Source organism: Electrophorus electricus, chromosome 14, assembly GCF_013358815.1.
Source record: "Electrophorus electricus isolate fEleEle1 chromosome 14, fEleEle1.pri, whole genome shotgun sequence".
In the NCBI taxonomy this organism is placed as follows: domain Eukaryota; kingdom Metazoa; phylum Chordata; class Actinopteri; order Gymnotiformes; family Gymnotidae; genus Electrophorus; species Electrophorus electricus.
In genome coordinates, this window is record NC_049548.1 from 11,416,260 (window position 1) to 11,473,437 (window position 57,178).

General features: G+C 38.6%; 1 protein-coding gene across 1 annotated transcript; it reads left to right on the top strand.

The window, feature by feature from the left end:
* The first annotated feature begins 244 nt into the window (after positions 1-244).
* On the top strand, positions 245-55,866 carry LOC113576349 (calcium-activated potassium channel subunit alpha-1-like). The gene is given in 32 exon segments (XM_035533486.1): positions 245-437; positions 9,878-9,893; positions 11,681-11,697; positions 13,528-13,541; positions 14,011-14,109; positions 21,080-21,141; positions 24,633-24,726; positions 24,859-24,970; positions 26,908-26,983; positions 27,424-27,499; positions 28,576-28,746; positions 32,646-32,737; positions 33,530-33,640; positions 34,030-34,135; positions 34,633-34,715; positions 34,860-34,929; positions 36,342-36,497; positions 37,060-37,169; positions 37,253-37,321; positions 37,677-37,790; positions 40,888-40,906; positions 43,139-43,218; positions 43,910-44,027; positions 44,461-44,685; positions 45,008-45,200; positions 45,451-45,555; positions 47,725-47,855; positions 48,051-48,245; positions 50,579-50,697; positions 52,643-52,852; positions 54,012-54,041; positions 54,553-55,866. Coding segments are annotated over 31 exon segments (3,243 nt in total). The 3' UTR covers positions 54,019-54,041; positions 54,553-55,866.
* The last annotated feature ends 1,312 nt before the right edge of the window (positions 55,867-57,178 follow it).

The following is a 57,178-nucleotide window of genomic DNA, read 5'->3' on the forward strand; positions in this document are numbered from 1 at the left end:
CGTTTTCGAGGATTTTCTGCTTAGCCAAAGTCATCCGTGCGTTACAGGTTGCAGTCTTCTCATTTATCGCGAAAAGCAGCCGAGGCAACAACTGGATAACCGTTTCGGGCGCGCTGATATGTCATCTAAGGGATCCAACATGATTCCATCCGAGGGTGGCAACTTGTGGCCCGACAACGGTGCTTTCTTGCCAAGAAAGATGGCAAAAGGAAATCCCAAAAGGGGTTATTCGCCAAAAAGCCAAATGGAAATCCTCATACTCTACTTGCCAGATATTCCGTGCGATGAGAGCGGGCAGCGGATGTGGTGGGTATTTCTCGCCACATCCTTGGTCACTTTCTTTGGAGGTCTCGTCATCATACTCTTATGGAGAGCTCTCGTATATATATGGACCGTTTGCTGTCAATGCGGCAACAAGGAGGTAAGATAATTACCAGGTGTTTATAACCAGTGAAAAATTTAGGCTACAGCACTTCTACCATAGACTCAAATGAATTACAGACTACTTATTTAGATGTTCCATTGCCTCTGGCAGCTGTAGGCTATGCAAGCAGCTCTCTTAATATCAGACTGAATAAAAAATCATTCGCTGTTTGTAAAATTTATAGAACAGGGAGACTTAATGTGAACTCTGCATATACCAACCTCTAACCTTCATCAAACACCTCAGCCAGGTAGACTGACCAAGGTGTGTGGTTCTAAGAGTGATTAGGGTTGTAGTTAAACCCTGTGGGACAGAAAATATTTAGCATTTGGGTGTTTTAAGTAGGTGTAGCCTTGATGTCCAGGTGGTTTTACATGGTTTTATATAACCACAGCTATAGAATCAGGCATTCTTACTCATGTCGATCTTTTTTTTTTTTTTCCCGCAAGTGAATCTTAATATGCATTCCACTCACCTTTATAGTTCCTTGCAAAGTCCTCAGCACAAGGAATGCTGCTATTTTAAGTGGCACTTGTTAACAGTAGAAAATGTTTAGTTTGAAGCAAACTTAAAACTGTGCAGGGAGTAGTGTACAACAGTTTATCACTATGCAGCTAATTAACATGTAGCAAGTTGCCTGTCAATCATTATATGTCTTGTCAAGATGTTGAGTTGAGCATGCTTCTTGTGAGCTGAGCATGCTGCCTTGGTGATTATCCAAGATCAGCCAATAAATGGAAATAACGAGTGCTAACTATGAATGATGTGGAAATAACCTGTTCAGCAAAGTTGTCAAATCAGCAGGAAAAGGCATTTAGCTTGTTTAACTTTGACCTATTTAGGTAATATTAGTTATTCTGAGGTATAAAATTGGCTGTAGCAAGCTATTTCGATACAACAACCAGATATTTGTATATGTAAAATTTACATGGTTGATGTTACATAGATGCAGTTCAGACATTTTTACCATTATGAATTTAATTGCCCAGCCATCAAGAGACACAAATGGAAATGTGTGATGATGTTGGATGACATTCTGAATGAAGGGACTTTAATCAAGAATGAGAATTTGTGCTCATTTAAATGCACAGCAGCTTTGCAGTGAGAGGAAGCCACTGCTCTGAAAACATCTCTAACATGCTAGACCTGTTTATGTATCCCATGTGTGACATTACCAAGAGCTATAAATAGGTTTGCTTAGCTTGGCCATTGTAAAAATTACACACACACATGACCACTCACTCCACAGCTGCTGGCTTCATTGTTCTACACAGAGTGTGAATTCTTTGATACAGAACACAACGGTACTGTTTGAATTGTGGGCCAGGTGGGTGGACCTGAGCATTCTTAGTGCAATACAGGTTGGGAGTATAGAGCATGCTCAGTAAACATGTTCGTAGTACACTGACGGGGTTGCCTTGGACAGTACTTTGAGGGAATATTATATCCTTTTAGAGATAGTATATTTATACTATACATACAATCTATTTAGTACTATACATTGCCTTGTTGCTGTTTCAAATAAAGGCTAACCCTTTTTCCATTTGTAGTTGTTAACTACAACAAAATGTGATCTCTACTGCTGTGGGGCTCTTTAAAAGTGATATCATGAGGTACTTCACTGTTTATTACTGTTTATTAAGTAATACTTGTGCAACTGTGCATGTCTTCTTCATGTATCAAGACTGATGTCATTCAGTTGGAAATTTTTGTTTCTGGAGTGTTGTGGAGGCAGTGCACAGCTGGGTTCATCTAACTTGGATCTATAGCTAACTAGTAAGTAACTAAAATACAGCTAAAACTAATGGGTATATATGAAGTGAATCAAATATAATCCTTAAAATCACAAGTTGGAGCTTATCACAAAAATATGTTGGACAGACAAAAAACACTCAACAATGCTCATATCCGCAAATACGAGTCAAAATGTTTACAGATGGTTTGTCAGGTAAAATTCTAATTTATATTTCATCAATAAAACAACTTTGATGCTAACTAGTTTGATTGCTTATACATATTCAATCTAACTAACTAACTAAATACTTCTAGATAATGTAAGCTTCTCTAAAACTGTGGAAGTAGAATAACTGTCATTTGATAGGACAGTAAATCTGTTCATCCATTTTGAAAGCTGAAATATCCATGGATGCAGTCTCAGACATGTATGGTTGGATGCCTAAATGCTGCATGGTTCACCTTTCAGTTAGGGAGGTAATGATTGACTTGTAAACCAGCCAATCATAGCAGAGCTTATCAATTAGTATATACAACCAAAGGTTTGTAAAAACAAAGAAAATACAAACAAAGTTAAAAAAAAGACAAATATGAATTGTCTTGCCAAAGCAACTTGGAACTGCGTGGAAACTATGAATATAGATATAGTGTTAAGTATGATGTGTCTAGATTTCTAAATAATAAAGTGAAGGCTCAAGGAACCAATTTAAAAACAAAAAGGCTAGGCAGATGATTTATGTATGAGATATGTATGTTATGAGAAGTTGACCCTTCATAGCTAACCAACTGATTTGCAATTTTATAGTATAAAAATCACTGACATTCCAAAAATATTTTCTGAAAATGTAAAAAAAAAAAAAAAGGTCAATTTGCCATTCTGTTTACATCATCAAAATTAAACTTAGTAAAAAGAGAGAAAAGTAAATGTAGGGTGTTGCTTCCAAGATGAAGCAGTGTATTGTTTCTGTTCTTTTCATAACGTGAGTGTAGGTTTGTTATATGGATTAGGAGCAACTCATTTCACCCAGAAGTATCTGGTTATACTTGGGACTGTACATTGAATGTGTGACAGACATCCATTCATGGGCTTTGCTTGTACAGCGATGATCTCTCAAACAGGTTGGAGAGAGAGAGAGAGAGAGAGAGAGAGAGAGAGAGAGAGAGAGAGAGAGAGAGAGAGAGAGAGAGAGAGAGAGAGAGAGAGAGAGAGAGAGAGAATCATGTAAGTTAAAGGAAATGGTAAAATTTACCTCAATTTAATGGTTGTAAAGTTATGTGGCAGTTTTGGGGTGTTCATAATTAACTTGCTAGTTGTCAGTTTGATAACTATGCATAATGCTAACAATTAGCAAGATAGTCAGCTAGCTAGCCAACTAGCAAGTTAGATAAACCTGAACTTGAAATCTTCAGTAACACTTATTAGTTAGGTAGCTAGCCAATTTATACAAACACTTTAATGTTCTATTATCTTGGCTAGCTAACCTGTACTTCATGTCAGATTTTAGCTAGCACATTCTCTGTTTGTTTTATAAGTAAGTTAAGATTCAAATACAATATACTGCTATAATATATAAGGAAAATATGACTGAAATTTCAGTAAAGAGTCGAAGTGTGAATATAAAATTGTATAAAAAATTTACCTATAATATAGCATATTTTAATGTAAATTAAAATGATGCTTATATAATTAAACGACTGTTTCTACTTTATAGGTTGAGACACATTTAACACCACCGTCATTGTTAGTTAAGTCTCAAAGTGAAGTTCATCATTTAAACTTAATATTGCATATAATATAACTTGGCTTAGAAGGTTAAAGTCTGTTTTATGTTTTGAAATTTATTGTAGTGTTAATTTCTCTTTTCTCTGTGCTTAGAGATTGAAGTGCTGAAACTGTTCCGTCTATCTGAAGTAAGTTGAAAATTTACCTGCTCAAAGCACAATCTGCAGGGTTATTTACTAACAAGCCCACTATTTCCACCTAAGTGATGGTTACTTGAGTCATAGAGTAACACCAACAGGACATTGTGTGTTGTTTAACATGGGTCTAAGCCTGGTACCACTGGTACTGTCCCAGATAAAGGGCTTGCTGGGAAACAGATAATGGATGTCTTTAGTGTGGGTACTAATTTGGGACCAGGTATAGGCCAGGGTTGCTATTGAGGTAGGCTATGATTAGTGGACTTTGCACTATAAAGTGCATCTCCCCTTGCCAAAGTCCATCATTCACTACATCTTTTAGTCTATGGAAGTTCTCTACAGATACTATAGGCGAGTAAACTAAGAATGCCTACACTCTGTCCTTGGGATTGACATAGATATGAACAGCACTACCAGAAATGTATGTTGGGTGGACCCAAAGGTCTGTAGTGGTTTCTCTCATAGCATCAGTTAGTATGTCCTGTATCAGAGAAAGAGGTACCAGGCAGGAGGTAATTTTACCCATTCCTAGACTATCTACTAAGGACCCAATTTCCTGAAACATATCAGGCATTAGCATGTTTACAAGTTGGGTGTGAGCATGGTCAGCCTGGATCACAGAAAGAAGAGAGTTAACAGTTTGTATTGTTTTGTTCAGGGCGACACTGTGGCACCAGCACTGTTCCCTGTATGGTCTATGTTGCTTGACAGTGTGTAGGTTGATGGCGATCACTGTGGAGGTTCCAACAATCAAGAGATCCCACTGCAATGGCTGTGGCTAGCAGTCTCCCTAAAAATGTTTGGATCTCTGGCTCTACCCATTTCAGTTGTAACTTGTGGGTCGTGTCCATCTCAGCATGTCTGATAGCATTCATAGTCCACCTAGCACTAGCCCATTTGGTCGGTTTGGCCATGATGGAATTGTTTTTCCTACATATCTCACTGGGGTTTAACCTGACAAACACTTTATGTTTATGTACAGGTAACAACTAGTCAACAAAGTCCAGGCTGTTCTTTCAGGGCGATTCCTAAATGCGTTCTGGTTCAACAATTTAGGCATGGGCAGCAGTCATGAGGCCAAGGATCAGGAGTGCGATCAGGCAGATCATCCTACCAAAATATGGCAAATATGGTTAAGGCCACTGCAAACTACTGTGTGAATTGCATAAATTCTGGCTGGGAGGCTTAGCTAGCCAACCCCACTAAGGATCAGTTGACTTTTTATAAATAAGCTAAGATGTAAAGAGAGAGAAAGGCAGAAAAGGATCAGTTGCATGAAATCTGAACTAAGGCCACTTCTATGGTTTGCCTGGCCTATTCTCATTCTGAACAAATGTGTGCTGAATATACAGAAAGGAGATTTTTAAAAAAAATGTAATTCTAGGAGTGTTAATCTGTGCTGCCTTGTCTTACTAGTAATCGAGACCCTTAGGGGTGTGGGAGTTGTGACTTGTGACTTGACTGGTACATTAGCAATAACAACTCATTCCATATACATCTTGTGTGGATTGATTTGTTTACGGTGAACCTACTTGAGGACTCCCCTTTTCCCTGGGTGACTTTAATCTGATGCATAACAGAAGAGAGTTTCTCAGTGATTCTGTATGGGAGAGAAACTTTCGAGCCAGTTTCCCTGTGCTTAGCTGGCATCTTCTAGTGGGTTGGACAATCAAGTGATATCACACCTTGTCCACCACTTGAAGCTCACCATGGGATGCCTTGTGTCCTTCAGCTTTCTCTTCTATGTGTTGTTGGACAAAGGCAAATGTGGCTCTGAGGTGTTTGTGTAGCTTGGTCATATACTGGTGGGTATTGTATGTCGTTGCTATGTTAGCTGGACCTGGCTGGTAGAGTAGGTGCAAAGGAAGGGTCATTTGTCTACTCGTCATTAACTTGAAGGAAGAGACCCTTGTCGAGTCATGTGGTGTTGCTTGGATGGCCATGATTACAAGGGGTAACTAAATGTCACAGACTTGGAGATTAGAGGCTACATACAGTGGTGTGAAAAATTGTTTGTCCTCTTCCTGACAAAAACAACAAGTAAACACAAAAAGCAGTTTTTAAATGAAGGTTATTATTATTATTATTATTATTATTATTATTATTATTAAGGAGAAAAAAATCCAAACCTACATGGCCCTGTTTGAAAAAGTGATTGCCCCCTAAACCTAATAACTGGTTGGGCCACTCTTAGCAGCAACAACTGCAGTCAAGCGTTTGCGGTAACTGGCAATGAGTCTTTTACAGCACTGTGGAGGAATTTTGGCCTACTCATCTTTGCAGAATTGTTGTAATTTGGCCACATTGGAGGGTTTTCGAGCATGAACCGCCTTTTTAAGGTCATGCCACAGCATCTCAATTGGATTCAGGGTTTTCGAGCATGAACCGCCTTTTTAAGATCATGCCAGAGCATCTCAATTGGATTCAGATCAGGACTTTGACTAGGCCACTCCAAAGTCTTCATTTTATTTTTCTTAAGCCATTCAGACGTGGACTTGCTGCTATGTTTTGGATCATTGTCCTGCTGCATACCCCAAGTGCGCTTCAGCTTGAGGTCACAAACAGTTGGCCAGACATTCTCCTTCAGGATTTTTTGGTAGACAGCAGAATTCATGGTTCCATTTACCACAGCAAGTCTTCCAGGTCCTGAAGCAGCAAAACAGCCCTAGACCATCACACTACCACCACCATATTTTACTGTTGGTGTGATGTTCCTTTTCTGAAATGCTGTGTTACTTTTACGCCAGATGTAATGGGACATACACCTTCCAAAAAGTTCAACATTTGTCTCATCAGTCCACAGAGTATCTTCCCAAAAGTCTTGGTGATCATCAAGATGTAACTGAGGCAAGTGAGGCTTGCAGTTCTTTGGATGTTGTTGTGGGGTCTTTTGTGACCTCTTGCATGAGTCGTCGCTGCGCTCTTGGGGTAATTTTGGTCGGCCAGCCACTCCTGGGAAGGTTCGCCACTGTTCCATGTTTTTGCCATTTGTGGATAATGGCTGTCACTGTGGTTCGCTGGAGTCCCAAAGCTTTAGAAATGGCTTTATAACCTTTTCCAGACTGATAGATCTCAATTACTTTGTATCTCATTTGTTCCTGAATTTCTTTGGATCACAGCATGCTGTCTAACTTTTGAGGATATTTTTGGTCTACTTCACTTTGTCAGGCAGGTCATATTTAAGTGAGTTCTTGATTGAGAACAGGTGTGGCACTAATCAGGCCTGGGTGTGGCTAGAGAAATTGAACTCAGCTTTCCAAAGATGTGATAAACCACAGTTAATTTATGTTTTAACAGGGAGGCAATCACTTTTTCACACAGGGCCATGTGGGTTTGGATTTTTTCCCCTTAATAATAAAAACCTTCATTTAAAACTGCCTTTTGTGTTTACTTGTGTTATCTTTGTCTAATCTTTAAATTTGTTTGATGATCTGAAACATTCAAATGTGACAAACATGCAAAAATAAATAAGATATCAGGAAGGGGGCAAACACCTTTTCACACCACTGTACTTCTTCAGTATGCTGACTACCATTCAATTGGCCCTCTAACACTGATCACTGCTTGGTTTATGTTATAGGCAAAAACTAAAATCTGCAAAGCCTGTTGTCAAAACAGCGAAAAATTGGACCAGCAAGATAAAGCAGGAATTGCATGCCTGTTTGACTGTACTGATTGGACTGTTTTTGAAGCTGCAACTAGAAACATGGGTGAACTGACTAACAATGACATGACACATCAGACATGTGAGCCAACCAAAACATATCACACATACAATGGTAACAATCCATGGTTAACAGCAAGGCTAAGACAACTTAGTCAGGCAAGATTTAGGTACAGAACCTCCCCAAGATTGGGAAATTCCAGACAGTGGGATTCCCTATAATATCAGAGTTGCAGTATGCCAATGAAAGGTCCCAATCAACCTAAGACAAACAAGCCAAAGTGAATCTGGTGGAAGCTGCAATGAGAGGGCCTCCACTATAAATACCAAGGTATTTAGTTACTAGTTTATTATTTACTGTTCTCTTAAGTAAAAAGTTATGGTGTATGCCTTGGTAATTATTAGGCATGGTACAGGTCTATAGTTTATTTACGTCTGGGTATTATAAATGTGGTATTTGACTTGAAGTAAAATTACTCCCTTGAATTGAGTATAGTGACCTTTGACAAGTTTAGCAAAACTAATTTTTAACAAGCCTAATCAAATTTCTTAATGACTCAAATTACTATATACATATGTCAGCTTGATTATATATCAAATCTCATTATAGTCACTGGGAGACACTGTGGGTCCATGTACTCAAAACATATTTGTATTGGGTCATAAAGTACATGGAGAATTATGTTGACCAGGCAAGGCTAGAATCCAATAATTTAGTTGTCCCTTTGGGTATACTGTACAGTCACTGAAAGGTGAGGCTAAGATTGGGAGGACTGTCCATTCTCTACTACATACATAACAAATTAACAAAGCACTCTGTTTGCTGAAAGAATCCATTTGCTTTGAACTTTAGTGTAATGCCACTGAGCTCATATTTGAGCACATTGTACCAATTCTGTGTATCTCTTGTTTTGTTTCTGGTATATTTCAGCATAAACTAGAACTCACTATTTTACTATTCATTAAATGCCAACCTATTTGGCCAAACCTATGATTCACAGCTGTGAATAATCCTTCTACTGTACTGTTATTTGTAGTTTTTGGATTGTAAATAGCTGCTTAGTATCACAATTATAAAACATTAGAGGCAAAAAACGTATGTGAACAGTACCTACAAGAACAGAGACGTGTACTAAGACAAGCAGAAAAAGTACATGATCAATAACTACGAGAACATTTGAAGTGTATGAAGAAAAACAATGTCATCACAAAAATAGTGAAGTTTACAAATAAGTGCAAAAATAAAAGAATTATTATGAACAAATAAACAAAAACTAGATTATCATAGTGTCCCTAGTTCAGATCCTATCCCACAGAATGCAGTGTGTGTGTGTGTGTGTGTGTGTGTGTGTGTGTGTGTGTGTGTGTGTGTGTGTGTGTGTGTGTGTGTGTGTGTGATAGTTTGTTAGTATGAAATGGTGTGTGTGTGTGTGTGTTAGTGAGAGAGAGAGAGTTTGTGTGTCTCCGTGTCTGTGTGGGCATTTGTAAATGTGTGTATTAGAGTGTAGTTGTTATGATCTTGCTAGTTGGTTACTATGATATCCCAGGTAACTACTGTGCCATTGCAAATGGTTGCTAGGTGGTTGTTCAGTGCTTAATATGGAGCGCCAAGTGGATGCTATAGTGTCCTATGTGGTTCATATGGTCTTGATAAGTGGTTGCTATGGCATCCCAGGTGGTTACTTCATCATTATAAAATTGTTGTTGAATGGTTATGATTTTCTGTGGTCTTACTAGTTAGAGATCCAGGTGGTTGCTAACGAGTTATTATGGTAACTTTTGTTGTTTCCCAGGTAGTTGATAGTGTTAGTAATTCATTGCTATGCTATTACTCCTTCAGCTTGACTCCTCTCTCACCCCACCTGAACCTCCCAGCAATAATGCAGAAGCTTGTATCAGCTGGGATGAGGCTCTTGCTTTCCCTGTCAGCCAGGCAACATGTTTGCAAGTGCAAATCAATAACTGGATGGACCAAAACTTTCTGCAGTTGAATAAAGATAAAACAGATTATTATATTTGCAACAGCAGTGAGAGGCGTAGACTACCTGCCTTTTTGGATTTGAAAACTCTAAAGAGCTAGCTCGTAACCTAGCATACCTAGCTGGCATACTAATAGACTCTGATCTCAGTTTTAGCAGGGCTATCAAATCAGTTACTAAATCTGCACCTTTAGAACATCCAGAAGATCAGAGATTTCCTGACAAAACCAGACCTAAATAAACTTCTCCATCTATATCAGGGTTGATTACGGTAATGTGCTCCTAATGAGACTCCCAAAAAAGACAAACAACTTCAGTTAATTCAAAATGCAGCTGCTAGAGTTCTCAGTAGGAGCAAAAGAAGACATCAATCCCATTCTTAAGTCACTTCACTATCTTCCAGTAAATACAGAGTTGATTTTAAGGTATTATTAATGGTCTTTAAATTGCTTAATCGTGTATCAATATATCTAATGGCATATCTAACAAGGGTGTCCGTGTGTGTGTTTATTCCTGACTGTTGAAGACATTGTGAAATGTTTTTTGTTTCTCAGCTGCCCTCCACAATGTTTGGCCTCAGACGCCCTTGAGAGATCAACACTAATGCTGCGATCAGACTTTATCTTTATCTTTGTCTTTGACAAGGGTCACTATGTCAGATTAGGCAATCATAGTGACAAATTCTTGCTGTTTATGATGCTGGCATTTTTGTGTTCCAAAAAGGTAAAGAAAAGACAAAAAAAGATTTTGAACCTGCTCCTTTGTATCACAAAGAGGACAGTCTGGAATGAGATTGTTGCCACAGCTTCTGTTCTTGTGTTCTCTGTGTCATTGTTCCACCTGACATCTGCAACAGCAGCATCCCTCTTTCTCTTCACCATGGTTACATATGTGCAGCAGAGAGCACTCTGTCATCCTATTGGTCAATGACAATGAACACATTGTAAAGTTGTCAAGATAGGCAGGGAAATGCAAAAGACTTTCTGACAGGTTGAGTCTTGTCCAATCAAATTTGTGTCTATGCATAGCATAGTGTGGAAGCTAGCTGTTAGAAAGCTTGCTCAGTGAGATAACAAATTGAATCATTAAACAAACACAAGACAATAACCCTCCATGACATTTTTAGCACAGACCTATAGATGGCGATATTTCCCCAGAAATAGAAATTTTGTCCCACTGATTAGCTAGTTCTATGACAGGATGGGTAAATGACAGAAAATGTTAATTATAGCATAAAGTTAAGTATGATCCCTCGGAGAATGTCTTCTGTGACCATACTGTAACTCTTTTGATCTTTCCATAAACCACACATGTTGGTTTTCATGTCATGAACCATGAAGACCAAAAAATAAACCAGCAGGATATCTCGAATTACTTTGATGGTCCAGTGAGTAGCTTAGTTTCACAATGAGCACTTATTGTACAGACTCATAGGCTAACCTTCCTACTGACAGTAACTTATTATGTACATTCCCTTTTTATGTTGCACTTTGATGTTATTTGTACCAACTCATAGGCTAGCCTACTTATGAACAGTGACTCAGTATATATTTTAACTTTTATGTTGCACATTGAGTAAGACAAATAGGCTATAGCCCTATTATTATTATTATTATTATTATTATTATTATTATTATTATTATTATTATTATAGCTGCAACTACAGCATATAATTTGCTATTTGAAGATTAAATAATTATTTTATTACTTATCTATGTTTATTTACAAGCTGCAGGCACTCTTGACCTTTTGTTTAGTTTTTATAGAGATTGGCAGAGCACCTGTAACAGCCAGCCTCAAACATGCTCCACTGAGCTCTGTTCTCTGACGAAACACTGCTGTTTTTATTCAAATTGTACTCAACATTAGCAATCACATTGCTGCAAGTTTAGGTAGGAACAAAGCAAGCAAACACCAATAGAAACTGTATTTCTCATGCAGTGTGGACAGGAGATGTAGAACTGATGGAAATTGCAGTACATTTGATTTCAGTGCATGCAATTAATAGGCTGTTAAATAATTAGATGATACAATTTATTTATATATAAATAATGATGAGGACAATTTAGGTAATCAGAAAAGTCACATCCCCATCATCCCTACCAAAAAATTATGCCTACCTGCAGTGTCTGTCTATCGCTCGCTCTCTCTCTCTCTCTCTCTCTCTCTCTCTCTCTCTCTCTCTCTCTCTCTCTCTCAGAGCTGCACTTGCATTGTGATCTACAGCCTGCTGACAGCTGCTATGCTTTCCTCCCCCAGAGGGCAGACTGAGCCATGCACACACTGAACATGGCTTATGAGATTTGTTGTGTTTAAATTTTGTAAAACACCCTGGCCCTCTCTGTTTATGGTGAGCATGTGTGTCTGTGGTTGGTTGTGTGTATTGTCAGAAATAGAAGGCTCAGGGTAAAAATAAGCAGAAAAGAAACTGAATGCACTGTAACCAGGGCTGGCTTTAGGGGCCACTGCCCCTTACCACCCAACCGCACCCCAGGCAATTTCCCAGACCCACACATTATAAAAATAAATACAGAGATAATTTGTCACAAATAAACAAAATAACATACACAGACACACACACACATACACACACACACACACACACACACACACACACACACACATATATATATACATACATGCATATATAGCATAACATATCTAGTTTTATGGCACATTCAATTTTGGTTGTAATGCAGTATGTAAATTTTGGTTTTAAATCTTTTCTGTGATATTGGTGAGATTAGCTAAAAGTATTTAATATTTACTAATGTTACATATCAGTTTTTATTTACTTAATTATGTCACAAGTGTTTTATTCATAATTTCATGTTTTAGTTGTTTGACTGAATACAGCAGTAGCATGTTTATGTAGTGTCAAATTTTATTTATATTCAATATGGAACATTTGATGTTATAAAAAACTGTTATAAAAACCAGTCCTCCTATAAATTTTATACTAAGAATTTTTATGTTGATAAAATGAGTAAAGCTATTTAAATTCGACTGCATCACTTTGATTTTCTGAATAACTGAATAAATAGTGGAGATTGTAAAAATGCACATTTTATCAATTATAGATGTATGCCACCTTTCATTTTTATATTCTTCACACAAGTACTACTTTGAATAATTAAACCACTTAACCATGTTAGTTTGACAGTGCCATCATGCAATTATGTGCTTATGAAAACAGTCAATCATATATAGAATTGTTTTTACATTTTTTAATTGATCTTACAGAAATATATTGTCACTTGTTATATCAACAGCATAAAACTCTTCACCCCCTTGGTGGGTGCAGGGCCCTAAGCTTTGACATTCTCAAAGTGGTCAGACACTTGTAGTTTTTTTTGGTTTTTTTTTTTTATAGCGGAGCGATCGGCAGTCATAATAATAAAACAGGTGAGGTCAAAGCCAGAGCAGTTAGGGGAATAAATCCAAAGGCCATAACAAAAACATAGAGAAAAACTAGTCCAGGATAAAAACCAGAATACAATTAAAGATGGCAGACAAATCCAAAGGAGCAGGTGAATACGAGAGATAATGGAAAACAATCCAGGTTGGTAACTAGCAGTAAGACAAATGACAGGGAAACGCTCAGTATACGCAATAGAGTAGCGGCAATACTTTGCAGACAATGCATTGAACAGGAGAGAATAAATAGGTACGCAATAATGAGAAACAAGTGACAATAATAGTCCAGTGATGACGATCTGGTAAGGTTGTGCTGGGGAAGCTGGGAGTTGTAGTTAGGTGCACTGTGAATGCAGGGCAACTACGTGACATTTATTATTATTAGATAGAGCCAACAATGAATGTAATACAGTAGCTCCAATTTTATATATGTGTGTGTGTATGTAAGTGTGTATACTTACATGTGTCTATGAGTATTTATTTGTGTGCTTTTCTGAGCTCCACAGTGTCCATTCATTCCACTTCATCCTACTCATTGTCCCCCAGATCCAGGCATTAGAAGCTTAGCTAAGGGTGCCATTACACAGCAGCATCACACAGAAATTTGGAAGTTTGTGTCAGAATGACTGAAAATAATCACTGTCATGAATGCACTTGGTCATCTCTTATTTTAATTTTTATGTGTTTTTGTTGTATGTATTCTGAAGGTTAGGAGTTTAAATGCATGCTAAGTGTGTGTGTGTGTGTGTGTGTGTGTGTGTGTGTGTGTGTGTGTGTGTGTGTGTGTGTGTGTGTGTGTGTGTGTGTAGAAGGCCCAGAGTATTGATATACCAACTGAGGTTGCTCATGATTCAAATGAAGATGGGGAAGAGGAAGACCAAGAGGTAGAGGTAGCATCGGACTGGATGACCTCGCTGAAAGCCTGGGCTGGGGTCATGATCTGTGCACAGAACTCGACAGGACGCATGCTGGTGAGTCCCACCTCTCATGACCTCTGACCTCAACAGAGCCTACATAAAACACTTTTCCTCATGATGACCCTTGCATGCACTCCTGTGTGTGTGTGTGTGTGTGTGTGTGTGTGCCTTTTTCTTAAAATTTGACAGTGTGTATACTTTCTGTAGATTTGTTGGAAATCAACACTTTTTAAGTAGACAGTGTGATATAATGAAATCTGAATAGTGTCCAATTAATTTTCCTTGTGATCCTTGTAATATTCTAAGTGTAGGCTGTGTGAGGTGTTAAATTAATCTGATGCCAGCAGTGTAGCAAACAGGCATTTGGAGTGACCTTTAATGAGAAGACCTGGCTAGACGTGTGAGTGCATGCAGTAAACCACATTAATTTCAGCCCCTGGCTAAAGTGGCCATCGCCTATGCTGGTGACGAGGTAATGTGCGCTAATGGGTAATTTCTGTACATTAGGTAATGGAGCAGTTTTAGAGCCAGCACACAGAACAGAATGGGCTAATCTCCACTCCCTCAGTGGTGACAAAGAAGCCCGTCATTTCTCCTGTTACACTCTTCTACTTCTGAACCTTACATGGCTCTGACAACTCTGCTCAACACAGCCATTATGTTTATATCCCCTGTTTGAGATAATGTTCTTCAGAAAGGCAGTTCATGTTTAAATGGGTCAGACCTGGAATCAGAATGGGGAAGAAATGTGGTTTAAGTGACTTTAAATGTAGTATGGAACGAGGCGTCTACTGGCATTTTCATGCACACCATCTCTAACATTTACAGGGAATGGTCAAAAATAGAGAAAATATCCAGTGTGCAGCAGTTCTCTGGGCAAAAATGCCTTGTTGATGCCAGAGGTCATAGGAAAATGGCCAGAGTGGTTTGAGCTGATAGAAAGTATCAAATAACCACTCAAAAGAGCATCTCTGAACACACAAAACATCAAACCATGAAGCACATGTGCTACAGCAGAAGACCACACTGGGTGCCACTTATGTCATCTAAGAATAAACAATTTAGGCTACAATTTGCGATGGCCACTTCCAACAATAAACTGCCGTGTCACAAACCTCAGTTCATCTCAAACTGGTTTCTTATACATGACACTGAGTTCACTGTTCTCAAATGGCCTCCACAGTCACTGCATCTCAATCCAATAAAACTCCCTTGGGATTTGGTGGAATGGGAGATTCGCATTTTTAATGTGCAGCTGACAAAACTACAGCAACTGCATGATGCTATCAGGCCGATATAGACCAATATCTCTGAGGAATGTTTCCAGCACCATGCTGAATTTATGCCATGAAGAAGTAAAGCAGTTCAGAAGGCAAAAAGGGGTGCAGCCCAGTACTTTATTTCAATTACTTTTATCAGCTCCTCTTGCAGCCCTTGGTATTTCTCAAGCTTTACACGTTCCTTCTTCCTGATGTTGGTATCACTTGGGATTGCTACATCCATCACTACGACCCTCTTTTGATGTTCATCTATCACTACTTTGTCTGGTTGGTTAGCCATTACCATCTTGTCTGTCTGTATCTGGATGTCCCACAGAATTTTAACATGGCCATTCTCCACCAATTTAGGGGGTGTATCTCACTTTGACCTCAGGAGTTCCAGCTCGTACTTGTATCTGGATGTCCCACAGAATTTTAACATGGCCATTCTCCACCAATTTAGGGGGTGTATCTCACTTTGACCTCAGGAGTTCCAGCTCGTACTTGTCACAGATGTTTCTGTATACTAAGCCAGCCACTTGGTTATGGCATTCCATGCACGCTCTGCCTGCTAGCATCTTGCATCCTGCTGTTATGTGCTGGATTGTCTCAGGAGCTGTGTTCCTGTGCTGACTTTAAATCATTTCAATCTAGCTGTTTATCTGATGACTGGTAGAGTGTAGGTGTTAATAGCCTGGCTCTTGTTCTTCCCATTCAGCTGACTTCTCAGGACTTGACACATTCTTTGAAGGAATTTGGCTTTAGCTGCTTTCCTTGTGGCCTCTTCATAATTCCCATTGGCCTGTGGGATTCCAAGGTACTTGTTGCTTCCAGGGTACTTCAGCATCTACTACCATCTGGAAATATGCTCACCTCTGTTTTAGCTACATTCCCTCTCCATCCAACGACACTCATGCAGTCCGAATGACATTCCAATGTCATTGCTGTATATTCTGGCGAGATGGATTAGTGTGTTTATGTATATGTGTTTTTCACTTCTGGCATACAGCTTGATGTCATCCACATAGAGGAGGTGGTTGATGGTTGCTCCATTCTGTAGACACTCTTGGTGGTGATTCACTGAGGGGGTTCAGGTCTATGCAGAACAGCAGTGGAAACAAGGCATTGGTAAATCCTGCATTTGATGGTAATTTATGCTATTGGGATGAAATTGACCTCTAGGTTGTCATGATGAGGGATCCTGGAGTCCTGTTGATGTTGTATATCCTTCAGTGTGGGACACTGAATCATAGGCTTTCTTGTATTCAGTCCAGGCGGTGCACACATTGGTCTGTCTGGTCTTTCTTGGAAACTCATCTGTGCTAATATCTATCTGCTAATCTCTTCCATCATGACCATTTAAGGCAGTTGTTGCAAAGCTCTGTTATTGGTCAGAAACAGTTTTATTGTGGATTTCGGGTCCACTGTATGGCCAGCGAGATCAAACTCCCACAGAATGCTTGTCTGCAGTATCTGAAATTGGTCCGGATACTCACAGAACAAAAAACACTGTACACTATGGTTAGAAAACTCTATTTTTCATATTTAACATCCTGCAATATCAGTATTGCAAAGACTAACATTGCAATAATGATTTTAAAAAATCATTGTGCAGCTCTACTGAAAAACAGATTGTTCCAACCCCGCCCAGTATGTAATGGGAACATATGGTAAAGGGTGAAATCACCCACGGTGACAGTAGAGTTCCCCTCCCTGGCTACATGGAGGCAGAAACACAGACCAAACAGAAATTAGGCAAAGCACGTACAAGTACTGGTACAAAGATCTTAACAAACATTAAGAACCAAATAACACTCAGCTCTAATCCTTAGGTCACACATAGCCACTCACCTGCACATAGCCAATCTCCACCACCCAACCATGTGAACACCTCCAACTTGTCAGTCACCATCCCTTCTACCAATTGCATCACTCATTCACTTCCATGTTCTCAATCACCCACTTATTGAGCCCTACATGCACCTTGTTTAACCTCCTTATTTAAGCCCACATGCACTGTAGTCCAGTGTGAACTGTACTTTGTCTACCAGTTCCCGGGCCATGCAAGGGTGTGTTTTGTTATCAGCTAGCTCACGGGGAGGACTGAGGCTTACATTTACATTTGCTTATAAAAATTTGACAAGGCATAGTTTTTAAACAGGGAACCTGAAATGCATCAAACATTACAAAAGTTTAATATCATAAACAGAAACACTGAATTAAGAACATAAATATAAAATAAGTCAATCATTTAAAAAACAATTTAACAGCATGAGAAATAAGCGTGTTTGTCATTTGGTTCTGCTCATGGGTACAACCTATCCCTGCTGCTGACAAAGTGTGTAAGTGAATGTTGAATCTGCAGGCGAGAAGCCATACAAAGGAGATAAACTATTCTTGAGCATGTTAGTGAGGGGTGCGCAGGGTGGCCTCATCACACCTTTCACTCAGTAGTGGACGAAATGATGGGATGCTGGTGATTCTGCAGCAGCATTTTTGCACCCACTCCAACTATTTTGAGAGCGTTTGTTTGTTAGACCACCTTAATCTGGGCTATCATACTCAAGGATTAGATGATTGAAAGTCAGGTATGACTGTTTTAAATCATCACCAACCAGCTCTTTTGGCAACAGTGAGATCATAGTGTGACAGTAGCGACAGCCCAGAGGAAGTGAGAGGCGAGGTCGAGCTAAAGAGCTCTTTATTTTCCATGGTCAAATGAACAAACACTCACGAAATGCACACAAAATTAAGTATTGTAGATATAAGGATCCTGTGGAAGCGATGCATGGGATGTGTCTCAGTCCACGAGGTATTGCAACTGCTTGCCTCTCTTTCCAGAGTCAAGCAGGGACCTTACCCTGTATGCCAGACCACCCCCAATCTCCAGAGGTGGTGGTGGTGGGGGCCCCAAGAAATTGCTTCCCTCCGCGAGGGGACCCACTACCACAAGCTTCAGGACTGGCACATGAAATGCATGGGATGCCCGACTGCCTCCCGGAAGACTGATCTTGTACGTGACGTCGTTAACCCTCCCAGTGATGGCACAGGGACCCTCGCACTTCACGGCCAGCTTTCCGGTAGAGCCTGCCCTGCCGTCCTTTGTGGCTACCCACACTTTTTGTCCTATCACATACTGGGGAGTCTCTCCACGTACCCTATCGGCTTTTTGCTTGTAAGCGGCAACCACCTTGTGCAGATGCTGGTGCGTCTCTGCCCACACTTGTTCACTGCGTTAGCACTACTGTTCCACTGCCGGCTGAGCCGAGGTATGGGAGTTCCAAGGATAGAGTGGCGGTTGGTACCCTAACACACACTCAAATGGGGTTAAACCAGTTCCCGTATGCCGCGGAGAATTCTGCACATATTCTGCCCAGGCAAGGTAAGTACTCCACGTTTCCGTGTGTCATTGGCTATACAGTAAGAGGAACTTACCCATTTCCTGCTTAGCTCTCTCTGCCTGACCGTTGGCCTGGGGATGATAGCCAGATGTCAGGTTGACCGTTATATTCAGCTTTCCTAGTAGTCCCTTCCATACCCATGACGTAAACTGTGCTCCTCTGTTGGAAACGATGTCTTTTGGCAGCCCAAACTGTCTGAAGACATGATGAAACACTAAATCCGCTGTTGCCCAAGCCGTGGGTAGACCTGCCAAGGGAACAAATTGAAACATCTTCAAAAAGCGATCCACTATAGTGAGTATTATGGTATTACCCTCGGATATAGGCAAATCTGAAACGAAGTCCACCGCGAGATGAGACCACGGGCACAGGATGTGGTGTTGCTATGGGCGCAATCCACACATGAAGCCACGAACCTCACCACGTCCTTGTTCAGGGCTGGCCACCAGTAGCGTGCGCCTAGTAACTGGATGGTACATGTGGACCCCGGATGGCCAGTTCCCATTGAGGTATGGGCCCACACGATGAGGGACTCACGAAGTTTGGGTGGCACGTATAGGCGATTGGGCAGACATTGTGCATGAGGGTTAGCAGCTTCAATTCACTTGTCGATCTCCCAGCTTAGCGATGCCAGGAAGCAAGAGGAGGGAAGAACAGGTTCTAAACAAGTCGCTTGCACCTCGGCGTTGTATAGGCGTGAGAGCGCATCTGCTCTCTTGTTCCTCTCCCCTGGTCTATAGGTAACTTGGAAATTGAAGCGTGAAAAGAAGAGCGACCATCGAGCCTGCCTGGAATTCATCCTCTTGGTGTTCTGGAGGTATTTGAGGTTTTTGTGATCAGTGATCACCGTAAAGAGGTGGCGGGCTCCCTCTAGCCAGTGCCTCCACTCCTCGTTTCATGGCTAGTAATTCATGGTCTCCAACTCCATAATTCCGTTCGGCTGGACTCCACCACCGGGAAAAGTAGGCTATGGGGTGCAATTTACCTCCTTTGTCCTATTGTTGCAACAACACAGCTGCCACACCTACATTTGACGTGTCCACTTCCACCACAAAAGGTTTCCGTAGATTGGGTTGTCTTAGCACTGGTGTGGCGGAGAAGGCGTCTTTTAGCTCCTCAAAGGACCTCTCTGCCCCAGGATTCCAGTTCAGTCGTTTGTTCTGACCCCGGAGTAGATTCATGAGGCCGAGCTAGGGTTCTGAAAGACTTAACAAAGCATCTGTAGAGTTTAGCGAACCCCAGGAAACACTGTAAGACTCTACGTGTATGTGGTCTCGGCCAGGCCTTAATTGCTTCTTTCTTACCTGATTGCATATGCACGCTACCTTCTTGAATAACGTAGCCCAGGAAATTTCTCTCTTTCTTGTGGAACTCACATTTTTCCGATTTTGTAATATAGGAAATTCCGCAACAGAGTCTGGAGAATGGTACCAGAATGGTCCAGCACAACAGGAACTAGAGGAAGGGGATGTGGGTACTGTATAAGCATCTTATTGAGGCCCCGATAGTCCACACAGGGTCTTAGACTCCCGTCTTTTTTCTTCACAAAGAAAATGCTGGCTGAACCCAGAGACGTAGAGGGATGGATATATCCCTGTTCTAGGGCCTCCTTTACATACTGTCCCATTGCTTGCTCCTCCTCCAGGGAGAGAGGATAGGCTCAGCTCCTGTGAGGTACTGCCCCCTCCTTCAGCGGAATGGCACAATCCCAGTTGCGATGGGGGGGGGGTGGTCTGTGTGGCTTTGCTGGTACTGAACACCTGTGCCAGATCCTCATAGTCTCTGAGAACCGTGACCTGCTTGTCAGCCTCTGGGCTGTCAAAGGAAGTAGCCTGGAGACACACCCTCCGATGTGGAAAGCATTGCCCCTCGCAAGACAACGGCCACTGGAGGACTGTAGGAAGCGGTTGTAGGTGATTGCGAGGTGGATAATCTTGTTCAGTTCGGTAGCCTCCTGTTTGCAGGCCAACTCTGCTTGCATGTGGAAGGTGTGTCAATTGCATGTTAGCGAACGTTGTCCATGGCTCACTGGGAATGTGGCCCAGAATGGACTGAAATGGATCATTTTTGGCTGAGAGGTTTTGCTGATAATCAGTTTTTACCAAGTAATACCTATAGCAACTGAAGCAGTGTATTTCAGGCCTGATAATATTCCTAACATAACACGTTTCAACAAATTTAAGCATTTTTAAATTTGATTATGAGATGAGCCTGGTGCTGTTGGAATTAGGAATCACACTGAAATGTCCTGTGCAGGGGTAACAGGGGTAACCCAGCCATATCACTGACAGCTTAAATGTTTCTGGAATGTATGCTGTTAGCCATGTAAAGCATTTATCCTGCTCTCTGATTGTTCTCCTGTAGGTGGTGCTAGTGTTCATCCTCAGCATCGGAGGACTGGTCATTTACTTAATCGACTCCTCAGAGTGAGTACTTCTGTTAGCATGATGTGGGTGGAGGGAGGGGTGGGGAGATGGGTGGAGATGTGGTATAGTGCTTGCAAGTGCCCTTTTGAACAGATTTTTATTTTCTTCTTCTTCTTCTTCTTCTTCTTCTTCTTCTTCTTCTTCTTCTCACTCTCAGCAGTCCTGTAGAACTGTCCTAACCTCTATGCTGATGTGCATATATCCCAAGAGCTTTTAAAAGTGATCAACATTAAAAAAAAAACATTAAAATGCAGTGTGTGTGTGTGTGTGTGTGTGTGTGTGTGTGTGTGTGTGTGTGTGTGTGTGTGTGTTACTGGATGTTACATAAACATACCACAAAAGACATTTAGCATCTCCCTATTCCTGTTTTAATGACCTGTTCTGGGATCAGTAGGAGCACAGTTTTCTTAAGTTAACTTGCTCTGCACATGACAGCACTCTCCCTGCACTGACTTATCTTACAGCAGCTAATTTCAAACCCTTAATAAGTGGATGTTTTGGAGCACAATGCATGCTGCAGTACCCCTCCAAGATAATCTTCCTTAGTAAATAAATGACACTGTCTATTAATTTGTTTTATTTGGTTCTTTTTGTCTATTTTTAGTACTTGTCTTACAATTTCATGATGTTTTAGGTCAAACGTATGCAGAAATCCTGAAACTTATTAAGGGTTCACACTTTCATGCACCTCTGGATTTTGATTATGTCACCCAAAGTTAACTCCACTTGTTTCAATCTGTAAGGAAGGCTGAACATTTAGCATGTCCAACATAATGTGACGATAAACACAATATATACATCATGTGGACATATTAGTGTTAAACACATATAAGTTTTGGACACCAGAGTTCACCCAGGCCTGCTCTCTGGGTCCTGCTCAGAGCAAAGAGAGATGGGGCAGATAAGGTTATGATGCTGACTCCACATCTGATGAACAGAGGATGAGAAGCAAAGGACAGGAAACACACAGGATGAACAAAATATGTTGGTTGGGTGACTACAATTACAAAACCTGTTATAGGCGAAGAGAATTTGCAGAAACATGACGACAGAGAGATGTGTCAAAGTCATTATTATTATTATTATTATTATTATTATTATTATTATTATTATTACTACTGTTATTGTAGCTAAATACCCACATCAAAAGAACTAAATATGGTAGCCTACATCTATTCTGTCTGTTGAAAACAGTCTGCTTTTATAGACAGTACTTTCTCAAGCTACAATAACACTGTAAAATGAAGTGCAGATACCTAGTCCAATCTTGTAAGGAAGACATGAATTTCTGATTGTGGACATTAATAATGCGTTATTGCAAACATTAAGGATGCGCCATTGCAAATCAAGTGCAAAGGAACTAAGAGAGTCTGCTTGTGCATGTTGTTTTGAAATGGTCTTGATATTTTATAGACTAATTTTTAGGTCGTTTCAAAATATAATGATAATGCTAAAGAAGGGCAAATTAAATAGAAGTGTTTCCCAATGTCCAGTTCCCCATGACAGCAAAGTGTAAATAATTGACTCAAGACTTTGTTAGAGTTCAACTACTTATTGAACTTCAGTCAAATATAAATAATGCTGTCACATCATAGTTACATTGGAATCCATACAGAATTAGGATATATATTGGTCTACACAGCGATCTGTTTGTTACTTGGAATTAACTCTTCTAGAGTAGGTAACACTGAAAGCTTCCATTACATTATTGACAAGCTTTTAGCAAGTTAAGCAGGCAAACCATGATATTTTCCTCCATTACGAACTCTCAGGGCAGCACTTCAGACATAGTCCTCTTAAAAATCTGAAAAATCTCTGAGCGCTGTCACTGCTTTCTGCCATGTTTTCACTGACACAAAACAAACCAATATCGCATGTTGGGCCTGCACGCTCGTATCTGGGAGACAGGTGCTGACTTTGGTTTATGCTGCATGGTATTTAACATGAGTTTTTCTAACTGCAGCAATCAACAACAGTTTTAATGATAAAATAAATAAATATTTTTATAAAATATAAAAATATAAATGTAAAAACTGTTGGGACTTGTGCTATGAACCCAGTAATAATTTCAGAAGAATGATGAAGCTACCTGCCTTTACTTTCTCTTCATTAAAATTAGAAAATTAATTGAGTCAGAAAATAAGATAATTAAACCACCCTGATTGAACTGGATGGTGATAGAGCAGGCAGCCAGGCTGTATAGCTGGGTGTTTCATGTCTTTTGCATCTTCCTCTCTGGAATGACTGGCCTTAGCGTGTCTCTGCTGCCCAGAGGAGTACACCTGGCTTTGTTTAGAACAGAAAGGTCCACAGAGCCTGATCTCAATACACGTCAACTGTCACTCAAGTGCAGACAATGTATTTTTTATAGTCTAAAGTGCTGGCAAGGAGGAGTTGGTGTCTGAAATTACTTTGGTCATACATTTTAGCCTGTGTTCATTATTTATGATGAGTGTCTTATATGGCTGGAGCTCATTTACAATGTTTCTGTTTGCATCAGCAGTGTGTGCAGTAAGGCAGCGTGTGCGCTCTATTCACAGGAAACCTATCAGTCATCAGCACGGAACCAAACACTGTGCCAGATCTGCTTCAGACACAAGTTATTCTTTGACTGTAATGAAATTCAGTCACTTAACTGCTTTTATGTTTGCTGCATTTCTAATATGTTCTAGAGTTTCTTGGTAATCATAACATAGGTATTCTGTTTCTCTTGGCAAAACAGGTGATATGATGGATGTTACTGTCTGTGAATTTAAAATAATCTGCCTAAAGGTATACTATGTTATGTGCATAGGATTCAACTGGCTTATTGCTGGTCAAATGACTGGCTGTGTAAATAGGAAGTAGCATCCTGTCATCATGGCACCTGTAGAAAGGAAATGTGAAAATGGACCACTGTGAACCTTAACAAATTATTGCTGTTCATTAATACTTAATTTTTCAGGTTTTTTTATTATTCATTTTGCTTAGTGTACTTTACTTCATATTATCTGACAACTCCGACCTACAAATGACAGTTTTCTTTTTTTTAACTCCATGTTTTTTGTTTTTTTTTATGGTGTTTTGGGATGTTGTCAGAAATTACTGTCTTCGTCAGTATGAAGGTTTTATTTGTTTGCCCTTTTGTTTCAGTGTCTACCAGGGAGCATGGAGAACTGTGACTCTGCACTTCTAGCATGCTCTTAACCCTTAACTTTAAACACTTGACCTACTGTTGGCACAGCCCTCATCACCCACCGTCACTTTTACATCACTGACAATATTACAGAAAAACCTAATTTAATCACTAATTAGCAACCTTATCAGTGAATGGCTTTTTCAGGAATTTCCAATTTTTCAAATAATGAATACTTTCTCTTTTCCAGTTTCCACAGTCTAATCTCCCATTAAAAATACCATGTATTCTGCCTCAGATAGCTACATGATATTGTTGACTAGTGATTCTACTAAAATTTGAATATCTTCAGTTATGTGAATTCCTCTTTGAACAGTCCTATAGAATCCTGCCCGGACTTCCGCACTGACTTCACCTTGCAGGTCGACATGGTGTTCAACATCTTCTTCCTGGTGTACTTTGGCCTGCGCGTAAGGAACCTTCACATTAAAAATATGCAAAATCTCAGTAAAAGATCCTATGAGATTCATATGACTTCACATCTCTTAGATACAAAGTAATAATGTTTATTTATATATATTGTTCTCCATTTCTCTGTTCAGTTCATTGCCGCTAATGACAAACTAAAGTTCTGGTTGGATTTGAATTCAATTGTGGACTTCTTCACTGTGCCACCAGTATTTCTGTCTATGTACCTGAACAGGAGTTGGCTGGGTAAGTGTTGATCTTGAGAATTCATGAGCTCAGAACATCTTTTTTTTATTGAGGAGAGATTTAGACAAAACAATAACAAGGAGGGCATACAATAACAATGAATATTGTCAAAAACTCAAATCTAAAAGCCCTGATTTACAGACCTCAATTTTTTTTTACCTTAGAACCCTTTCCATAGCCCAAAACATAGCTCACATTTATACACGTAGCCCCCCCCAAATAGGCACCAACATCATTTAAAAAAAAGAAGTAGCTGGCATCATCTGTAATGAAGTAAAAAAAAAAAAAGGAATTCCACTTGGCATACAATGCATCATTGTTACCCTTTAAAGTGAATCTTATCTTCTCCAGTCTAAGGAAATACATAACATCTTGAAGAGACTGAAGGTGGTTTTGTAGATTTCGCTCAGAGCATCTTAACACTGGCCCAGGGTCAGATGTTAGCCCCATAAACTCTCATTCATTACAAAAGGCAAAACTGGTTGTCATACATAACTGTTTCTGGCTGAGCATTCTTGCTCTTAGTGGTTGGATATATGTGAATAATAGAAGTGCTATTCAGAGGAGCTCGGCATCCAGGAAAAACTAGCCTGAATCACCACCTAGTGGACAGTCCAGTTATGGAACAAAAAATAAAGATTGTTGATCTCCGTCTTTGGATGACTTAGCAAGTAGACTTATGCATTTGTAGAAATACAAATGCTGTAATTTTTTTGTTTATTTTTTTAGATTTTATTTTGATATAGCTATATTGAGGTTTGGTTAAGCATGGAGGATAAAAGTTCTATTGTGAAACATATATGCAGTTATTTGTTATTGATACATCATTCATTCAGTCATCATTCCTTTAACAAGCTGGTTTATCAGTATATGTTGAACTTGGAGAAACCATCTCCTTTGCTCAGCTCATTGCATGTGTGTGTGTGCGTGTGAGAGAGACAGAGAGAAATCTGTTCTTGTCTCTGTCAATTGCTCATACATTTATTAAGTCACTATCACTGTAAACGGACTAACTCTACAGTGGGAGGATTTGCACTACTGCAGATGTATCTTAATGGGAATTACAGAGAGACTCACTGGAAATGTTCCTTTAGTTCCCTTGTGCATGCCAGTCACCTCAAGTGTCTTTGTATCTGCATGATGTAGCTCTCAGAATTTTCTTATCCGTATTATTCCTTAACATACCATTACTGCACTGATAGGTGTGTGTGTGAGTGTGTGTGTGTGTGTGCGCATGTGTAAAGCTGGCTGGAGGTTTCTATTAATCTTCTTGGATTTGGTTAATCATTTCTGATGGCCCTCCTTTGTAATAGTGACAAACTAACAGTGAGATTTACATTCACCTCAGACCGTTGGAAAGAAACAAACATTAAAATCATAAGCCAACTCCAGACTCCCTCCCATTCTCACCCGCCAGCTGATCTGGTTGTGTGTGTGTTTGCATGCATATGCATGTGTTTTATATTAGTCAGCCTTCATTGTATTGAGTGCTTCAGAATTCCTTCTCAAGGGGTCTAGTTAGCAGTTTAACTGAAAGACAGACCAGTCTCATGAAATGACTTCTGGGCGCACTGAAAATTGCTTTACACACACGCTGCTACACACATGCACACAATCCTAGTTAAACTATGTTTACGCACCAGTGAATGAATGAACGTGCATGTGTGTGTATATGCAAGTGTAAGTTATCATATGCAAATGTAAGTAGTAGATTATTTATGTGAAAATGTTTCATAGGTATGTGCAAGTAGTGTGCAAGTGTTCAACTGCTTTCACCTTAAGCGGCCCCTCATAGTGCACTGAATTTGTGAGATATATCTTCTAGAAACTTCCTTATCCAGTGTGGGAGCTAATAGTGCTTTGCTACATGACGGCTGAGTTTGTTCTTCCTGTTTCTTTTTCTTGTTTGTTTGTTTTTTTTTTCCCTTTCCATGCAGGATTGCGTTTTTTAAGAGCTTTAAGATTGATACAAATTTCTGAAATTTTACAGTTTTTAAATATTTTACAAACCAGGTAAGTGCATATTTTGCTTGGTTTTGCACATACTATATAAACACGTCTGGAATTAAGTGCCTCTTTCTCATAGTATCTGAGCAACACATTAGTATTTATTTATATTAGTTAAAATGACATTTATTTCAAGCAAGTGGTTACAGAGCATGATGTAAGTTTATTGGTCAATTGGTCTATATATATATATATATATATATATATGTATGTGTGTGTGTGTGTGTGTGTGTGTGTGTGTGTGTGTGTGTGTATATAACAGAATGAGGTCTTTCATCAGCTGTGCAAACAAATATATATTAAATATATATGCAAACAAATATATATATATATATATATATATATATATATATATAAAATCTCTTTGGAGACCTTCTCTCTGTGTGATGTAACAGATGAATTTTTAGGGAATATTCACTTATCTACCTGAAATTTGTTTTCTGCAGCGATTCCATAAAGTTGGTGAACTTGTGCTCAGTCTTCTTAAGCACATGGCTAACTGGTGCAGGCTTTATACACTTGGTAAGTTCACAACCCCAACATGTTAGTCAAGAGAAAATAGTGCAGCTTTTGCCAGTTATTCAAAATTTCCCCACTGTCCCAAGAAGAAACTCAAATATACAGTGCATGCACATGTGATGGTATGTAATTGAATATAAAACTATAAAACAAACATATCAATGTAGGTAAAATTAAAATAAGTGTTAATAATAATAATAGATTTGATTTATGTAGTGCCTTTCACAAAAACCCAAGGTTGTTTTACAAAAAAAGAAAGTAAGCACAAAAGCAAAATAATACTAAAATACAAAATAAGCCAGACAAAAACCAATCAGGAGTGGTGGTAGATGGTGAGTGGACTTATTGAGAGAAGACTTATTGAGAGAAGAGTAGAAAAAGAAGAGCATGAGCAAACAGGTGTAGGAAGGGAGTTTCAGTTTCAGTTTCCCATGATGGACACCCTAAACCTGCAGACAGTAAGGACACCTGTATGAGAGGACCTTAATGTGTGAGATGGAATGTATCATTGGAGTAATTCTACAGTATATGAGGGTGCCATGAAGGACATGAAGTCCTTTAAAAGTTAGTAGGAGAATTTTATATTGGATGCATCTCCTCTTGGGTAAGCAGTGTAGCTGATGGGAGTGCTATGCACAGATTTCTTAGTGGGGACCAGGACTAGCTCCAGCATTTTGCATACACTGAAAGGGCAGAGAGATTTAGAGGGCAAAACACAGAAAAGTGAATTACAGTAATCTAACCTAGAGGTAATGAATGCATGAACTTGGATCTTGGAGTCTTTAAGAGAGAGCATCAATCAAAGGCAGACAATATTATGAAGATATGCAGACTTATCTGGTGATTTGCAGTTCAAATGACAGACAAGGTAGGGGGACTAGCATGACTGTCGCCATCAATGAGTATAGAATTGGAATGATATCATCAAGGGGCAGGATGTAAATGATAAAAAACAAGGAACCAAGAAGCAGTGTCTTCCCTGTGCAAATTGGTGCCAATCAGTCAGATGAGTTAAACCAGGACAAAACAGTGCCTGTAAAACCAATATTTATAATCAAAGTGTTTATTTTATGTTCCAGGTGGAAAACTCAGGGGATCCTTGGGAAAACTTTGAAAATTCCCAGTCACTTAGCTACTGGGAATGTGTGTATCTGATCATGGTTACAATGTCCACAGTGGGATATGGCGATCTCTATGCTCAAACGGACCTTGGACGCATTTTCATGGTGTTTTTCATCCTCGGTGGTTTGGTAAAACAATTTTTTTTGTCCTTCTTGCTTTTAAGTCCTATGGTCACTGTAATCACATCCTTAGCCATTGTATGCTTGAATGCTGGAGCTAGATGCAGATTCTACGTCATGTGATTCCAGCATCAATCAAGACTCACGCTGGCCAGTGAATACCTCTGAGAGCTGCTTCCCGTGTTTTATATATTGTGTGTTATGGTGCTCAGTAACAGCTCCTCCAAAATAATATTTTTGTACCAACAGAATATTGCAGTTTTTTAAATTTTGATTTTGTGTATGTTAATCAGAACCATCAGTGTATAGATTTGCCTTTTTATTTCAGAATCAACTACACATCTACATGTCCCACCCTAGTTTTACTTTCCTAAACTTCACCAAGCTTTACAAAGGATTAATGTATGATAACATGGTCCTATTTGTCAGTCTGCACTCTAGCTAGAGAAATCCCAACAGATTAATTTTAGCTTTAAAATATTTATTTGTTAAATTGAGAACTATAATAACAATGCTTATAACTGAGTTTTGGTCCAGTGACATTTCTTATTTTTATCGCTACCCCTTGTTTTCGAGCATCATCTTACTCCTTGGATATGAGTTATATTACAAGGGATAGTACAATCTTCCCCTATGAAATGGAACAACCCTTCAAGAACCCAATATGTCATCATTAGTTGTAGTGATGACTTATGTAAACAGACTTAATAGGTTTTTGCCAGCTGTTACCTTTTGCAATTCATTGTAGTTGTTCACAACTCCAGTTTCACAAATCATTCAGTCACTAAATAAAAAAGAACATTGCTTTATTACCAGGGCTACTTGCAGTGCTCTGTAACCCTGCTAGTCTGCGGAATTGTGGAAATTTACCCCCAAAAAATGGTGTATTCATTGTGGGATTTCTGGCAAAGGGTTGCATGTAGATGGCTGAAAATCAATAAGCAGGTACTTATATTAGTCCTAAGACGTTTTATGTTGATGGATGTAGAGGGTGCAGGTGTAGGAACCAGATAAGTGTTATGAGGCTGTGTCACAGGTGAGGGAAAAGACTTAACTCATCTAATTTGATTAACAATCACTAAAGCTAATAATGATACCATAACATATGAGGGAAATGTCAGCTCTTGCGACTCACGGGCATTGGACCCTGTCTGGAGATGCCTGAGTATGTTCCATTGGATCATCCAGACAGTGTGGAGAGTGCAAGGAAGCATCCATTTGACTTCGGGTGTCAGGCCAGCATGCCAGATGTTAAGATCAGTCTTCATCGAACTGCCTGAATGGTGGTGAGAGCATCATCCTTTCTTTGAAATTACCCAGTGACTCTGAAACAGTCCTGTGTTCTTGGGATATAATGGCGATGAGAAGACCTGGGTTCTTAAACTGAGGAATTGTACCTGTAATCTGGCTCTAGTGAGAGTTACTTAGGCTTTCCGAAATTATAGTGTTTCTTTACCTGCAGTGTATTGGAATGCCAGTCTCGACCAGATGGTTGTGTTTAAGAGCCACGATGGGTCAATTCAGTTGAATACACACTAATGAAAATAAATTAACAAGTTAATAACAAAAGAAACAGACAGCCAATTAAAATATGACAACCCAGTATTTCTAGCTGCTTATCGAGAGGTTATTGACTTGTTTGAGAAATGGGGAAAACACCTTTGTCTGCCGAAGCTTAGTGGGGGGCCCTCCCTTCTTTGTTTCAGTCACAGTTCGTACCTCTGACCCAACTGGACTGTTCAACTCAACAGACTCCACTCCTCACCTCTCAACTTTTCCCAACTTATCAACCCAACTGATGGGGTAGGATTCGGTAGATATCTTTTGGAAGAAACCAAAATCCTTTGGTTTCTAGACATTACAAACTACTAACTTTAATATATTTTCTAAGTGGTTCATATAGGATTTCTGGTAAACACAACCAGGAGTAAGCAACAATTTGTTTACAATATTCATGAGGTTAAGCAACATACAGATGTGGTAATATGAGTGAATAATACAAATGAATGAAGGACAAGTAATGAACAGAATAACTTGTAAAATAACAGGAGCACACATCACAATTCTGTAATTATATTAAAACCACCATACATTATTGGTTGATTATTTGACATCATAGTAGATTAAATTAAGTTGTTACTTTGTGGGACGAGAAATTTGAGTACTACCATATTGGAATTTATAGTCTTCCTTACTATACCCAGGCTGTTTTCAGCTTTTCACCTTACCATCAGTTTATGACCCTTAGAGAGAAGGGGGTTGAGGGTTAGTAGCCAGGACATTTTGATAGCTGGGCCATTTACGTAAGGTGGTCTCAAACCCATGTCAGATGGGTGATGATACCAACAGCCTACTGGGTGAGCAACCACACTCTAACAATGGTGGGCCCGTGTGCTGAACAGTTAGAGCTTGGGTCAGGTAAAACAAAAGGAAAAACTACACACCATGCCGAGCGTGGAAAAAAGGGAGAACAAAGGACGCCAGGGGAAGAAATGGCAACCCCGACGCACTGGGGAAAACTCAAACTAAAACTTCCCAAACAAAACCAGAAAACGGGGATTAACTTGAATGGCTGAAGGAAGCCTCCAGGGAGAGACAGACTTGAGAGGAAAAACTGGAGAGAGGAGGGAATGTGTAAAAACACAGACACCCTCACATCACAGAAGTAAGGTGTAGCACAAGAGCTCACAGACCTCAATACCTTAAGTTACCAGCTATGAGCTTGGCTCAGACCTTTGGCAAAGACGCAGCACTGAATGACTGGTTCACTGGGCTTATATAAGGTCTAGCCCATCTGTTGGGTGTTAAGCCTGATTAGTGGTGTGGTTGACTCGAGGCCTCCCTCTGGTGGCCGGAAGGGGCCTCAGCCTGGTGCCAACCCTTACAATTTACGGCTTTGTTGCTAATCCTCAAGGCACCAGCATGTCTTAGGTCTGGTCTGTGGCCCGGGGGTGAAAGAGAGCCCCCCTTTTGACCATCATAGGAGTAATTTTTAATCTATCTTCACTACACTTATGAAGACAACAACCATAAAACACTGAAACAACATTAACCTAAGATAAAGGTTATAATTTATCTTTATTAACAGAGAATAAACTAAGTATTGTATTTTAATATTTTCTGATTTTTTTTTTACAATTGTATTGTATTTTCCATGTAGGCCTAACACTTCACACTACTCCTCTATTGCAACAAGAGGTACATCCTACCACTAGATGTGAATGTGCAAAAAGGAGGGGTAAGGTTAAGTGGTAGGGGAAAGGTGTGAAATTGGATTGGGCCTTCGTTTGGAATGGATAGCTGAGTTTTTGTTGGTTGTTTTTGAATGGGTATCATTTTTGTGCAACTATGTCAAATCAGGCAGTGCTATCCACTCAGCCCTTTGCTTGTTGGATTAAACATGGCTGTTGAGGTGTACTGCTCCTGTGCATTATGGCATTACTCTGCATTACTTAATCATCTGAGGCTCTTCCACCTCCCCTAAAACTGGGGGATTTGATGAACACATATGCATGCTTTTTTTTTTTTTTTTTCCAAAATATTCCATTCAACTCAAAACCCACAAGATTAATGCAAACATGTTACCTATTCTACCCTAATTTTGCAGTTAAAAAAACATTTAAACTATTTTATAATTCTTTTCTCCTATTTTATAAATATCCTCTGTGGCTGAATTCTTCTCAAGCTTCTCTTATCTGTTTTTAGTTTTTTCCTTGGTCTCCTGTCCTTTTCTCAGGCCATGTTTGCCTTCTACATCACTGAAATAATTCATAGGAAACTGAAAGAAATATGGTGGTTCCTATAGATCATTAAATTGGAGAAAGTAAGTATGGTGTGTGACTGTTCTGTCCTGACTGCTACAAAACCCCACCTGCATGCCTCTGTGTCTCTGTGTCTTGTGCATGTAGGCCATGTTTGCTCACTATGTGCCAGAAATAGCTGCTCTCATCCTTAATCGGCAGAAATATGGAGGGAGTTATGACTTAACCCCAGGCAAAAAGTAAGTCATGCTAACTGGACAAACGTTTTCTAGTTGACTGTGAGACGCTGGATAGGGAACTGATTTCAGAGGAAGAAGACAGCCTCTTCCCTCTGAATGCTGAGATTCTGATTTAGATTTTTGCAGTAGCATCACTCTGTGTCTGAGGGTCTTGGTGAAATTACACAAGTCATTTCATTGCTTATTGTGTATTGTGTAAGCCACCAATGTTTGAAAAGTTGCATTTGACATGAAACTTGAGCTTCTGTGTTTATCTGTGGCTCTTAGCACTATAAAGTATGTCTGCTTTAAAATTATTTTTATTTGCTTTTGTAGTCATCTATTGATGAAATTATGTATTATGCTTTCCATTAAGGTATACAATTAGTGGCACCATTGATAAGGATGAACAAGGATACAGGGCCAAACATTCAGCACAGAATAAAATGCAAATACAATTTATAACAAACAGTCAGTCATGTAGGCAGATTTAATGTTTTAAGTGTAATAGCAGTCTGTGTATAAAGGCAGATGGTTTTCCATTCTTTTATGAGTGTTTTACACCTACAGCTGTAAATGCTTTTATTTTTGTTTAAAGGTTTGGATTTTTTTTTATGATCACAATAGAAGTGGGTGTTATTTTTATTATTATTTTAATTTTTTTATTGCCATATACTTTTATTCTAAGGTACTCCAGGTGAGTCACTGGAGTAATTGAACTTTATATGACCCATGGTGCTATCTATTTTTTGTAAACGGGTTCGTGCTGTTTACAATAGTTTGCCACATGACAACATGAATTTTGTCTCCCAGGCATATTGTGGTGTGTGGTAACATTACTCTGGAAAGTGTTTCCAACTTCCTGAAAGACTTTCTCCATGAGGACAGGGATGATGTCAATGTAGAAATTGTTTTTCTTCATCAGTAAGTACTGTGCAGATGTGTAAAAGAAAAATTAAATAGAAAAATAGAAATAGAAAAATAAAAATATTTAAAAAATCTTAGTATGATGGTGATAACACATACTATGACAGCACAAGAGGTGTTATATTTTTTATAAACTGTAAATTGTATGAGTTGTAAATGCTATGCCTTTGCAACATAAACCAAAGCACACTCAGTTTAAATTCTGAAACAATTACCTGGCAGCATAGTTGTTCTTGTAATGTGTTACTATAGAGGCTAGAAGAGGAGAATAACTAGTCTTTGTCATTGCTGTGAGCACTGTGATTAGACCTTGACTGCATTACTGTAATCAGACACATCTGTATTAATTTGTGTCCCTATTTTCAGTACTCTGTTGTGTGTTACAGTACTGAGCCCAATCTTGAACTGGAAGCCTTATTCAAACGCCACTTCACTCAGGTGGTGTTCTTCCAGGGTTCCATCCAAAATCCTTTTGATCTTGCTCGAGTCAAGGTACGGTCTGCTTCTTACAGTATAGGTTTTACTGTTGTTCAGTTGTTAGAAATTGGATTCTACACAAAACTTTGTTTAATTGCATATTTTAAATTTCTCCAAGCAAAATCATATAACCTGATGCTTATAAAAGAGAAACTTATCAAATATATTTTTCTTCAAGTTCACTGTCTCTGTTTCTAGTCTGTTATTAAGTCTCTGTCCATCTGCAATACAGCCAGTTTGTGTCTTCTCCCATGTTTATAAAGCCAATGAATGTTCAGGTAGCTCATCACTTACTGAAGATTTGCTCAAGGCATTTGTGTGTTTAGGGCAGACCACTAAGCAGTTTGATTTTGACATTCATTTGGAAACGTGACAGGTTAAAGAAAATAGCAACTCATTCAGCTCAGTAAGAAGACCCACAGTTTTGGGTATTTGGCCATAGTGAGCATGTAGCACAGCTGGGATCAAATGTTTAAAGCTACTTCATGTCTCTTTGTTGCATACTGTTGTAGATTGAACTAGCAGATGCCTGTTTGATTATAGCTAATAAATACTCTTCAGACCCTGATGCAGAGGATGCATCCAATATCATGAGGTAAGAGATACCTAGCTGTTTTAAATAATCTAGATTTGAGTTGGTATTTGGGTGTCTCATAGCAGAATAAAATCTCCAACAAAGAGATGCTGGCCAATCTCTTGTGTGACTTTTACTACTGACTTTCCATGTGTATTGCTCTAGAGTGATCTCCATCAAGAACTACAATTCAAACATACGTATCATCACCCAGATGCTACAGTATCACAATAAGGTGAGCATGTTGCATTACAAGGGTGCTCACACAGAAGATAGTGAGTACTGGACTGTTCCAAGACAGTTGTAACCTAAAACATGTTTTCAGACAGCACTAAACACTGACATATTGAAGAAAGGTTTTTCACCATACATTTGTTTCCACTTTGTGAAATATCAGGCTTGATTTTTGTCTACAAAACAGTGTAACACTGCAAGGTAAGAGGCAGGAAGCACTCTCTGAGAAGAGTGACATTTATCAAGGGCAAATCCATAATCAAGGTCAAAAGAATGGTCCAGGGTTGACTATCCAGCAGAGTCTGAACAAGAATCAAGAATACATAGTGAATGTAGGAAACAAACGGCCAAACACAGAGAAATCAGAGTAAAAACTAAACAGGATAACGGAACAAATCAAACAAAACAGGATAACCACAAAACACACAGATGCCTAATGTAGAACATAAGGTTAGTACAAGGACCAGCAACAAGGCAAAAGAAACACAGAGCTTAAATACGCTTAAATAAGTAGGGCAGTGGTAACTCAGTGGTACTCTACTTGTAATTGCTACTGTAGGGTTCCTGAGCAAGGCCCTTAACCCTCAATTGCTTGAGTTGAATACAGTCATAATTGTAAGTCACTTTGGATAAAAACATCAGCTAAACGCCAGAAATGTTAATGTAAAATATACAAACAACGTGGACTAAAGAGACTCAGGTGTAACCAATAAGGAGCGGAGAAAACGAAACTATGAACCAAACCCAGAACAGAATGGAAAAAAATAACATGTATCAGGTAACCAAGGGAAGCACAACACTAATGGAGGGGAATTATGACATGTTTGTTTTAGTCACCTTCTAGCCTTCAGAAATGCTCTGGACTGCATGTTCTGGACTGCAGTTTGCTGGGTATTTTTAGGTGGTAGGCCATTCTCAACCCATCAGTGACTTGTGGTCAGAAACTGACCAGTGATGAATGGGACAGAGGATGGCTGAAAAACTGTTAATGGAAACAGTTTGTAGACCAACAACACTCATTATGTGTGATACTGTAAGATACCTAAAGAAGTGGAGAGTGAAAATAGGTTTAAGTGTTCACAATGAATGTTTAACTTTCAGCTCTACAAAACACAACCATAATTAATATATTTTATGTTTTTTGTCATATTTTTTTCAACCAATGTTTAGATAGATAAGTAGTAATTAAACCCAGTGTATCTGCATGTACAAGTATTACTTCTAGGGAAGGGGGCAATAATAATATGAAAGTTTTCAGGTCAAGCAGCTTGTGTGTGTGTGTGTGTGTGTGCGCGCGCACACACGCACGCATGGGTAGGAAGCTGAATCTGTGTGTAGACATGGTCATACACGTTTGTCCACATGATATGTGCATATGTGTGTAGCTGGTGCTAAGTGCATCTCTGGTCCCAGGCTCACCTGCTAAACATCCCCAGCTGGAACTGGAGGGAGGGTGATGATGCGATCTGTCTGGCTGAGCTGAAGCTGGGCTTCATTGCCCAGAGCTGCCTGGCCCAGGGCCTCTCTACCATGCTGGCCAACCTCTTCTCCATGAGGTCCTCCATTCAGGTATCTCCTCCTGAGGTCTGGCAAAATGTTGCCCATTGGGAGTGTTTTTATGCTCAGAGGGTGTGCTGTGTGCTGAATTGGGTGTGTGGCCATTGACATAGTCTAGGTCAGAACCAGTGACTGTATGTGATGGATATACAGGCTCCATTCATAGCTTCATCACATAGCTAGCTTTGGATCAGTTGCTTTCAAAGATTTTTTTTCTAAGCTGTCTCATCTAAGGTATGATTGTAAAAAGCCTGTGCTGCTGAGTCCTCCTTTACAAACAAATCAAAGCAGTTTAGTGCAGACATGTAAATGTTCAGTAATGTTCAGTTTTTAAAGATGCTGTATTTGTGTTGGTGTAATGGATCATATAGATCTACCACTGAAGAGGCTTAAATGTTCATAGTGTGAATTGTTTACTACCTTTAATACACTTGAAGAATGCTCCAGACAGTGGGGGGGAGGGGTGATGTGGGTGGACTCAGATTTAGGAAAACATAAATCAATTAGGATGCTATTGTCAAAAACTCAATATTACATAATGTACTAAATGAATGTAAGCTTTGCTCTTTATCAGATTGAAGAGGAGATATGGCAGAAGTATTATTTGGAAGGAGTATCCCAAGAAATGTACACAGATTATTTGTCTAGTTCCTTTGTGGGTTTATCATTCCCTGAGGTTTGTGAGTAAGTATTCTATTCAATTCTGTTATACAAAACATCTAGACATCACATTCCCTTTAGAAATGCTCACTGTGGTTTCCTTGCAGGCTGTGCTTTGTGAAACTAAATCTCTTGCTGATAGCCATTGAGTTCAAGTCTCATGAGAGAAACATAAAGTGAGTGAACTTGCTCTTTTTTAATGTGTGTTTGTGTATGTGTGTGTGTGTATTTATTGATTTTAGTGTAGTTATCTGATTTATAGTACATGTTTCCTTTGAGGTTGATCATGCCATGATGTGAATATCATCTGCTGTGTGTCACCTGCTAAATTCCCTTGAATTTTTTACTGTGAAATGAAGTCTGAAATTAAGGGTATCTAAATGATCTCCCTACCAACTACACTGATCCTCTAAGATGATCCTGGGGATGTTGAAAATGCAAAGTACTAAAATACTCATATGTCAAATTTACATGCATGCAACGCAAAAAGTAATCCAAATCTTGCAGTGATGGTTGGTTTCTCTAAAATAGTATTTGTGTGTCCTGTGTGCGTTGCAGTATGATGATTAATCCAGGAAGACATGTGAAGTTGCAAGAGAAGACACTGGGTATCTTCATCGCTGGTGATGCCAAAGAAGTGAAGAGGTACACAGACAGACAGAAACAAAAGAGAGAGAGAGAGAGAGAGAGAGAGAGAGAGAGAGAGAGAGAGAGAGAATGGAGAAAAAGAGAGAGACCAAAATAGTCAATGGTACAGATGGTATTTTAAGTAAAATGTTTAAAAAAACAAACAAAAAAAACACAGCCTAAACTGAGAGTCCTAAAGCTTTTTTGCTGGTTTCAAATATACACTCCAGAGTATAGAGTGAAAGGCTCATATTCAGAGACTGGTGGTATTAGTGGGGCTAACCACTTGCTGTTTTCAACTAATTAAAAAATCAGAATAATATATCCTATTTTTGCCATCCACAGTGTCTTGGTTGCTGTTGAGAAATGCCTTGAAGTTTATTTTAGACTTATGTAAACGTAAGAACAATATTACCACCTAAAGCCCATAAGAAAAATATGAATTGACTAAGATGGGCTGATTTGCTCTAGCCCCAAGCTGTAGATTTACACAGCTGGCAAGTGTTATTACCCTTTGATTAGATATCCATTTGGGTTCATTTTTTTCTTTGATTGTTTTATTTAGTTGATGTTTAAAAAACTTGATAAAATCTACACATTTATGGAAGATAACTGAAAAAACAATTTTTTTTAAAAATGCATCACCCTTGAGTCCTCTATGTTAAAAATTACATCCTTTTGTCAGATAAAGACGTACTTCATGATAATTGGCTTCATAAAGAATTATACATTTTCCAATGGTAAAAAGATACTCTAAGCAAAAATCTGGTTTGTGGTTATGTGTGATGATGGCTTGGAGGAATGAAGATTGAAGGAATGAAGATACTTTATTCTCCATTAGCAAGGATAAAAACAGAGCACAGTGGTTGGCTGGTTAAAAATATAAAAGGAAAGCAAACTTGCTGGCAGTAATGACTTGAAACATAGACACACTGAAGAGTAGATTACAACTCGGTGCGTAATATTTGCAATGTGCAACACTGGAGGAGAGTACCTGTGTGCTTTAAATAGAGGAGAAGATAAACAATGCTTGTGTTCAATAATCAGGTGATTGGCAGTGGGGCAGGTGCAGTGTGAATGTGTGTGTGTGTGTGTGTGTGTGTGTCTCAGGCTGCGTGAGAGGTGCCCCATGACATAAACATCAAGACCACATTTTCTACAAAAGGAATATTCAGATAAATTCACTAACTGGATTGCATTTCCTCTAAACATTTGGGATATAACCCAGAGTTTACAGCAATTGTTATGAATGGTAGATTTAAACAGTGGAGAATTATGGGTATTACCTCATACTACATAATTTTTTCAAATATCTGCTTAAACACCTTTCAACATCTCACAGAAACATATAATTTGGGGAAATAAGACTTCTTTAGATACCTTCAATTGAGACAATATTTTGATATGATATTAAAACATTTGGAGAGAAAAGGCTGTGCCTGAATAGGATATTCATACAAAGGTGTGGTTCATACAAAGGTAACATTAATAGAGAAGTCATTTCCAGACTTTACTCATCTACAACTGGAAAGAAGTCTCTCTACATTATAAATCAAGATGAGAGAAAGAACCTAAAATAAAATTATCAGAAGAAAACAGGTCAAATATATGTAGGACACTCTACCACATCAATTTCAAGATTGTGGAGGGAACTTACCTGGGAAAAATACTTTAAAAATAAATTGATTTAAAAAAATCATTACCAATATTAAAAGAATGCAGGGAGACAGTGTGGTAAGATGTGTGCCATACATTTTCAAATTTTTTAGGAAGTGTCCTATTATTACTTCCTTTTGGGTAGATGTGGAAATGGAGATCAAATGAGATCAATAACTAGCTTAGAGCCTTGTTTCAACGTCATTGTACTGTATAAGGGAAACCTGCCATCTGGATTGACAAAGCAGGACAGATATGTGTTACAAATATTATTAGCAGGTAGTACAAAGCCAATCACTAGGAATTGGTTGAAGAAAGAATCTCCAATGATCCTTGAATTGATAGAAATAGTTCAAAAAATCTGTCATATATGATTTGACTTTTTCATTCAGACATGTCACTGAAAAATTCGACAATTACTGGAAAAAACTGGAAAAATAATTATTTGAATCAATAATAAATTATAGATTTTTTGTTTGTTTGTGTTGTTGGCAAAATGTGGATTTATAAACAGCTTGACTCAGAAGGGTAAGACAGGTCCTGCACTGTTTAACATAGACATTAATAAACTGGCTAAATAAATTATAAATTTAGGAACACTTGGCATACCTATAAATGACAGTACCATTAAATGCCTACTTTAGATGGATGCTCTAGTCATTTTGATTTCTCAATCAAGATTATACATTGGCAACCAATCTAACCCAAACCAACTGAATGCCCAGAGTAGACAAGCTGTGCACCTGGAATTGCTACACATCATACCTAGTGTTCCAAATTGAAATTAGAAACCCATTTTATATGAACATTTGCACTATCTCCCCTCAATTTCTAGATTGCAGATTGCATAAACTGCCCTGTCCTAGAGAGAACAGTGGGATTATTATGCAAGCAGTAAAATTCATGGCATCTTATTTAAGGGACAAGTGTGTTTTTTAAATAGGTCAGTGTTTTTGATGAGTAATTATTATTTTGTAAATAATGTACATTTGTTCTATTTCTATTTATTTTACCTTTTTGTCCATGGTAATTTGCTTTGGCACTAATGTAAAAATTGGAAAATTCTTGCCAATAGAGAATTGAATTGAGAGAGAGGCTGAGAGAGATGCAGAGATACAGAATAAGTCTGCTCCTGAATCATACCTCCTAAAAAAACCCATCTCATCAAATATTCAGAATTACAGAAGGCTCTCTACAAATTATTATCCATCACTTAAACACTGTTTTAATACACACAATGCACTTCAAAATGACACATATTAAAACCCACACTATAGAATACTAAATGTCTGGGTAAATGTGTATAAATGAATGTGTGCTAGAGTGAGGGAGTGTTCATGGAACACTGCACTGCTTTGTGTGAAAAGCACAAAGCAGTGGTTACCTTAAACAGATGATTGGAAAATTAATTTCCGTGATATGTTTCAGGAAATCACTGACATTATTTTCCTCTCCATAGGGCCTCAGTGTACTGTAAGGCTTGCCATGATGACATCACAGACCCCAAACTGATCAAGAAGTGTGGATGCAAGCGACGTAAGTTTTCAAAAGCATTGCATGATATAACGAGCATATATGTCACCATAATTTGTAGTAAATGCTCTGCATGAGATGTGATTTAAAATCTCCCCTCACTATGGAAGAGATTACCTGAGGTGTAAATCCTTTTTTTTTTTCAATGTAACTCCCAAATGCACAGTAAAAGGGAATCCAATGTTATCACATCTGAGTCACCTGTGTTCCTGCATTTCTTAAATAAAGCCCTTTGAAGTTCACTATTACTCCAAAGGGTTTCTCCTAAATCAACCACTAGAGGGCAATCACATTTCATTATTGGTGCTGATCATACTTCTTGAACTTCACAAACAAACAGCAGATGAATCTGCGGCACTGCTGTCATACATGTCCTCTGTTTTATATGTGAATGGTCCATTAAGACCTTGAAAACCTGTGCACCCCTGAGTAGGCTGACATCTTAAGAGAGTAAGTCAGCTGAGAACTCCTGATATTTGTTCTTGACTACTAAACACGTGTCCTTATATTTCTGTGTTCCAACACATCTTCCATATTGCTCTATACCATGTTGCTCTACACCAAGCTGAAGAATAAAACATGATTTTACTTACACTAATGTCTCACTTTTCAAGTAGTAACAGTAAACCAATCTGTCACTCTAGGAAACTCTTCAGTCTTATGAATGTCTGCCTCAGGGCCTAATACTTGACCCTTCTTTAGATTATTTTTCTGTGCTGTTAACCTGCTCTTCTACCATTGCACTCCTCCATTCTTAACTCCAGCTAAGAAGGCCAGCATTTGCTGGATGTGCCAGATGGGGTGCTTAGATTTCGTTTAGTGAGGGCATGGTTGTTCATGTGTCTCCTGCAGTGTCTGTAGAAGTGTAGAGATGCCACCACGTACATTTCACCTCTCCCCTACCTCTCTTAGTGATAAATTGTTAGCTTTGCATTCCTGTAAGTCTTCATCTTCTCCTGCTTCACCTACTGCCCCTGTGCACAGTGTACATGATGTTGTGGCTGTTGCATCTGCTGTTCTGACATGTATGTACTTTTTAGCATCCTGTAGCTGCAATAGGCTTTGGGACATTTCTGATTGTTATAACTGGGTCAGATAGGAATTCAGATGATGACACATTAATGTCACTGACCAACACTAATCTTGGTTTCATTTTAGGGGATTATCAGAATAGAATAGTCAATAGAATTCTAAAATAAACTTTATAAATGTATTCATTTTCTGTTTCTTTAGATTTAAAATAAGTGTGTATTTAAAGTTTTAATTGTCTTTTGATTAAATTGTGTTTTGTGTTTACCTTTATGTTGTAGAGTAGTAAAAAGTAAAAAAGTGTATCAATAAGTGATAAAGCCTGACTAATATTATGGGTTCCAAAATTAGAGGTTATGGGATGATAGGATCTGGTTAGGAAACTTTTTTTTCCTACAGAATTTCATATTTGTTCCTTCATAATTTTGATGTCTCAATCTACAATGTAGAAAATTCCAAAATATAAAGTAAATGAGAAGAGGTGTCTTTTGACTGGAACACTTTGCAAAAGTGCACTTTGCTTGCACAGCTCTGTCTGAAACGTTCTGTTTCTGTGGAAACTGTGTACTTTACTACAAATTTGAATATACATACACATTTATCCCCCTCTTCCTCTTGTTTGTGTGTTAGTGTTTGTGAGACTTCCTTTGTCTTCTTTCTCCCTACCTTGTAAACAGTGGCTGTTTTGGTGCCATAGAGCAGAGCAATAAACATTTTAACCTATTGTTTGTTAGATATTTCTAGAGTCTCTGTACAGTTGGAGACTATAACATTTATATTTACAGCATTTAGCTGACACTTTTTATCTAAAGCAACTAAGAATTATGAGTGAGGGTCTTGCTCAGGGGCCCATGAGTAGCATCTTGGTAGTGGTGGTGCTTGAACCAGCAACCTTCCAACTATAAGTCAAGGACTTTAACCACTGAGCTACCACCACCCAAATAAGATATAAGATTATGTAACACTTTAGTGAGGGATATTATTGGTCATCAGACTTTTTAGCTTCTGAAAACTGGGCACTAGTTGTTCTGGCTGTGCATGTCAAATAAGCAGGGTAGTGAGGTGACTTTAGGTTAAATAAGCAGGTTAGTGTGGTCACTTTAGGTCAAACCAATGCCTGTGTCTTTGCAGGTGTGACAGTGACAGAGTCTGCTTTGTCATCTATGAAAAAACGCCAGAAAGAAGGAATGAGGGATTCAATCAACTTTTCAAAAAACACAAGGTAACACTGTGTGTGTATATGTGCACTTCCATGCGTCCGTGCATGTGATTGTACATGTACGTGTGTGTGTGTGTGTGTGTGTGTGGGCACACAGCTGTGGTGATCACTTTGCCTCCCTGCAAGCAGTACACCTAAGTTTATGGACTGAGCAATGAAAGAGCTGCTGCTGAATTATGGAATGTATTACTAGAGGTGGACTGAGAATAATGAACAAATGAATGCTTTATTAGAGAATCCAAATGGGAAACATTTGTGTCCTCACAGAGGGAGATGAATTCTGAAGATTTCACTCAGCATAGTAGAAATAAATAACACAACAAAAGGGACACTGAAGCTGATATGGACAGCATCTCTCCATATCTGGCAGTGGTAGCACAGTGGTTAGAGTACTTAACTTGTAATTGAAAGGTTGCTAGATGCCACTGTTGGGCCCCTGAGCAAGGCCCTTAACCCTCAATTGCTCAAGTTGTACTCAGTCATAATTGGAAGTTGCTTTGGATAAAGGTGTCAGATAAATGTAAATGAGAGAAAGGAAGGGAGCAACTGTATTTGCATGTGGCCTAATAATATATTTCCTTAACAAAATCCCTACAACTGGGAAAACTTTTGCACTTCTTCCTTTAGAGCTAATAAAGTCGTGCTCCCCCCACCACCACCACAATGGTTTTGCCTGTTTTTTTTTTCTTTCTTTGTGTCGTGAACCTCTGCTGGTCTCCAGCCAACCAGTGGACACGATGGATGACAATGTGAAGAGGTTTGACTCTACAGGAATGTTCCACTGGTGCCCCTCCAGAGACATTGATATGGCTGTACTGGTGAGTACTGCTGTATTCTAATACACAGAGTTGAAGTCATACTGGTCAGTCCTGGTGTAATCTAACACACAGAGAATGTCATACTGATGAGTAACACTCAACGGAGAAGGATATTCCGGTGGTGATTCTACTATAGTTTAAATGGGAGGTTCAGTTCTCAGTGTTCCCCATTCAGTCCAGTAGTCTAAAATGTAGTCTAGCTAAAGGACGTAGATGATTAGATTTGCAGCCTTGGTGTGTTTGGCGCTGGAACAGAATGAAAATGTGGACTGGCTTGGGGACCCTAAGGAACATTCTTGATACCCCTGTATTGGTGCTCCTTTAAGAAAGCTCCTTTTGTCACAGTAAACAGAGCTGTTTTATTTCTAGCTAACACAGCAGCAAACAGAGGTAGTTTATCTGTGGCTAACAGAGCTGCTCTCCTTCTACTTAGACCCGCAGTGAAGCATCGATGACGGTAGTGAGTGGCCATGTGGTGGTGTGCATCTTTGGTGATGTGAATTCAGCTGTGATGGGCCTGAGGAACCTGGTGATGCCTCTCAGGGCCAGTAACTTCCACTATCATGAGCTGAAGCATATCATCTTTGTGGGCTCACTGGACTACCTAAAGAAGGAGTGGGACACACTCAGCAACTTTCCCAAAGTCTCCATATTACCCGTGAGTCTGCTCCAGCTGAGCGCATTGGCTTGGTTCTGAAGTGCCTTAGCTGTATTAACATAAGGGAGTTATGAGCAGGCTAATATACCTGTGAATAAAGTATTTCCTGTGCCACATTAGTCTACTGCTTTAGTTTAAAAAAAGTTTAGCTGTACCTCCTTGTATTCTATTTCAAATGTTAGTAACTGAACTGACATATAATTTAACTCAGTTACTGAATTCTGTCATATCAAAGATCAGCAATAGCATTATGAAAACACTTACCTTGCATCAGTGTTTGACTAATGTTTGTATTGTTTATGTGGTGTTTTTGTTTGTGAAGGGCTCTCCTCTGAGCAGAGCGAATCTGAGGGCTGTGAACATCAACCTGTGTGACATGTGTGTCATCCTCTCAGCCAATCAGAATACCGGTGATGATACATCAATGCAGGATAAGGAGAGCATCCTGGGCTCACTCAACATCCAATCCATGCGGTTTGAAGACACCATAGGCCTTCTGCAGGCCAACTCCCATGGTAGCAATACCTGACCAATAGCATAAACATGCACACACTCCCCTACCCCACCCCCCACCCCAAGAGGGATAGGCACAGACACACACACACACACACACACACATGCATTCACTCATGCACTATATCTACATACAAATATGTATGTACAGCACCCGCCCTTTAGTATGGCCTGGTGTCTGATGTGTGTGTGTGTGTGTGTGTGTGTGTGTGTGTGTGTGTGCGCGTGTGTGCGTGCACATACTCTCTGCAGGCTTTGTGCCTCTAGGAATGGATCGCTCTTCTTTTGAGAACAGCTCTGTGCATGGCCTGATGAGACAGAGTGTTACCATGGGAAGCAACATCCTCACAGAGCTTGGTACAATGCACACACACACACACACACACACACACACACACAAGTACAAAACAGAATCTAAAGAGAAAGGAATAAAAACATGCAATACATAGCCAATACTATAGGGCTGAAAAAATAAGGGAACAAAATAAGGGAAGAGGATTCAAAATCAAACCAAAAGTCAAAGACTGCATTGGTTGCACTAATACAAAACATCCCAGAGATTCTCAGTTGGATTTAAGCCTATAGAACATGAAGGCTGGCCAATAGCATCAATGTCTTTGTGAGTGTAATGTGGAGCAAACATGAGGCAAACAAATGCTGAGAAGAGCATTTTTTAAGGGGAAATGCAAAATCATGGTCATTAGAATGGTCCATGGTCAAAGAGTACTGGGAAACATATTAAACAAAAAGCAAAAACTCACAATAAAAAAATAGACAGTTGAGCTAGAACAGCCAGCTACATACAAACAACATGGGCTCAGACAAGGAATGACCAGCGACATAACAAGTGGGAACACAGGGTATAAATACACAAGGTAAAAACGAGGAACATGTGAAACTAATAAAACAGTGAAACCCAAAACAAGGACTGGAACAGAAACGGAGAAAACTAAACAAGGACATGAGATAGGGAAACAATGGAGACAGGATGCTAGGAGTGGCCAACAATGACAGTGAGCCAGGAACTGCCTACACACTTGTGCCACATGAGGCCGTGCGTTGTTCCACATCAGGAGGAACCCAGGGCTCACTGCACAACATAAGCTCTGACAATGGCTCTGAGGACAATGGTTCTCTGACCCTCATCTCAAAAGTTCACACAAGTATTCATGCACATGCAAATGAACATACAAAATGACAAAAATGCATATATTGTAAACATACACATACAATTGTGGTCAGAAATGTAAATACACTCATCATAGACATAAGTGTTATGGCATCATTGGGATTTCACTGATTTTGCTTCTTTTTAGGGGCAGAGTTCAGCATACAGCTTTAATAAATACATTTAAAAATACATTTGGTGTCTCTAATAAAAACACGGTAAAAATGATACATACAGACCAAATGTTTGGTTAAATGTCCTTTCGAAAGTTGCTAATTTACCTGATGCACTAAATTCTTGGTTTTTTGTTCCTATTAAAGATGTATGATCTCATACATTATTAAAGATTTCTTTTATATTAAAGATCTCATTCTGCCCCAGAAAAAAAACCATGTAAAAACTAACATATATGTGCATATATTGTTCAAACACACATACAAACTGACATATAAATATGCATATAATGCACATACACATACAACATAAAAACACTCATATATTGTACAGAAACATAAAAACAAATAAACATATATATTGTGCATATACACATGCAAACTATAAACATGGCTGTATTGTACACAAACACATAAACTGAAACATTTATTGTATACAAATACAAACTGATACACTTTGTACATGATTACTCAAAGACAAAACACACATATCTTGCAAAAACTCACAAACCAACACTAGGTAAATCTGTCAGGTTGCTTTAACACTGAGTTTGGGTTTATGTGTGTGTGTTTTGTCACTAGATAAAGCAGACAGATTGCAGAAATCAGTGTGTTTAATACAGGACAGGAGCTGTGGAACCTCAATCCCTATGATCACTGAGCTTGGTAAGACATAACTTTTTGTGTGTTTGGGTGATATTGGTGATCATTTGAGTGGTGGTGTGTTGTATGTGTTTCTATTGAGCAAATTTTTTTGTGTGTATGTGTATGGACGTGTGTGCACTGTGTGGGTAATATTGGTGTTGTTTTGAGTGTATGTTTTATAGTTGTTTATATGCTTTATAATATGTTTGTATTGTATTTGAATGAATTTGTGTGTAACTTCCTCACATTCTTTCTCCCACCTTTCTGTTCTGGTGCCATATAGCCTGCCTGTTGTATCAATTGGCAGATAATTATATAATAATTCTGATAATTAGTATGTATGTTACACAAATTTTTCAGCATTACTGTAAATCCTACAAAGAACTGACCTTTTTTAGTCACTAAAAATGTTAGCTAATTGAACCAAGAACCAAGAATGTAATGCTATTTTGTACAAGCAAATATGTTTCATGTGTTTGTCTTATGTCTGTTTGTATTGTGTGTAAATGAGTGCATGTGTGTATATGTTTGTGTTCATAGTGAATGATGGTAACGTACAATACCTGGACCAGGATGATGATGATGACCCCGACACTGAGCTGTACCTCACACAGCCCTTCGCATGTGGGGCAGCATTTGCTGTCAGTGTGCTCGACTCTTTAATGAGTGCTGTGAGTGTTTACACACACACACACACACGTGAAACACAAACTGTACATGCATAAGCACAAACACACACACGTTGCATGCATGAGCACACAGATGCACGTGCATGCTAATAAACATGGGTGATGAAAGATCTTATTTTATTATATGCTGTAAAAGCTTATGTTCTGTCTCTCTCTTTCTGTTTCTCTCTCTAACAGACTTACTTCAATGATAACATTCTGACATTGATCCGGACGCTGGTCACAGGTGGATCCACTCCGGAACTGGAGAGTTTGTTGGGGGAGGAGAACACCCTACGTGGGGGCTACAGCACCCCTGAAACATTGGTCAAGAGGGACAGGTGCCATGTGACACAGGTGGCCCTATGTGAAGGGCCCTTTGCTGAACTCGGGGTGAGACAGAGCAATAGGGATGAGAAATAAGAAGTGAGAAAGAAAGAGAGCATGAAAGAGGGAAAAAGCTTGAACTATCTTACATAACAAACACATAAGCGCCTCGGGCTAATTACAAACAAACATTCAGACCAAACAAAATTATAACCAAAGAAAACAAAAATACATCACTTATAAGAAAGAATCCACAAAATAACAGCATAGATTTCAGTGGTATTTAGTACATGGTGCTATATGCAGATTATCTGACCCCAATCAAAAACAAACAACAGGAAAGCATTAGCAATGTACAAACACAATGACAATGACCACAGCCTGCTTATTGAGCCAGGCCATCTGGCACAGCTGGCTGTCCAGAAAGAACAGGCTGTTCTCCCACTGCCACTTTGGAATGAGTGTCTCTGAGTGTCTCAAATATGAATAAATTAGAAATCCATTCTATAAAAAACCAGACTTTTCTCTGAGTTTCTAGATTGCAGTAATTAAGAAAAACTGTCCTATATCTTGGGAGGGAACAGTGGGCTGATTATAGAAACAGCAATGTCCATAGTATCTTGTCACAGTCTAAGGAACTACCAGAAATTATTTTCTTTTTACAGTCACTCAGTATTTTGATTAATTACTGTTAGTTAGTTATTTTGTAGTGAATGTACTTTTTGTTCTTTCCATACCAATTTTCTCTTTTCTTTTAATTTGTTTTGGTAGTAGTGTAACTTGTTACATTCATGCCAATAAAGCATTATTGAAATGAAAATTGAATTGAGAGACAAGGAGAGAGAGCAGGAGAGAAGAGATGGAGAGCAAAAGAGAGGCAGACAAAGGAAGAAAAAGAGAGATAGAGACTAACATAAGGAGACAGAGAGGCCCTCAGCACAAAGCATCCTGTCTAACCATCACACACTACCACGTAATCATTTCCAATCAGTGTAAATGTCCTTTAAAATTTCCTGCTGTAATTCCATTAGGACATTTCCTAATAGAAATGGTCTGCAGAACACAGTTCTCAAGCCACAGGGTCATCTACAAACAGATCTCCCATTGCACAAGAATTTATACTACAGTTACATCATGCACTGCATCTAAACACCTGCAACTGTTGATAAGTGACTCATAAGCACTGTACCAAAGTACTGCTTTTGATAGAATACTTTGGGCACTAATACTAGTTTTGCTACTGCCTAAAAATATCAGTGTGGATGGCAAATTGAACTCGATGGCAGATATCACTAACAGACCTTGCTAATAGACCTCCCTAGCAGACCTCCCTATCAGACCTGTCTAACAGATGTCACTAGTCCCAGACACAGCAAACAGTCCCACACAGATGCTAGAACATGGTAAGATAGACAGGACATCAGTGACATGCGACAAGCTTTCACACATGCCTTGACAACTCCTGTATAATGTATAGATTTGCGAACATGGCCGACTCCTGAACAATTTATTTGTTTATTATTTAATTGTAGCATTTCAGCTGGTTTGCATATCAGCAGCTCTAAAAATGTACCTTTGCATTTTGGAGTGTTAAAAAATGACTGTACTATAATATTATATTGATAAAATTGATAACTCAGTGAGAACAGCTACTGGAGTCTATACCTGGAGATTCTGGAGACCAGAATCTTTTGTTTTGAGTGTGTTAAATGCTAGAGCAGAGTCTCTTGTTTTAATTTGTATGTAAGAAAAGTTACACACACGTAATTTGTCTACAACCTTTTCAGAATAACTATTACATGTATTATTATTATGTGTGTATGTAACAATGTTACTGTTTAATAGAGCTATAAGGTAAGGCAGGTTCAATGGGGTGATTTTTCCTCCAATCGGCGTGTCGGTCAGAACACTGGAGTGTTAGTGGTGATATCCATCTCTTTAAAAAGATTCAACAATGCAACACTTTATACATGTTCACACACCAGCATGTTCACTGGGCATATTAGTATACAGTACAGACTCAGGTTTGTCCAAATACAGACAGCACGCTATGTATTTGAGGTATGGAGAATGAAGTATGAAGTGAGAAGTATGTGGAGGATATGAAGAGCAAAGTATGGAGCATGATAAGTATGGTATCAGGTCAAGGAAGCATACTTCACAAACAGAATGTGGATAAGAAGGAACAAGGATCTGGCTACATGCGCTCCGATGTCTCTTGTGGACCTATCATCACAGATCTCTGACACAGTGTGTGTCGTCACTCCTTGACAAAGTGTATCTTTATGAGCAGCCTTTGCAACAGCTACACACTTTTACAACTTTTACAGAATAACTATTAGACATGCTTATATTATACTGTTAAACATGATTATGTATGTTTGTTGTTTTATTTACAGGAAGGAGGTTTATATGGTGACTTATTCTGCAAGGCAATGAAAACTTACAACATGCTGTGTTTTGGAATATACCGTCTGTTGGACATGCCCCGGACCACTGAGACTGGGTGCACAAAGCGGTGAGTCACCTGCAGCTGTACATGCATGTCACATATGTTACACATGTTGGTTAAGATCTTTGTCATATTTGTACATGCACCGGTCATGCAAGAGCACTGTGTGCCTTTTATTAAAAACATCACTGTGTTAAAATGCATCAACACATTGTTTGCATCAGTTTCAATCACACTGTTCACATCTTACTGAACGTATCACACTTTTCACATTATATATGTATATATTTAATAAAAATTGTAAAAAGTTATAAAAGATTCATTAAAAAAGTTTAATTGAAATTTTAAAAAATGAAACACATAACATTAAGTAAAGACTAGAAGATAAAGATAAGACTTCTGTGCAGTGTTATCCCTGAGAGCTAAAACCAGTGTTTTAAGCTTACTTAAAAGATAGATTAAATAGATCAGTTTTCAGTATTGATTTAAAAATGTCTAAGATCTTGACACGTCTGAAGTTCAGTAACAAGAGATTCCATCTAAGAGCATTATAGCCAAATGGTGCTTCTCTGTGCTATTTACACCACAATGTTGACATTACAGTGTTCACATTGCAGAATTTCACTATTTGCATCACACTGCTTACATATCAATGTCAGCAATCATAATTATTCTTATTTGAAAGATTATGTAATTTCAATTATTGATTTAATAATTATTAATGAATGTTTCTTACATTATGATTCTTATTTGAATAACAATTTTATATATTAATGATTCATATTAAAAGCAAGCCATTAATTGCTTATTTTTCATTTCATTTTTTTTTTTTCCTTTAAAATTGTTTCGATTGTGGTGACCATTGTCATCCAGAGTAGGACGGGCCCCCCTTTGAGTATTAGCTTTCTTCCTCATGCTCTAGGGAGTTTTTCCTTGCACCTGTCACCCTTGGCTTGCTCACTGGGAGCTTGGACTCTGACATTTGTAAAGCTGCTTTGTGACAACATCTGTTGTAAAAAGTGCTGTATATTTGATATTTGAATTACTGTTTTATCATAGTGATGATTTTTCATGCCTATCGTGGCAATCATTCAGTCATCTGTAATTTTGGTGGTTGGTGAGAAGGACTCAGTTTTCCAATGGAAGGACTCCCTGTACATACATCATACGCTTCACCTAATCACAAACCACTAAGAGAGTGCTCTTTTCTGCCCTACCTTTTACCTGCCAATATAGTTATTTTATTTATTTTACTTTATCATTCTACAATGGCATCTCCCAACCTTCACTCAACACTTAACAAGTGATGCACATGTAATGTTCCAAGAATGACTGTGGGTGTATGTGTGAGTGTACGTGTGTTGTGAGTGTGGTGGAAATGTCTCTTGTACTGTGTACAAGCAACTGTGCAGGGAGAGCAAATGTAACCAAGAACAAATTCCTTGTATGTGTGAGCATACTTGGCTAATAAAGCATGATTCTGATTATTCAATGGTATGGACTTGTATTCATTTCATTTAGATATATTGCCATCTGTTTCTGTGGTTTACTGTGTGTTATCATTCTGAACTATTCTGATTTTTGACCCTGTTCATGTTTTTGACTGCCTCTTGGATTCACATTTGGTTTGGTTGCCTGTTACCGTTGTACCTTTCAGATTATGACCTTGGATTGTTTTTCATGACATTTTTGAAATGACCCTTTTTGAAACAAGAATTTAAACTACTATAGAACATACTTTTAAAATTCACGAGTGTCTGGTTTTATGTGTGTGCAAGTGTGTGTTTGTGTGTGTGTGTGTGTGTGTGTGTGTGTGTGTGTGTGTGTGTGTGTGTGTGTGTGTGTAGGTGTGTAGTACTATAGGGCTTAGGTGCCTGGTGTGTATTCTTTATACACACACACACACACACACACACACACACACACGCACATGCTCTCTCTTCCTCCCCCTTTTATATCCATGATCTTAAGCTTTCATTATAGTTTTCTCTCTCTCTCTTCTCTGTCACAGGTTTGTAATCACCACCCCTCCATATGACCTGGAGCTGATACCTACAGACAAGGTCTTCTGCCTAATGCAGTTTGACCCTACTAGGGGTCAGTTTGGCAACACACTGTCACACTCCTCCCGCTCCTCCTACAACTCGAGTAAAAAGACCTCGGCCAGCGTAGGCTCATGCAACAGCCAGCCAAAGTGCTATGAGCCGTGCGACAACCAGAAGTATGTGCTATAAAGCTTGTTATCGATTCACTGCACCCTCTCTCCTTGACTTTCTTTCTCTCTCTCTCACACAAACACACACACACACACACCCTCACCTTCTTTCTCACACTCTGTATCTTTTTCCTCTCTCCCCCTTTTACTTTACTTTTCTCTCTGTCTCTTTCACTCTCTCTCTCTCTCTCTCTCTCTCTCTCTCTCTCTGCCTGTTTGGTTTGTCTGGCATTGTGCAGCTGAATGTCAAAGAGAATCTCCTTAATGATCACATCCACACTATACATCCTCTTGAAAGTGTCATCTTGCCTGTTCTTTTAGCATCAATGCAAATTTGTCTATAATCACAGTTAAATTAAATTAAATTAAATTAAACTTTACATTTAAAAGTGGTGCATTTTCATTGATGTTGTGTGATTGAATTTCGGTACAGAGTTGCAACCATTTTGCACTGGCACTGCACTTTTTCATCTCATAACATCACTATGAACATCATGGGAATTTCCTCTTGCATGGGAAAAACACATTTTAAATCAACACCTCCACTCACTCCACTGTTTAGCACCCTACTGTGTAAATCTCCATTCAGCACTGAGGGCTTTGTTGTGGCAGAGGGCTCTAGCATCTCCCACACATGAAGAACAATGATGATGTTTCAGTACTTCGGTACCTATCACTGCCTTCTCAGTGTGTGATAACCTTAAGAATAATCCAAGCACAGACAACCTAGTTTATTGTCACCTTGCTTGAGAAACAGGACTTGCTATTAATTTTGGTTTCCATCCTTACTTCCACTCTTCGGGAGCAGTCAGTACCGCCATGTACACAACTGCAGTGTTACTTAGGACGAAACAATGTTTTTACTATATTTAATAAGAATGATGATGTTTTGATTGACTGAATATGAGTATTCAGCAGTCTGATGTTGTATGTGTTCGTCAGCTGGAGCAGTTGTGAGTCTATGCAGTCTGTGACATCAGGTTAGGTGCCATCATCAACTTTTAGCCAGGACTAGGGCTTCTACATGCTCTTCAGATGGACCAGTAATCTCAGTGTCAATCTTAATCTCACTCTCTATTTTAGTGTCATACATTTGCTCTTTTATTTCCATTGCATACTTTACTCTGATCATATGATTAAAGGCATGTATTTGTTTTTTTAACAGTTGCTGAATGAATATGGAGATGTTTCTATGGTGAGTAAGTGGACTTTCCAGATATTTTCTTGTATCTTTTTCAAATTTAATTTTAGCTTTTTACAATATTTCACAATTTGTTTTCCAATGGCCTCTTCAAATATGGTTTCACAGTATTTTGAAAGCTATTATAAATTTGCTGCCTTTTTTGGGTGGAACTGTCAAAAAAGGAACTCGAACATTTCAACTCAAAAACATCATGACGATGTATACACAAGAACATCACTGATAGAAGTACATTTTCTGCAAATGATTGCTATGAAACATGCTAAGTAACATGTTTGCTTTCTTCACTGAATTCTTTGTTCATATTCATAAGTGAATCAGAATTTCTGGACCAAAGTTTCTCATTTAATTGATGTTAAAGGTGTAAAATGTATTAAAAAAAAACCTTCCAGATGTAAAAAATGTTCCAGTAATTATACTGAAATACTTTCAGAATAAAAACCTCATTTTCTGGACTAAAGGAATGATCAACTGTTTGTTCTCCGAACTTTCCCACTTGTTGCAGATAACACGAGATTATTGTGGTTCCTGTTTTTCCACAACCTTCTTCTTCATGCATCTGCTCCTTTCTAAATAGTTAAGTGAATACAAAAACAACATATTTACAATCATGTGAAAACATTGGCTCTAATTTACCAGCAAGGTCCTACTGCCCTTCTGCCATTCACCAGATTACTGATCATGTTCACATGTGCCTTGTTCTGCCCTATTTGTTTTTTGCCCTGTTTAAAGCACATGGGTACTCTCCGCTAGTGCTACACATTACCAGCCTTCTATGCTTCGAGACATACTGCTGCAGCTCAGTGCTCCAAGTCATACTGCCAGCAATTTCATTTGCAATTATTGTACTGGCCAACTCATCACTGTCCTTTTTATTGCTTACTACAGTGGAGCATAAAGAAGTCCTTATTTCCACTTGCGTCTCGCTCCCTCCTGTCCAGTGTCACATGTCCAAGTTTGAATATGTGCAGAATTTCTTATCTATATATTGTTTGGTAGTGGGTTTTTTTTTTTTTTTTGGTGTTTGTTTGGCTTTGGTTTGCTTTGTTTTTTTGTCCCAAGACTGTAAATCACAACACTTTTGAAGGATTTTACTTTTTTTTTTTCCTTCTTTAGATTTGACATTGTATTTCAGTGGTTTACATTCAAAATGATATATAATGAATGTATTATGTGCAAAGTGAGTTATTTTTAATTAAACTAGCTAAAGAACTTTGATTATTCAACACATTATTAATGATATTTAATCATAATATTCCAGTATCACCTTTATTACAATATTTAAATATTTCCTTTTGAAACATTCACATCTCTTTGGCAACCCATGCCAAAACATTTAACATATTAAGATGTTGAACCAGTGTTCCATGACTTTGACTTAATAATTTAGTCCTCTGGTATAACTAGCATAATTAAGTAATTAGGATAGAATATGTAATGCTATATACCATGAAGTTTATTATAATTAAAACAATAAAAAATAACTCCGGAGCCCAGAGGGTGGATGCTTTCTGTGTGACATCTCCACATACTTCTTTGCTCCGCCCACTTTTTAGGTTTAATTGTGAGTGATTGTTTCCACCTGTTTCTTGTTATTCAATTGATAGTTGTATATTTCCCAATTTCTTCAGTTTATTTAGGTCTTTAGTTCCTTGTCAGTTATTGTGCAAGTTGTATGTTTCTGGATTCCATGTTTATTTCTGGTCTAGATCATGTTGTATGTTCTATACTGACATGTTCTCTTGTTCTGTTTCATGTAGTTTTGCCTTGTGATTTGTTTCTTAATTTTGTGTTTTCAGTTGCTTTCATTAAAAATCCCTCCTTTGCTTGCATCCTGCCACTTGCCTCATCACTGCTAGCATTACACAATTAACATAGATATTGTGTACAACTAAAGAGCAATTAAATAAACAAGTTTGTTGTTTAAAAGCTAACTTTCATATCCTATTAATTAGCATACATGTGGTTTTTTTTATAGCTTAATAGTCAGTTTAGGCTGTTCTGAGATCAGCTGTCTCTGCTTGGCATTTCAGCTTGTCTAATCATTCCATACATCTACAGATAAAGTGCTGGAAAACCAAAGCAGTGCAAAATGATCAACAACCTGGCTGAGAAATTCAAAATGGTTAAATATTACATTCTCTTCTTTTGGGTTTACTATATATATATATATATATATATATATATATATATATATATATATATATATATATAATGTGTGTGTGTGTGTGTGTGTGTACATACAAACATAAGGTTACTGTGGCAATACATGTAATTTTAACAGATTCTTGATTTTTTTTTCCCATGCATACTTTAATCTGTTTTGATTGAAAATAGCTTTAAATCAAACAACCACCAGTCATATAAAGTGTTTGCACAAATAGAAATGTTTTATATACATCAGAAAATCCAGTTTTTTAAATTGTTGTGTAGTGTTGTTTATCACAAAGAGAGATGAAAGAAACAGAACAGAGAGAGGCTCATTATCAGTTTGGAGAACAGATCTGAGACAAGCTATATTGACAGGACAGTCAGTGTGCAAGTATACAGAGAGGCTGGCTCAGACAGGGTAACACAGTCAGTTTTTTGGCCCAAGCCTTGACCGGTTGCCAATCTACTTTTCCCCTTTTTTCTTATGTATTTAAATAAACTGAAATATGTAGAACATAATAAAAAATAATTCTTTTAGCAATGGTATCCATACATGTATATTAGTTGTCTAATGCCAAGTTCACACTGCACGATTTTAGCCATGATATTCCACAGGTTTTGGAGTTTGCCCAGAGTTAAAACATCAGCTCTTGGACTCTATGCTTGAATAAGATGTCATCTGAGAGACTTGCCGATTGCTCTGAGACTAACGCTGTTTCATGCATGGTATCTCATCAAAAAATTGTTTGGAGATAAGACAGACTTGTCGGATCTTGAAAGATCTTATAATGTGTGACCACCATCACTGATCTGTCATGTAGTTAGCAAAATACAATGACTACCCAATTACAAGCAACTTGTGTATCTGACAACTTTGAAAGTTATGTCATGTGTCTGTGGCATAAAAAGCCTTGTTTGAAAAACCATCCTGGGGTGGAATCTTGGTTTGATTGCATTTTTTGATGGGTTTCTCAAATACC